General features: G+C 42.2%; 1 protein-coding gene across 1 annotated transcript; it reads left to right on the top strand.

The window, feature by feature from the left end:
- Nucleotides 1–12061: 12061 nt before the first annotated feature.
- Nucleotides 12062–51504, top strand: cntn3b (contactin 3b; the record flags this gene model as incomplete). The annotated part of the gene is made up of 22 exons (XM_079186437.1): nucleotides 12062–12116; nucleotides 14378–14513; nucleotides 23415–23590; nucleotides 27969–28067; nucleotides 30477–30680; nucleotides 32319–32421; nucleotides 32795–32979; nucleotides 33383–33519; nucleotides 34703–34832; nucleotides 35468–35618; nucleotides 39409–39536; nucleotides 41663–41838; nucleotides 44504–44621; nucleotides 45433–45591; nucleotides 45726–45875; nucleotides 47173–47243; nucleotides 47628–47862; nucleotides 48309–48418; nucleotides 49490–49676; nucleotides 50488–50600; nucleotides 50698–50863; nucleotides 51413–51504. The coding sequence occupies 22 exons, from the start codon at nucleotides 12062–12064 to the stop codon at nucleotides 51502–51504; spliced, it is 3081 nt and encodes a 1026-aa protein (XP_079042563.1).
- Between the last annotated feature and the right edge of the window lie 20585 nt (nucleotides 51505–72089).

Below are 72089 nucleotides of genomic sequence, written 5' to 3'. Positions count from 1 at the left end.
TCTTTGAGAAATTTAGCTGGCAATTGTTGTATTGCTTAAATGTATGTTGAACATAAGAGAGCAGATTCAAGTCACCAACCAGTGTAATAATAGTAGTTATTGTATTTATATAGCATTTTTCAAGCTTTCCAGATTCAAAGATTTCCAGATTTCTTTTATTTTGTTTTAATCTGATTTCCACATTACCCAGCCTTTGGACTAACTAACAATATTAAGTCTGGCTGCAGCCTAAAGTGATCGAGCTGTGCACTTCTGTCTCTGTCTTCACATACAAAAACATACATTGTTTCCCTAAAATGGGCGTTGCAGAAGTCTGTATCTTATTCAGTTTGGCAGCATTCTACGGAAAGCCTAACAACAGGATGGAAAAGTGCTCTATAATAACAGATTGCAGTGCAGGTTGTCAGCACATTGCCAAATGTTTATGTTAAGATGCCAAGACGCTGTCTTCGGACTGAACAATGCCTGTCCACACAAAGAAAGAACAGATCAGGCATGCACTCACTCAATCATTTCAGACCCACAGATGTCAAATCACCACCGTCTCTTCCAACATGAGTGAATAATCACAACAGCGCCAACATGTTACACATCTTTCATACATTTTAAATATGATTCAACATTCAAATCCCATGTCAGTGCAACTCCATTCAGTAAAAACAGTTTCTGAATTTTTTGCACAAATAAATATATACAATGTATACAATGTGAAAGGCATTGTATACATTTAGATGTTCTTCTGTAGCATTCTTTATATAGCATGGGAATGCAACAATGTTGGTTTCTATTTCTCAGTGTCTTTTTTTCCTTCTTGTTCCACCTTTTGACAAGTTCACGGTCAGGTGTTACCCACATCTGTTGGCTTTTCTTTGCAGCACAGACTCAAAGTGCACCAATGAAATATAAAGTGTTATTCTCACCAGTGAATGCTGTTATACCTCCAACTTTAGAGAACTGGCAGTAACAACAATGAAGGCAGTATTGTAAGCTGCCAAGCCCGGAGCTCAAAAAACTCCCCAGAATCTCAGTCAAAGCGGTATATCTCACTGGGAAGCACTGTATCCCTTCAGGTGAATTTCATCTTTCTGATCGCTTTCCACTTGTTTTCCTTTTCTAACTTCTCTCCTCACGCAGTGTCCTTTCAGAAAAACCAGTTCAATCCCAAGTATGGAAATAATAATTAAGACATGTAAGATTGTGTGATGATTAAAAAACAGAGTAGGTCTTGGCAAGGCACAGCAGAGGAACCAAAGTGATGCAATTTCCCTCAGAAATCTCTCCCCTCCTTGCATGAATCATATGTCAGTCAAACCAGAACACACATCATGCACAAGGAATCAGAGATTTTAGTGATTCCTGTTCAGGAATATCAAATTAACCAGATGATTTTAATACCGCCATTGATGCAGCTTTATAGTACAATATGATTCATCATTAGGATAGAAAATGGGCCCCTGGTATTTCCCATATTACCAACACGTTCTCACTCCCAACTCGTCAAATAAATACCGGTGAAACAAACGGAGGACATTCACTTAGTAATATCACTTTGAATGGTGCATGCCGGGTGGATCATGAATCTGAACTTGTGCTGTGGGTGTGGGCATTAGGACGGTCATTTAAGAACATCTTTAAAAGAAGTTCTTGCCTGCAGTAGGCAGATTAGTTCATAGGTGTGTTGCCCACAATCGGATACAACAAATACACAGTGGGAGTGTTGTGACAGTGGATTGTGCTGCAGGAGTCTGTTTAATCCTTGTTTGGTGTCAGCTCCATCAGACCTGTAGAAAACACGGTCACTACTGCTACAGTAGATAAGAAACTCATTGTCTCATAATGGGCAAGTGTCAATTTGATCCCCCATAATTGTCAATACCGGGAATATTTGCTCTAGAGGCCCAAACCGTTTTTTTACGCGGCTGTAAACATGTTTATTTCTGCTGTAAATTTGGGCATTTTGACATGGGGCTCTATAGAGATTGACTCACTTTTGGAGCCAGCCTCAAGGGGTCATTCGAGGAACTGCGGCTTTTGGCACTTCCATGTTGACTTCATGTCTCAGCATCAGAGATTTCCACTTGAGTGAATCCTGTTGAACTTTCTTTTTATATCTCCTAAAGCATAATGGAGAAAGGCTAAAATTCATCCCAAATTGAAGTTGTCAGAAACACTGCAGAGCAGTTTTTCGTTTTTGGGAACACATTTCTCCCTGAAACACTGATATGTTCCTCTATCCACTCATATACAGAGATCTGCTGGGTTTAAAACACGCTACAGGCAAAAAAGAGATTAATTTCACATTGTGTAATTGTGCTTTGTCTGAATAGTTGAATATATTTTGTATCTACTATCATAGAACATGTACAGTGCCAATGAGGTGCCAGATCATTGCATTTAGCCTTGTCTATTCTTAAAATAAGAATAGATGACGTGCCTACGACGCATTCATTAATGAGTGAATACCAGGCCAAAACAATGTTCGGTTCAAAGGGTTAATAACGAGCCACACTCTTTTCTGCCTTCTGTGAAATCAGTTTCTTAAAATAGTTTTGGAGACAAAACGTTGGCGTTCTGTAAAATGTGGCAACATTCTCTGACCAAATATTCATCTTTCAGACCTAATGAGTCTCAAAGTTGGTTTACTGAATATTCCCTTTTGAAATGTACAGTGTCACCTCAACATTTTAATTGTTAGAGAGAATTGTCTTTTGTCTGGAAAGAAGCTCTATGACCTACAGTGTCTTTCTCCAGGAGACTTGAGCGGCACTTCTGCTCTCTGAAACGGATGTTTGTACGTGCAGAATTGTCTCATTACTCATTTCGCTGCCTTAGTTACCTGTGGGTGAAGGTAGATTATCTGCAGTATGTGGCAGCCTCCCGTCTCTGCTGACCTTGAACTGTCATTTTTTTTTTTCACACACACTCCTGCACACACACACACACACACTCCTGCACACCTCTCCACAACCAATAAGATACCAAATGACCTTAATTAATGGCATTTCACCTCGTCTGTATTTCCCATCAGTCTCTCTGAAAACCCCCTGGAGTTCTCCGGTGCCCAGAAACATTAAATATTCATATCTTCATCATTTTAATATTTAAGTCAATCAAATGGATTGCAGCAGATAAAACTAACAGCAATTATCTATGCAGTGATAGGGAGATTTATTTAGTGCGATGAGTGACAGTCGGTGGGACATGAGGCTGCATGTCTGCCGCTCTCCCTCTTCTTTGCCTATTTTTCTTTCCCTGTTTTCGGGGCGTCTTTCAAGGCTCCCCTTAAGTTGAAAGGGAATCGCTGGCACAGCTTATGAAGAGTTTTGAAAAAAAAGAGATATCCACTTTTAACGTAAAGTGACACGGACTCTTTCAGTGTGGCAGACAGCTTCAGAATTACAAACTGTGGCGCCATCCAGAAGATTGTTGTGGATATGGCTATGAGAGCTAATGGGGTGGCTCTATTTTTATTGAGATTTAAAGGTGCAATGTGTAAGATCTGGGCTAGATTTTTTGTTTTAAAACATTCAAAAAAATTAGATAACATTATCAACAGAATGTGAAATGAAAAAACAAGAAATCTCCTCGTATTTCCTTTTCTTCCTCCCTCCCACCAGGAGACTACTTCTTGCATTTAGCAGATTCTTGCCATGCTGTTAGTAATTGTAGATTGTAAAATGCTGCCACCTTCTTCTTTGTAGTAGGTGGGATTCCACCGTGACCCTAATTGATAACCAGCCTCACATGTTTGATGCCACTGCTGTTTTTGGCTACTTGGGGGGAAAAAAAGCCTTGAAAAAAAGGCTGTGATGTCGCATTCATCCTGAATTTCTCCACATAAATCAAAGTCGTAAATCAAAACCATGCTTTTCAATCGTGTGTGGGCTTCTTCTCCTGTGAGGGGGTGTACGATATCTCCATTGGGACGAAATCTTGGTCAATTTTGTCCATTGACCCCAAAACGAATGGGCTCCATCAATTATTCAGTATAATGATGGATGATATTGGTTTTCAGTATCAGATGTATTTCAGTATCTGTGTTGATGGTTAAAAAGTCTGGTTGACTTCTTTATGAAGATAAATGAGGGATACACGCGACAGACACATGGTGGATTAAATAAGGAACCTATTTTACATACCTACAACAATATATTTTCGGCCACTTGGGGCAGCGCACTGACTGTATGTCAGTGTTGCTGCTGCTGCTGCTGCTGCAAACCAGGCTGGTGAGCAGTGGTGTCGCAAACATCTGGGCCCCGTTCATGTGCAGACATGTGGGCCCCTTTCCCCTTTTAATTGTACAAATAACTGAATCATCAAGTAAACATTGATCTGTAGCGGTGTGTCAGTAGTCAGGTCTTCATTACAAATAAGACAATGGAAAGCCATCCTACTCTGCCACCTATAATGTACACTGAGAAAGGAATGTTTCGTAATAAAAGATAACCGAATAAGACTTCACTGGTATCATGTTTTACTTGTAGAATAGCCAATTGTGTCGCGACACAGAAGTAGCATACAGCTTGGAAACTCAAAGGCACAATCCCTGCATATCAACCCAGTTGCCAAAATAAAATGTTGGCATTGTAGGTTTCTGCAAACCACACTGAGTCCCGATTTTCATTGCATATCTTTTGATAAAAGATAGTGTTTTGGATTAAAATAGGCTTCTTTTGGTTTCACACATGTGACACAAACACCACTCACCTTGGTAACTTAGGCCTGTGTTTGTTTGACACATTCATCCACCCTGACCTCCTCCCTGGAACGTATTTCCGTGGCCTTGGATTAACCATATTTTTGATACATCAAATACAAAGGTACTCCTGGAGGAAAAGAAAAAAAAGTTCCCTCGAAACACAGACCGGCGATAATTCACTGTTTGGGTTTATCAAGGCTACAAACAACTTCTGTCACATTACACGTTGATTTGATCTACTTCATATGAAAATATTGATAAGTGAAGCTTTAGAACAAACAGGACCTGATGAGTTTTAAGGCCACTGCGCCTATTTTTTTGAAAGAGCATCAAGAGTCTAGTAGCCCAGATGTGTATTAGCCCATGTCTTTATTAGCATATGACTGTGTGCCCTTGCAGAACTAATGAACTAAGTCAAAAATCACTTTTTTTGTAGTTGCATGATTAAGTCATTTCGATTTCGATTAGTCTCCTGTGTCTGTGTGGTCCCACTATCAGACTTTTCAGTGCAGCAGTGCTTCTGAACGAAACCCATCTCACACACAGGCTCTGGCTGCAGAATAGGACACGTGGGCTAATTCTCATCTAATAAAGACGAATCTTGACGTTTTTTTATTCACAATGGATTGAAAAACATTTTGTGGGTCAGTTCTGAACCTTTCATCCTCTCCCCCTTCCCTTCTTTTATTGCAGAAGCTGCAACTCACAACATCTGCAGCACCATCCCTGCATCAGTTCACCACCCAAACACTATAAAACGTTGATGGAGATTAGACATGAGGACAGTTTGGTTATTTATGATAAATGATCAATAGGCTACGTCCTCCCAAGGGGTTTCCTCTCTCCTTTTTCCACCTCATGATTCCCAGTAAATTCTATCTCGATCTCAGCTCTTTATAACGACACAATATCCCCGAGATCAAACGTGCACCCACTCCAGCAGAGGAATGGCAGGTGCCCACAGGCTGGTGGCGCATTACTGTGCTGCGATGGGTGTTTTTTTCTTTTTCTTTTTTTTTTTCACGCGTCACCAGTGGGCGCTTCTTTCCTGCGTACAAAGAGAGCAGAGCCCGGGGATGCGCACAATGTGAAGTCTCTCTCCGCTCAGAGGCTGCCCGCTTTCCTCTCTGCTCGTTTCTTGGCAGCATCTCGCGGAGTGTAACACGAGGCAGAGGAGCATCCCTCGGTGCGGCGAAAGCGCGCATCGTCCTCAGCCGGCAAAAAAAAACACCCCCCAAAAAAACTCACTGATTGTGGAATTTAAAGCTACCGAGATTCACCGTTAGTCGTCCCATCCTTTCTTTCTTCTTTTTTTTTTTGAAGGACCGAGAGACGCACTTGAACGGAGCAGCGCAAAGTGCAGAGCGGCAAAACGCCGCGTGAGAACAGAGCGACCTTCTTCTTTTGGCTTCTGGAGAGGACAAGAGTTGCAGTGAGAAATGTCATCCGCTCACTAGAGCCACAAACAACGCGTCTATACGGACACTGGAATTACAATCAATGTGGTTTAATGAAGAGGAACAAAAAAAATCTGCATCCTAAAACAAGTAAGTATCCATCCAGGAAATCCTCACTCCACGTTGTGTGCCTGCCCTTTTCCCCCAATTTCTTAATATGCAAGGAAACTGTGTGTTGCTAAGTTATTTATTTTTTTCTGCAGAAAAAAATGGTTGCACGAACAAGTTAATTTGAATTAAGAGCAAAATGAAATAACCCAGAAAAAAAAGCCACATCCCTGTGGCGAGATGGCTTCATGTAGTGTTCTAAAAAAGAAAAAGAAAAAGGGGGCACTGCATGCTGATCGTGGTCCCGCTATGCACGATGCTGATGATTGCGTTTTATAGACGAGTCTCAAATGATTTGAATGGTCCTACTGGGATTTCCACCGCTGGGGCTCGTTTCCCTCATCTAGGACAAAGTCCATATGGTGCTGCTCTGCTCAGTCACACAGAGACACAGCATCAGGACTGGAAAAGCTCTCCTTCTAACTTGTTTAAACCAATTATCTCAGTCTGAGCTGTTTTTTCCTTTTGTTTGTGATTTAGTTTGTCATCTAACAGCATAATATTCTGATATATTTCTGCAGATAATTGATCTCACAGGATTATGATAGTTGCAGCCAACAGGGGAGTGTTATTAGAGACATTAATTGCAAAAGCTCAGCTTTCATATTTTTTTTTTCCTCTGGAAAAGCAAATATTTGGCCACCAGCAGTCTGCACACAAGTATTCTCTTTTTTCTTCTTCTCTCCACCCAGACGCAAAAGGACAGACCAACAGTGAGAGGAAAATGCTCAGACTGCTCATCTTCAAAGTATAATTTTTCATTATTAATATTAAGCAGGGATTGCAATCGTTCTCCCTTCATTTTATGTTTATTTATAGATCCTTTGCACATAATTTGAGCCATAGCCAAACGAGAGGTGAAACATGCCTTTGAAGCCATGCAGCGAATTATTCCGTAACGCAGCATTTGTAGCAGCATTTGCTTCGAAAACCCCCTTTTGATTGAACCAGAGTGGCAATTATTGGACAGCCAGCTTTTCTGAGAAAAGCTGTGAAATAGATTGACTATAGCGAAATACAAAAATGAAATGTAAAGAGCCTGTCTGAGTGTCTCCTGCTCCTCATCCTTGACCCCCCCCCCCCCCCCCCCCCCCCCCCCAGTCATGTGTTTGTGGCTGTATAGGATGAGGATCTGGGGATGATGTGGCTGGCTGATGATGGGGTTGAGAAATGGATCGCTGCTCCCCTCTCTTTTAAGTGCACTTACTCTCCTGCCCCCTGCGTTAGGCAGCAGCTGAGGGATGCAGCCGTGTTTAACATGGGAGGGAGTCACTGGGGGCGTCCTGCTGTTCTTCCAGGGATTCAGTGATTATTATTTTTTTCTGCATGAAAATACACAGCTGTCTAAGGTCTGCAGAGCCTCCTGCCCAGATGTGGCACTCCCACTGTGGTAAACAAATATTTTACATGAGAGCCTACAAGTGAAATTGAAATGACAGTTTTTACGCACTTTGTGTGAAAACCTTCATATTGTCCCTGCTTTTAGGCTCGAGTGTCATTTCACAAGCAATCCTACATATCAAGTGGCTACTATGTTGTTTTCTTTTGTTGTTTTTTCAGCCTGGAGCCTTGAAATGAAACTGGAGAAACATCTCAAGAGCGAATATGCATTCAACCAATTCTTTCATGAATGCCAATTGTAACAGCTGTTGAGGCTGGGTCGCTTTTTTTTGTTTGCAACCTCAATAAAGAAACTCCTTCACCTGAGAGAATGCAGAGTTGTGATGCAATCGGCGCCGAACAATTACCCAACTACTTGGCTGCGTCTTCTCACTTCACAAGTATTTCACTGTGGACATTAAGCTTCTGCCTTTTTATTTGTGAATCACTTCACTTATTCTTAATTTTTTCGCTTTTAATACTCCCCGGCTCATGCTAAAATAGACCTGTGCCAGGCCCCTTTGGACTAAATTAGGAGGCATCAGTGCACGGTTGATCGTGGATTCTTCATTCATTGGCGAAAGCACAGAGCAGCTGTGTATTCAGATTGAGTCTGTTCCCCCCGGGGTGGCGGATCCTCGACTCCCAGGTTCCTCTGCAGAGGGATTTAATGGAGACAGTCATGAAGACGATAACTATGTGGAAATGAATGCATCATGTACTGTAGTGAATTCATACCTATTGTGCCACTGGTGTTCAATTTTGACAGAGTGAGGTTTTTCCTTTGCATGATCTGATATATCTTGATCTCCCAGCTCTGAATACAGACCTCGAGTGTGCACACCCAGAGAAACTCTCCCTTTTTTTCCCCCTTCCTTCCTTTATTGGATTCTTTTCGGAATTATGTGTCCCTCGGGGGGAGGGGGTGGATATGATGGGATGCATGCCTTTAACCACCTTTCCTATCAATTATGTGCCAAAACAACAGCCCCACTAACCAAGAAGCCTATCTCATTTACTCTGGAATGTGTTTAGTCCAATGGCTTCCATTAGGTTTAGCTTCTGCAGAGGTGAAAGTGTGATGCCTCATTACATTTGGCAGAGCAATCTTTAGCTCATCATTTTCAGCTGAGAAAGAAAAACGCCCGCCTCACCTTCATCGCGTCGGAGACAAGTTTATTATTTTTTTCAGTTTTCCCTGCGTCCAGAGTTCTTCTTCTTTTGGATTTGCTAAAGCTTTTCGCTTATATACAGCTCAAGGTTTGACACTGGTGCAGCTTTCTGAAGGTCAAAAGTGGTACAATTCTTTCTTCAATTTTTACAGCTTTGCTTTCGTAGCGTCACAAGACACTTAAGCTCTCCACCGAGAGCCACTGCAAAGCTGTCGGGGGTGACACACCCTTGTTACACAATATCTGGACAAACTGGCACACACGTTGCTTTGAATCAACCGATAATTCAGACGATCTTTTAAACCAAAAATGAAAATTGTCACTGTAGGTTTTAACAGACTGCAGACATGAAGCTGTGCTCTGGGGCAAACATCCATCATATCAGCACGCTGTGCCATGAGCTGAGTAACACCCAACTTGCAAAGAAAGTCTTTTTCGAGGAGATTTTCTTCTCAGGATCTTGTAGCTTTTTGGACTGATGGGTTATGATGACGAGGTCGTATTCTGCAGAAAGCGAATGGCAGTTAATGCTGCACTCAAACTGAAAAATGCAGTATCCTTTTTTCTTTCTTTTTTTTGCTCCAGTAGAATCTCCAACCATTTAATCCAATGTGATGTGTTTTTAAAGCAGCAAAACGCCCCCAAAATATTTAAAGACACCAAGAAATCCACTCTGGGACTCGCTGTGCCTGCAATTGCACCAGATGCGGAACAATTACTGGCACCAGGACAGTGGAGTTAAGCCAACACTGGGCATTAAATTGTGATCAGGCAAATGGGATGAACCCTACCCCCTCCATACGATTATGTAGCCATGCTTTCCATGTCGGAGCCCAGCCACAATCCTGCAGTTACAAGTTGGTTTGAAACAAGTGATTGGTTAGTATGTTTCAAGAATTCCAAACATAGCCCTGGGTTAATCCGCGTAACAGGGTTGTGTTGTAAGGATGAGGGGCTGGGTTGAATTCTTAATCCTGGGAGGCGTATCAGTTTCCACTGAGTGTGATGTGGGTCAGGGCTTGAGCAAAGCCCCTCCTGTGCCACCGATACTGCATTTACAGTCTCGGGGCTCTTGGTTCCACCTCCTCAAGAGAAAAGCTGAACGGCCATTCAGGCAATTGATCACTGGTCAGATGGAATATCTGATGCAGGTGTGTGTGTGTGTGTATAGGTGATGGGCGTGGGAGATACCTGTGAGGATAAAATCTTCCATCACAATATGTTGTTTGTCATTATACATTGATATAATGTCTTTTAAAGACTGGAATATCTTTTTTTTGGCTCGTCCGTATTGCGGCAGATGTCCAATGCTACTTTAATGCAGTTCTACTGATTTATTCGTAACAAAGCACCTACTAAAACCAGAGATATTAAAGAGGCACTCCAGCAAATACGCATAATGTTCCAACAATGTTAGGGAACTCTGAAGAGTCAACTTTAAAAAAAAGTGATAAAAATCAGAACCTCAGAGGCCGATGCATCCTCACTTTAATTGTACTCGTATGGGTCAAGCACCAAAAACCGCTGGATCCTCCATTTCCCATAAAGCAACCATCTACCCCACACCAGCAGCATGTAAGGCAGACTTTTTGTTTCAAGCAGCATTGGAGAAGTTGTCAATCAATCATAAAAACTTTATTTCCCCAGCACCATTACATACAGGTTAGTGCAGAATGAAGTGCTTCACAGATGACTCTCAAGCTGGATATAAAACAGAACCTGTGGTTCTGTCTTATATCCTGTAAGTGTAGACCCTGAAAACAACAGAAAATACCCAAAACAATTCAGCAATTTGACAATTTAAGACCAATGCAATAAAATGATAAAAAAAAACATAATTACATGGAATTAAAAGCTGTAATAGCAATAGTAGTAAAACAGCGTGAAATAAAAAAATAGATTAATTAAATAACAATTAAATGCAATAAGACAACTAAAATGTAGAGTAAAATTGTACAACTGAAAAACAATCAAATGAGTGAGAAAAATAATCAAAGGCCTGGCTGATAGGTAGGTTGTAAGTTTTTATGATTAAATGTATTACTTTACTACATCACTGAACCTATTAAAACAAAGCCTCCACCGATACATTTTGCAGTTTGGTCCTACTGGGGAAAGAAAGACCAGGTTGGAATAAATCCTAACCAACATATCATCATTACTCGAATGAATTTTCCCCCAAAGTAGCTTAATAGCCCTGTTTTAGAATTGATGCCGTTCCCTGTATTCGCCGTGCCTCTGCTGCCTCACTGTGAGTGAGAATCTAACGTGGACGTATAAGGCGGCTGCACTTTACAGAATCAACAAACAGCCTTTACCTTTACCCACCATTATTTGTTTTCCCACCCGTAGTGTTGAATTCATAATGCTGCTTGTTAAACAGCCAAACAAGTCCACCCCCAAACTTTCAAAGTAACAGCATTGCTGAGATTAGTAACTGCAATGTGGCTACTGAATTTCAAAATGTTCACTGTATTCTTCTAATGACACAGTCGGAATCATTCTCTCAGACAGATGCCACGCAACTGTTTTCACGGGCTGAGCAGTAAACTGACCTTGATGTGATAAACTGTTGGGAGGTTCCCTTTAAATTGCTTGGTAGAAAAAGGTAGAGGCTGACAAATTACAGTACGCATCGGCTTACAGTGAGATGCACCATTTGTATTGGTTTATATGCCGCTCTCTTTTATCATCTGTCGATGCATTTATATACAAATAAATGTTTGCTTACATTCTGTCTGCAACATAAACCTTTGTTAAAGCATGAAGTGTCATTTCGGTCTGCCAGCTCCTATTAATAGTCAAATGGGAAAAGAGAAGCATTTCTTTCGAGGTCAATCATTTCCTTCCCCACTCCTCTTTAAAGCTGCGTTGAGCTTGTTCGGCGGGATGACAACATAACCATTTAGCAGCTGTTTCTTCTTCTGTGCCACCTGAAAAATCGCACCGCTGGGTTGTACCCTCAAGTTCTCGCTCTGCTGCTGCCACCCCCCGCCCCCACACAATTTACTTTCTCTCCACTCACAGCATCTCCCGGATAAAACGAACCAATTATGTAACTTAGCAGAGCTATAATCATGTTTTGTGTTTTATTTTTGCTGATGAATGCTTGTCGTATCTGGCTCAAAATGTCATATTTTAATCACATGCATAATTACTTTTCCTTCAGATTAAAATTCCTGTATTCAAGGGAGAGCGTTCACAAGCAATTGGATGAGAGTCTTATTAGCCCTCGGCAACTAAAGATGATGTTACCATGGAAACAAATTGTTCTGCTATCAATCACTGGATGCCTTGCAGGTAAGACGTCTTTCCACATATTATGTTTGAGACTGCAGTTGTTTATGTCATGGCAACATTTTTGCTAATAACTTTGTGTTTTCCAATGCATATTCATGACGGGATGATGTTACAGTCGTGCTTTTTCCGCTCACGGGCGAAATGCGTGTCTGTAAGGTTAGAAGTTATAAATAGCATTTCATTGTTAGGGAGCAGTGTTTGTATGAAATACGGAGTTTCAACCATTCGTGAGGAAGAGATAGAATCAGAACATGTAAATAACCTTGGATATAAAAAAACAAACGTATTCTCGACCAAAAAAAGGTTTCACTGATTACGTTGCAGTCATTACATGCACACCGTACCCAGGCACAACGATGCCCTTCACCGCACGCTTACAGCACACTGTCGGGCACAACCCGGGAGTCCGATCCCCAACCCTGTTCATGGCCCGTCCAGATCATTATCGGGATCCACGCAATTAATCCAGCCCCCGCCACACACACACAGTTCTGCACAATCTACTTGCCGCCGCGCCTCATTCTGCCCTTGTGTGGCCACCCGGGATTTGAGAAGCACAGACACTCCACCAGAATGTCAACCCTTGTTCGAATGACATTGTAAATCCCAATGAATGTTATTCAAATTGGCTCATGGGTAATTCACGCCCCCAGTACTCAAGGGAGCCAGATCCAAGCATTCTCACCTTCCTAGCGGACAAGTGTTTTTTAACGGGGCCTCGGGTTTGCCGCCTATAGGTGCTAGTTCTTATTCAGTGTTGTGATGGAAACCCCTTGACAAAATCACTACGGCTGAGAACAATCATTATGACATCTGAAGTGACACGCTGTCTGGCTCCATATACTCAGAAAACACTCCGACACCTCAGATGTTAGCCTGCACGGCATTTTACTCCAACTCGCATTAGGGAGAGCTTGTTAAACCAAGCTGTGAGGTGAATGAATTGTGATGTGTGTGATCCTATAGGTGTTCAATCATTTATCAATGGGTCGTTTCACTATGTTTTTGAAATGTTACAGTTTCAGATTCATCCCAAAGTTAAACTTTTTGTTTTTTGCTGTAGTTTTGGTTTGAATCTAATTCCAAGAAGAGTTGCAGTGATTCGTTGTCACGTCTTGTTCCCTCCGTCTATCACACGCCGAAATATGTGTTGATTCCCTGACGTATTATTACCGGTTAAAACCACGTGTAGAGCAGCTAGCCACATGCTGCAATCTGTTAGCAGTAGGATATTAATTGGGCCTACTACGGCCGTCTGTTGACTCTGCTTTCATTTTGTACCAGACTGTGTTCTACATCCTTTCCTTTTAAGCTGCTGGCAGATGAGTGCATCCTTATGGCCTCAATTAACCGGTGCAAGCGGAGTATGACATAGACGTTCTGAAAATAGACCACTCTGCTATATTTATCAACCCTGTCAGTTACAGGGAAACATTAATTATTGTGGAACTATATTCAAATATTAAAGCTTTCTACTTCGGTGGTCAACTTAAGTCCTCAGCTATTATTATTATGATGTTGTTTCTAGCGAGTAATTAACGCAGAACACCTCAGTGTAGTTGTATCACTAACACTTGTCTATTTCAGCTCTGTGCAACTGCGTTAAACTCGCCCAAACCCCCGAGCCAGCTAAATATCCACACAGTAATCATTTGCATTATATGACACGTTTGCTGTATTTTTATTTACTTGCATTTTTTTACACGGGAGTTTTGAAGCAGGGAGATTAATTATACTGGACAGTAGCAACAATGTGATGATTTAGCATGATAAAGTGACACAGTGAGGCCCCTTCGCTATAGAAAACAGGTCCAGCATGCAAAATTGGTGTGAATACCCATAAGCGCCATGGTCAGTGTTTTTTTTTTTTTCATCACTATTCCAAGTGTCAGATACTAAATGTGTCAGCAATAGCAGTTAATGCCTAACAAGGGTAGGGGGGATTTGCTCTTCTTAATGCGAGGTATAGAAAGGGCGCACACAACACTTCTCAAGGATTGTCCTAATGCATTTCTTTGCCTTTCCTTGGAAAAGAGCAACACAGTTTATATATATATATATATATATACACACACACAGTATATTGAAAAAGTCATGTACACTGACTGTCAGAACGTTGCTGTATTTCAGCAAGATTAACTATTTGTCCTCACAGGGTCTGTGCTTTGGCCGTGTTCTCCCAGTATTTTCTCTTAAGGTCAAAGAGACAATTTCTCTGGCTTGTACTACGATAGACTTTTTCCCCTTTCCCCCTTCCCCAGCCTGTACAGAGGATGTCATATTCCAAGGGCCAAGATGGAGGACAGAGCCGAGTGACCTCATTTTACCGATCAACTCCCCGGACCAGCAGGCCACCGTCACGTGCGAGGCGGAAGGGAGCCCTCCCCCGCAGTACAGGTAAATTACCACATCAAAGTTGCATTTCCCCCACGAGCCTCCCTCGGCTCGGGCCATCCACGCGCGGCATCTCCGCATCGCACGCTGCAAACTCGTTGCTGCCTAATTGCTTGTGAATCTCCATATGCTCGCTTCCGCGGGAAATCAAAGAGGATACCGATGGCGTTGATTGCTATTGATTCGTCAAAGAACAACGTTTTCTGGACATAAATGCTCGAGAGAGATTACGCACCATCCAAAAAAAAGACAGGCTTCAAAGAGCTGCTGCTTAATTGAGCATCCATTTCTAATTGAAAAAAAGCTTATCTATCTGAGCCGAGGCTATGATGTAGAGTCAGAGTCGAGGCTACTGTGGTTGATGAATATGCCAACACCTCAGATTCGAGTGAGGTTAACTTTATTAATGATAAGATTTAAGCCACAGCACGGCTGATGATTTATGATATGGTGCACGGCTTAAGAAATCATTAGGAGAGAAAAGGAGATTCCAGCGACTCATTTGCACCTCGGATCCTTTGATATCTCCCCGACTATTCCCTGGCGGTGAAGTGGAGCCTGCCCCGAAAAAACGGCAGCTGGCGGTGGTTTTTTTTTGTTGTTTTTTTTTGTGGTGGATTGTGTTTCAGAGCTTGGTCAGCACCACGTAGATGCACAGCAAGCAGGGAAGAGAGGCAATAACCTTGTGAATGACATTCTGTTAAATGCTTACATTTCCTATGATGTGTCTGCGCTGAGAACATGGTCCAGGCCCAGCGGCGGGGGTGGGGGGGGGGGGGGTGGGGGGTATCATGGTTGTGCAACCGGATAGTCAGTCGAAATAGAAGTCGAGACCATCACTTGATTTTTTTCCCCCTTAAAGCCTTCCGACGTTCACTTGTGTTGTGCGAGAGGTTTTCTCTGTTGGTTTTTTTGTGCAGGAGAGGGCAGAGTTTTTACGATGCAGCTCTGATTAATGGGCTTATTCCCTCCTTCTAAATCAAGTCTCTAAGGACAGAGGGTGCTGTATGCTATACGTATTTCAAAGTCTCTTTTATACATTTGTGGTAGTGACTCAAATTGCTTTGACTTAAATTAACCGCTGGAGCAGTTAAGTGCCAAATATATTTGTCAGGAGGAAGTGGAGACCAAAACAAAGCCAAAAGGATGGTTAATTACTAAACTTAGAACGCTCAGGTCCAAGGATGTCACAAGAACCGATACTTCCAAAATTCCGTAAACTTGATTTTCTACAGGACCATAGTTTCCCAGCGATCAGGGCTCGAGACTAGCGGCGTACCGCCGTCAGGGACGAGGGAACATTTCCCTGATAATACTATATTGTGAACATCAAATCCATGTTAAAATTTAGCAGGAGGAGGAGAGCTAGTTAATGTTAGCTGGTAGCAGCCGATGAGCAGCAGCACAGTCCCGCTTTGCTAACTGCTAATGTGAAAGGAGGTTGCATTGAAGTACATTATGATCAAGCTCTATATAGTAAAACAAATATTTGCGCAAATGTAATCTTGTAAGGTTTAGTTTTGGGCAAGAAACTTGAGGCAGATCACTTTTTTTTTTTTTTGTTCAACTTCATCCTGCTTCTCTTGTGAACCTTGTGTGACTCTCCTCTTATTTTGTCAATATTTAATGTCCCCTTCCTGGAGTTCACTAACTTTCCACCATTTGGGAACACTCAGCTTCTGTTTGGTGTGCAAAATAAAGCGCACATCTCGCTCTGGCGATATTCATCTAGGTCAGTAGATCCACTGTTTTGAGTCAGTTATGAATAAAAAAATAATAATATCTGAAACCAGGTTTAAAAGGAAGAATTGACGTTTCCGTGAGCCAAGTCAGCACTGTGGATTGACAGTTCTGGTAATGCTTTTAAAGACAAAAGATTTCTCCCCTTAATCTTACTTTGAGGAGGGAGTCTTTTCTTTTTTTCGGAGCTTCATTTGGGTTGCATCATTTTTTCTGACACTGATCGTCCTTGGCTTGTTTCCCTCCGGGCGGAGAGAGGACTTTCTTTTGTCCTGATGATAAAATAGAAAGCGTAAATTCTTAGCAATTTATTTCCCCAACACTGAAATTAGAACTTCAAAATGTCCTGTGCAGACTGAACAAAATGACTGCCCTCAGGAAGTGGTCACTCTCTGACTTTCACCAGAGACTGTAAACTATTGGCCTAAACCCTGCAAATGAAAAGTATTTGTATAATTAGATATGCCAAGCGAGAGAGGGTATTACATTCGGAGCTGCACACTTAATTTCCTCAGTTACTGCAGCTATTAAGAAAAATTCATCCATTTCGGTTTAATAGCCATAGAAAATAATTAGGTCACACGATATTGAATTTGTCAGAGAAGATGATGTTAACCCTTGTCAGGGAGCCACGGTAGCATTGAGGGTATCAGTTCTCCCACAATAGGGTGTTTCAGCTTTCCTGCATATCCTACGGTGATGAAATGTAGATGAAATATTGGAATGATCAGTCAGATATTATTTGCATCCAGTGGACAAATACAACAAATGTATTGGCTTTACAGCACAGCTGCAATGAACCATTGAATAGTGGTAATACCAGGAACAGTTGCAGAAGTTGTTTATTTCTCTCATAAATATACAGTCCACATGGACACATTTGTGTTATAATATACATTAACAGGCAGTATTTATTTACATGTAAAGAGGAAAAAACAGAAATACATATTTTTATTTTCGTCCAAAATAAAGATATATAGTAATAGAATAAGGCTGGATTTATTCAGTCAATCATTTTAACAGAACATTAGTCCGTCTATCAATGCTAGCTGATTTCCCTTCCCTGTGTGGCTCTCACCTCCAAGCCCATTGGTTCCATGTCATTTCTTTTTTTAAACGCTCACAAATAGTTAGTTTTCATTTGTTAATAAAAGAAAGGACTCAGAAATGTCCCCCAAAACAGCTTAGCATATCACAAACGGGAGTAAATAGTGCATTCGCTGGGGACTATTTTCAGCAGCGGATGAACGCAAATTTGTGTTTACGGCAGCAGGACGGTGTATTGGGTTGAGTCAAAATAAACTGCGGCGCTCACGTTCAAAGCAATGGAGGAACATACCCTCCAGTGAAACAGAGTGACACTGACAAGAAATGACGTGTTAGTGGGATCAATTCATTGTTGAGCTTTTATTTTAAAGATTGATCGACAGTAAAAAGCACATTTAATGTCATCAACCTTTAAATCATGACCAGTGACTGTGTCAGAGACAATCTAAAATGTAAACCAGAAACTTCCTCACATAACTGCTCCTGTGATATACTGACATTTAACAATGGAAGTGGATCAGTCGTTTAATATGCTGTTTGAAAATCCCGTCTCGTTGGTTTGAACGCTAGAGTAGAGAGAGCACGTACGATAGCAATGAGAATACCAGGTTGTCGTTTGTGTTTAAGCTCATAGCTCTTGCTAGTGAGCTTCATATGGTCTGATTGTGTTTCCATCACATCGACTCTCCCCTCCGCCTCGCCCCACTCGCCAACGCCATGAATATATGAACGGGGAGCCCTGACAGTTCTCCAGTTGACAAATAGTCCAGTGTAGCGCCAGAGCACACTCCAGGGCTGAGAGCGGTGCTTTATGAATACACCTGTCACTGTGTTTACTATGAATCTGCTGTAACACAGGATCAAGGGCACAGCAGTGATTGGAAAGGGGGAATAAAAAAGTGCTCTGGCTGGTGTCTGCCATCATGTAATGTGACTTCGGGCAGATGTATGACTCTACCTTTGTTTACGGGTCGGTTCAGGGTAACAGGAACATAAATAGAACTGGGAGGGTGATTAGAAGATGTTTCTTGGGTTCTTTTCAGTTGCAGCAGCCAGATAACAGGGCTGAATCGAGAAATTGTTTCGGAGGGTATCGATTTTTATCTTTCGGAGGGTTGTCCTTTTAATCCTATGAACCCTCGGGCGTACGAGATTATTTAAAAACCAATGGCATCAACTGGAAGAAGGCCGGCCTGTGGTCTTTAATAAGGGCAGATATATGGGCTTTGAGTTATTTACTGTCTGTGCTTGATGAATTTGCTTTTATTTGCTTATTTGCCTTTTACTTTGAATAAAAGCTTCATATATGGAGGCTGTAAATTGTGATTGTAAATGGTATTGTATCTGCTGGTAAGGGTTTATGAATGCGTGTGCACATGTACTATATTACTGTTAATATTTCAGTAAGTCCATAGGACTTTTTTTAAGCTGATACACACACAAAGAACACTCACCTTGATACAGGGTGGTTCTCATGGAATATTTATCGTGTTACATTTGGCTTGAAAGCCAAATGAACATCCATTTATTTTAAAAAGCAGCAGCAATAATCTACTGAACACATTTGCAGAGTGTACCCGGGTCTGCAGTTGACTTTCTGCTCTTGCGTGTATGTGTGCGTGCAAACAGTGTGTGTGGTCACTGCCGTCTCTGTGGGTGTCTGGCCTGAAGGGAAAGGCAGGTGAGCCAGTGCTGCAGCGCAATCCCCAGTCTATTTGATGAGTAGACCTCATGCAAAATTGATGTGAACTTCAAGGTCACAGGGAGTTCATTCAGAGCATGCTCAGATCAGCCAGCGCCCTGCAGCACACAGCACTGTTCTCCTGGAGTCTGTTGGACTTACAGTATAAGCTCCTCTGCACCCGACATGGTGTTAGATACAGCTCGGTGCTAACGCTAAGAGCTCTGCTCCGCCTGCCTCACCTCTCCGTGTAACCGATGCAAGTTTGAGAGGGAATTGTAAATGGCGGATGCAAACAAAGAACCAATGTTGCTATGATGTCGTGCAATCCCTTTAAAACAAAAAATGGCGGCGATCATCACAGGTAATGGACTCAATATGGACATTGTGAGAAGTTCCTGCTCAAGTTTGTTTCATTCACTTTTTGAGGACTGAAGAGCTGAAAATATACAGTATTTCAGAAGAAAATTGTATTTTCAAAAAACAGAAATGTCGTCCGGTCGGTGGTTGAAAAATAACTCATACTTTCTGTTTTTTCATTGTTGTTTTAATGTGTAATAAGAATCATGATACCCTTCACAGTGGACTCAAATAATCCCGAAAACTAGTCCCAATCCCCAAATCATCTCACGAATAAACTACTCATCATTTTTCATGTGTTTTCCTACGAAAGTCAAGCAACACACGTCAATTACCATTCTTTACATACGTAACGTCTTTTCAAAATTAACTTCTATCTTCACATGAAACAACTTAAGTTAGATCTAGGAAAAGATCATAATCAGGTTGAGGCAACCAAACTACTCAGTTAGGTTTTGGGTTAAAATAGCTACGGAAGTGGCGTTACTTAAGTACGGAAGTGACAAATAAATCAACGTTGACCCTTTTCTGCTGGCTGAAAGACTAGTTTTTCTTTTGCCCAACCAGGTTTCCCTTCCCGCCTTCCTGTTGTGTGTTTTTGCTGTCTTTATACTTCATGGTTGTGTGGATTACCTACAAATTTATTTCACAAGATATCTACGAATTTCAGCCTATGATTTCTTCGTAGGTCTAGCCACGAACGCTGTCTGAGAACAGCTTCATTCCTTGTTAAGCAAAATCACTTCCACCTTTTTAGCCTGCCCCCTCTCCCGTCTTCATCCCCTAGAGAGAGCGCAGGGTCAGGGTGTTGATAGTCTAGTCTGCCTGACTCATTGATCCTTTATCTGACTGAGGTCTGTCTAAGTTAGAACCCATGGCCCTGACCGTAGATCTGACATTTACAGTAAATGGCCTCCACCGGGCGCAGCTGCGACGCTGCCGCCAGAGCTGGTCGCCTCACTCTTCACGATGCTTGTCATCCCACCAGACACACCGCAGCACAGCCAAGAAAGGGTCTCTCACCAACCTGCTGGTTGCCAGTTTTTGAAAAATCCTCCTTAATTCATCAAACTATTTTAAATGTTTTTATTAATGACTACTGCACACTAGCGTAGGAAGCCTTCATGAATCACTTACTAACATCTATAGCTGTGGACTTGATGGTTTGTTGTTCTCCTGACTTATTATAATTCAAAATGACTCAACAACTTTAGCTGTTGGCTTATTACTAAGGTAGGAGGTCGGTCGCAAAGTAGGTCTGCAGCAGAAATCATGGTGCTGGGTTTTACAGCTGGTGGGGAAACATTGGAAGAGGCAGCTGCAAATATGCACCAAATGCAAACAGTCTGCCAACCAGAAGTGAAAGAGCGCTCCATTAAGAGAGGGTTGCGGCTCTCTTTTGTGTTTTCTGTTTCATCCCGTTGGTGTTAAAAGATAACCGCCCAGCTGGGTTTATAAAGATGCTGTGTTGTGCTGATGTTTCGTCACCTTTTCCGAGTGTGAAGGCTCACATTTCTTTTTCACTTGCCACTTACTGTCGTTATTTTGTTCACAACTGTCTCGTAATGACAAAGAGTGACAAAGCTTCGGTTGCGATGCCATCTTGCTTTACCTCTCATTACTCCCCGATCTTTCTCTACACCTTTAAATCTGGCCGGTGTCTTCAAATAACAGAGCCTGTCTCAGGTTTTCTGCAGCAAGAGTAGGTAGATGGCTTACTGATTGTGTCTGCTACGCAGAGACACAACACCATCACACCCCACCAGCTGTCTGCTCAGGGGGTGTGTGTGATCTGTCCAGGCTGCCCACCTGCCTCCCCCATTAAGTTCAATCATGCTGGGTGGCTGCAAGTCTAACTAGCTTCCCATCCTTTTTCCATTTAACCTCCTCTTCCTCCTGCACACACAATAATCCTCCCTTTGGCACGAAAAAAAGACGGGAAAGGAGAATTCAAATGGAGAAACGCTAGGACTTCATCAGGAAATCACTTAAAATGTAATCGTGAAGTGTTCTACAAACAAAACGTTCACAGAGATTGCGTTTTCATATACAGCATATTCTTAGATACATAAGCTTTGCCATGTCGAGTATTGTACATAAGTAATATCATTGTTGGAACAGTGATAAAATCAGTCAGATTAAGTGACTGGCACAGACTGTTAGATGAATAATGCAAGCTACAAGATGAAAGACAGCGTCGTCTTTTGTAGTCTGTCAGGTGGGAGACTGGTGGAGAGCCACGACTGGCTTTAAGACTGCATGCAGCATCATTCCAGCAGCCAGTTAGTTTGCCTGGGAGGGGGAAGAAAATTATATTGATTTTTTTTTTCTCTTCATTTGAATTGTCATTTCACAGTCTTCTCATAAAGGCGGACTTGTAATAATTCTTTGTTTCTCAAATTCTATAAGGATGTGGGAAAAGTCATTTTTCATCGGTGTTAATGTTCTGAGATAAAGTCACATTACCCTTCTTGCTCCTATAGGTATCACTCAGTTTGATTCTCCGTCAAATATGAGGCTGTCACACCCGGTAGACTGTAGATTTGGGTGAATAACGTCTGAGGCGTTTTCATTGTTCAGCAAGAACATTGTTCAGTGTTTTGTCTCTGTTTGGTCGTGGTGATTAATAGCTGTCACTTCCTGAACTGAGTTTGCATGACAAAGTATCTCGTGACCTTTCTTTGGAGGGAATGGTCTGAAGACAATGTAATGTGAAGGTGTCAGAAAGCAATAAGTCAGAGACACAAAAGCACAAACATGAACTAATTAGAAAGCACTCAGAGAGCACATAACTCTGACAGGGCTGCACGGCCTTTCACATTTCTAATGTCAAAAACACAAAAATGTTCAGGCATTTTTAATCTGGATCAAAATGTGCATAGGAATATACAATCATGCTCACGAATCATGGCATATTTTTTACTTAAGTAAGTGCAGGGATTCATGAATAAATAGTTCCACGTTTTAGAGTCCACAGCCATGCTAGCAGCGCTGTTAGGCTGTATTTTGGCACAGTGGCGCTTGAGGTAAATGCTAACGTCAGCATGCTAACATGCTCATAACACAAAATACAGCTGATGCTGGATAGGAATGTCATTCGTTTTGCAGATATTTCATGAACCAAAGTGTTGGACAAAGTGCAATTTAGATTTGAAATGTCATGTGATCACCAAAGTTAAACACATTCCTGCCACTCAGGATGAATTATGATATCAAATCCCATGCCAATCCATCCAATTATTGTTGAGAGATTACACTGAAAACCCCAATTTTGAACCTCACGATGGCGTACTTATCAGAGGATAAGCAAAGTCATTGGGATTCATCATCTGGACGGCATTAGTATATAATGGCATGAATCCACCCAACAGTTTTTCACTCTAAACCATCAACCTCATGGCGCTCAAATACAATTCAAGGGACCACCATAGTTGTTCAGACATTCTGTCAAAATGGAAAAACAGACAAACGGATCTACAATGCGATTCCTTTAATGTGGCTAAAAACAGAAAAAAAATGTAAAGTGCTCCCTCACATGCTATGATGCATACTTTTGGGTTTTCTTACATTTACATAAACACATTCCTTCAGCCATGACCTAAACTTCCACCAAATGTCAATAGAAATGTTTTACTTTTTTCAAATATTCTACTTGCAGATTTACAACCTGGACCTAAAACATAATCTCCTTGGAGGTAATTAAAACGGGGATGAAATAAAACCCACTTCACCGTGCAAGTGGGGGAAAAAATCAATACTCACCACAGAAGCTTTGCTCAGTTTTGGAATTTAGCCTACAAAAGTAGAAAACAAAATGAATGAATGAAGTCAAACTGTTGAAAACGGGCACGCGTTGCGGTCCTGAAAATTAAGAATTGTTTTTCTTTCTTCCTAAATTGCTATAAGAGATATTTACAACATCCCGATTTATCTGCTAACAATACAGAATGCTACTCCTATTACTCACCTTTTATCTCCTCAGCATGATGCGACCGATCCAATCGATCTCTGTGATAAACACTGTGAGCGTGCATCTCCAGGGGGCTCAGCCACTGATTGTGTTTGCGTTTTTCCAGATGGTCACTAAACGGAACACTCATTGATCTGGGGAATGACTACCGGCGTCACATGTCTGGGGGCAGCCTGATCATTAGCAACCTGGACAAGGACCAAGACACCGGGGTATACCAGTGCACGGCCTTCAACACGTGGGGGTCCATCCTCGGCCGCAGAGCCAGCCTACAATTTGCATGTAAGTGATCCCACGATTGCTAACACATTTTCTGGCGTGACTCTGACACAGTTATGACATCCTGGCATCGCTTTGTATCTGCTGTTTATCAATCGGACGTGTGTAACATGGTTGTGGCCCCAGGCCGCCTTCTTCTTTTTTTTTTTCCTTCACTATGCCGATTTCTCATTTAGATTGCCTGAGAATAGATTTTTGGAAAGGGGAGATGGTAATCGAATGAAACGTCAGATGCAACAAACACTCACGGTGGGTGAGGCAGCTTCTGACTTCCTCTGAACTCCATTGATTCTCATTAGCGGCTCCAACTCGTGACAGCATCTATGCTCAGTCCGAAATTGACTCATACTTTGCCAAGTGACGGGCCAGCCCCTGTGATCCAGACTTTAAAAGGAGACGAACACAAATTATGCTTAAGAAGTGTTTGCATCTCTGTAATCACCAGCCACTTCTTTATGCATTATACATACAGCAGATTGCGAGTGGATCAGTGACAGGCTGTGTGCCGCTCTGTCAGGCTGCCGCTCAAAACACAAAAAAAGGCCCGGATTGGAAAGTGATGCTGTGGCGTGTTGTCCTACAGTACTTCCCAGACAGGCACCGTTGAGGCACCTCTCCTCTCTTGATCAAGCCTGCTGACTATTGATCATGTCCCAAGGATAGAGAGCATTTCACTTCCTCTCAGGAGATGGACTGCCATTATCCCTTCAGCCAGCAATGAATCTTACTTGTGGGGACCGGGTGAAGAGCAGAGCTGCTTGACATTTATTGTCTTGCCTAATGCGCAGCTAGGGAGGTCTAGGAGATCAGCATGGCTGATACTGTGCTTTTCCGTGTAATGAGGCCACTGCCCTAAGATAGAAATGTCGTGCTTTCTTTGCTGCTTTTCTTGCCTTCAAAATCAAGCTGCAACGGCTTTAAGCTTGCATGTCCTCCCACAGCTCACAAGAAGAAACTACTGAAATAATGCATTGAATGAAATGCATAGTTGCAATCGACATCATCAGCATGCAAACTGTATAACTGATGGGTTTGTCTTTTTCACACTGACTTGAAGAAACATTTAGTTTCATTCAATCTGGGTTTTATTTTCATAGTTTTGGCAATCATCGGTTTTGATGACATCGTACTCATCAAGTTGTTTGCTGAGATCTGGGAAGAAGATTATTGTTTCTTTACTCAGCCCAGACTATACATTGGGATAACTTCACACACATAAACATATTGATTCTTTACATGCATTTCATGATTAAGAAAAAACAACCTTATAATTAAAAGAGGTAATAATCGCCTTGTTAACGGTTTAGGGTTACTTCTCAACATCATATTTCATAGTGGCAGTGTCTTGGAAAATGCTTTTTAGGCAATGGGATTTTTGTCAAGCAGCAGTACCATGATTAGCCACTGGGGCAAATTAACTTAAAGATTTTTTTGGCTTATTTCCAGTACATGGTTCGGCTCGACTCTACTTAATTAAGCTCATTTTTGATACCAGGTACTATTTCATTTTCTACTGCTGATAGTAGCCATTCAGTGTAGGCAGGATTCCAACATCACCTTCATTGCCAAACTCGCTGAATCCTTTCATCGGCAACCAAACAGTGGAACGTCTGCACTTTGTCAATTATGCGGCATAATTTTGTCTGCTGTCATATTTTTAAAGTCTGGGTCGATTGAATAATACAATTATGGCTGCCCATGATGGTAGCTTGACTATTTAAAAATGGGATTTGTGCAGGATGTCCCAGGTCCCACTTGTGAAATTCTCTCTGACCAATCATTGGTCTGCAGTGTTTTAACAACAACTTCTAGTATTGGCGCAGGTCACTTGGAACCTTGCAGGGGTATAGTCAGTGCAGGTAGTGCAGTTGCACTAACGCCTGCTGGGTGGGCAGGCCAGACAATGTTACATTTACATTACATTACAGTCATTTAGCAGACGCTTTTATCCAAAGCGACTTACAATAAGTGTATTCAACATCGGTATTCAAGAGATAAGTCATAAGTGCATCTCCTTTGTTGAACAAGTATCTAAGAGCATAAACCAGAGCAAATGTACAGTGCAGAAACAAACGAATACAATAAGTGCAACAAACTAATACGAATACAATAAGTGCTAAGTGGAAGACAATGTGTTGGATGGATAACGGATCATTGCCATCTCAGAAATTGACCTGTATTCAAAGAAGAACTGACATTCATCTAAAAACATCTTCATCATGTTTTTCCTTTTTCGGGGATTAAATAGTCAATAGTGTCAATCTATAACAAAATGATATATTCATAGTTAAAGTAGTATAACTATTCAATTAAATTAATAATTTCTTATTTTCTTTGGTATTTTTGTCATATCAGATATGCAGTGATGATTGCGGAGTAATAAGTATGTTGATGTTGTCCAACGTCAAGTCTCTCTTTAATCATGAGACAAGGTGATACGATGTACGGTAGCTAGTTTAGGCTCCTCAGCTCTACGGAGCGCACACTGTCAGCTGTGTTCACCGCCTGCATCTGCGCTAGCGTTATTTACTAGCTGGTGAACATGGTGGAACATAGAAGCCCAAGAGCCACATATCTCCTCGGAGAGTTGGTGGAGACCAAAAACAGAGATAAAAGAGAGTGAATATTGGACTTACATTTCATCACCGTAACACCACAACAAACGCCTGATCAGCTTTTACAAGTTGACTGTGTCGGTGTTCTGTTAACAGAAGGAATGAATACTGCTTTACATAGCCGGTTGGATTGTGTACGACCTGTTGTCATCATCTTACTGCTCAGTTGTGTTGTAAAGATGGCGTCTCATTCCCAATTTTCAGTAATTGCCTCACAGTGTTATCATAAGAGATGAAGACTACAGTTAATGCTGCAAAAATATGAATAAACCAGATTTGTTTTGTTAAAAAAAGCAAACACACATTAAGACCCCTGCATTGTGTGGCCTCTGCAGCAGGTAAAAGCTTTGCTCAAGAACACTATTGGTCATAATATATAACGGGGGATACGGGCGGCGCCATTGCCCAGACCAATCATCCTCGAGCTGTAATGTTTGCTCTCCGTAATCTCCGAGCCAGCCATTCTTTTTTTTGTTTTGTTTCTGCTTACAAAGGAATCACTGCAGCTACAGTGAGTTTGGCCTCTAGCTCTCAGAGTTACAGTGTGTGGTCAGTTCACTCCAGTGAAGCCCATTATTCTTCTGCTCAGTGGCCGGGAAAAGACAGAAGTGTATCCCCTTCAGCAGCGAGCCCAGCTACATCTCCGCAACTCCTCTGTGCCATGTTGCACAATCTTGGTCGAAGTAGTCATCCTCTCCTCGTCTGCTAAGTAGTTATTGTTAGCTCTCTGATTCACCATAAAAACAAAAACATTTTTTTAAATCAACGGGATATCGTGAATGTCTTTAAGAGATGGACTCTATATTTAAGGAGGCAGCCTGATGAGATCAGAAGGAAGTTGCCTCTGTCTGTATTTTTAAAGTCAGCCGTCTCCTCCTGTGGCCTCCTTGGTGTCCTGCCGCGACTTGGCTCTGTTTGATTCCACTGCGGTCACCCGAGAGCTGCTCATTAATCTTACCAACACTCTGGCCCACTTCTCTCCATAATCTTCCTTCCCCTAATTTCCCTTATCGGTCACACTGACTTTCTTTTGTTTGTGTTTGGATGGCTTACTCTAGGCTGTTAGCCAGAGGGTGCAGACAGAGTACAGAGCGGACTGCGGCAGCTTCCCTCCATCAGTCATGAAGCCAGGGGTGGTTTATCATCCCAGGTTTGGGGTTTTTTTTGTCTGCCACCGACTGCTCATTCATTTGCAAAGGAGATAGATTGCGCTGAGAGTATTGATGGGGAAGCTAATGTTTTTAAGTGCAAGATTACACCACATTTAATAATGATGTTACTTATTGCTGCTGGCACTGCAAACTGTCATTTGTCATGCACACATGCCCCGTGTTTGCTCAGTCAGCGCTCAGCCCCCCCCCGCCTCCCTATTTTATCCCATTCAAGCCTAATCTTCTTCGCTGTGCTAAAGTGTGGTGTCGCAGGCTAGGCATCAACAAGTCAGGTCCATCTATTTCATCTGCACCCCAGATGACTTTGAAAGTGTCGGAGGCTGTCGGGCGGTGTCCCGGGGCAATCAATGGTGCCCTATTAAAGTGCCAATGCTCAAAATGTAACTTCACAGACATGCCTCAGAGAATCACTAAAGGGAGTTTTGGGGAAAAAAACATAAGTCTTCTACTATGCTTTTCAAAGGAAATTGAGAACATGGACTACATAAAAAACACATTTTCTGGATGTCTGATATGGAGCTCAGTGCCGTTGATGATTTGACTTTTTTTTTCAGCTGCAGTCTAATTCGATTTCGATTTTATTTGACTCATCAGATCTTGATAACTTCAAAACTCAAACGGCGAGGAGCGCTGTCAACGTCCGTGAGGGCCAGGGAGTGGTTCTGTTATGTGGACCACCTGTACACTCTGGAGGTAAGCTTGCTCTATCTGCCGCTTTTGTGCATTTAAACATGACTCAATACAAGTCGTATAATTCCCTCTACCCGTTTTTTACACGGTGACCTTTGATTGCTCCCTTTACTTCTAACTTAATCTGTTTTTACACCTATTTATGTGTGTTGTATGCATGTATGCTAATCATCACCTTGTGTGTTTCACACTGAATGTTTTTGCTAAGCAATTCCCTACTTTGGTGTTCCTTTTCTTATTCTGTCTGTTTTTTCGAATTTACTCCGCCAGGTATAAGCCCATAGGGAGGTCATGCATGAGTGTGTGTGTATGCGTGAGTGTATCCGTCTGCCCACAGCTAATCAGCCTGATATTTTTTTGTGCACATTTATGTTTGCTGTTTGCTCAAGGACCTGTCGTGGTGGCAGGGCTTCACCATTTTTGAAAAATTATCTATATATATTTTCTGTTTCATCCTGTCATTGACTGCTGACTCCTCACTCATCTTAACTGTCAACTCTTCTTTATTTGGGAGGGGGAGGGGGACACACCTGGTCGAGATCTGCAATCTAATGAGTGCACTCTACTTGTGGCAGCAGTGTGCTTCCCAAAGGAAAAGTTTGACATTTTGGAATATACGCTTATTCGTTTTGTTAGATGAGAAGATTGAGACCTCTCTCCATGTCCGTCCGTTAAATATGAGGATACAGCGAGCAGTTGGCTAGCATAGCGTACAAACCCGTACAAAAACAAAGTATTTTAACAATGTGGGTAACGTAAATAACTTGTTGCACTTTATTATTTTTCATAAGAGATATAAAGAGATATAATGTGTCGATTAGTGAGTTTTAGAGGCGCTGATAGAACGATGTTGTTACCTTCGGACAGAGCCAGGCTGGTGATTCCAGTCTTTATGCTAAGCTGATCAGCTGCAGCCCAATAATGCACCACACATTCAAAACAGATGCTTTAATTGTTCCAACTGAGAAGCGAGAAATGTCGTCTTTAAATAAGAGGCCACAAGTAGGAGATAAAGACGCTGCTCAGCCCCACCTCTCTGAGGATATGGACAATGGCTGCTGCTAGCTTGTCTCCCTCTTGATACAGTGGCTTGCACATTGGAACAACCAATTTCCTTCACAACGGAACAGTGAATTGTACAGCTGGTCTATGGGATAATGGGTCAGAGTACTCTGTGTGAAATACAGTTTGACAGCTTTGCTCTGACATAGGCCTGGGCTTATACGCGGTTGGCTGCTGTAACTGTGGCGCTATTGTGGGGGTTTTTTTTCTCACATTTTCAGAAGTGAATGAAAGTAAAGCAGTGCGAGTCTGCTGTCCCTTTCTTCCTTTCTCGCCCTACTGCTCCTTCTCTTCCTCTTTCTCTCACACCATTCTCTCCTTTCCTCCTCCTCTTTTTTTTTTTCTCTCTCTGAATTTTGAAAGCATCAATTTGCTTTGTCGACTTTAAATTCTGCAAAAGGCTTTTACCCCCACCACCCACATTAATCATCACATCACCCAGATATGATAAATTAAAGCTATGTCACATGTAATTGTTGTTGTGCTCCACCGTAGCCATTTGTTTACTCAATGGGCTTTTTTTTAGTGCACAAGTCACCTTCTCTGTTGCATTACAGCCCTTATCTTGTATTTCCACTGTCCACTTGGCTTAAAATTCTCACTGCTCATTACAGCCGCATAGTTCAGATGGAGGTTATGCTGACTCTGAACTTTGTGGCTCCTGCTTGCTGAATCAGAAGCAGCGTCATGTCTGCATCGCCGCTCCCAGCTTCGGACGCTCGACCCCATCCAAGGCCGCGAGGCCCGCTTCCCCCGGGATCGGTTATGATTGACAACAGTCGCATACACCTTTTGACTCTGAGCCCCTCAACTCCAAAGTGGTAGATTACACAGAGCATCTCCTCCGCTCTCGCAAATCTGTGCAGCGCTCGCTTCTCGAAATGACACAGTAATTCACCGTGGCAGGTTTCTCTTTTCGTATGGTCGAACTGCAGCTTGTGAACGGGGCTTCACAACATGTTCCCACTTCCAAACGTCAATCCATCCATCCCTACGTGCGTCCGCGCCCCCCCATGAACCCGCCAAGTCACTCAAGTCACCCGGGGAATGGAGGCCATGTGTCAGGGGAGGGCCACTGACGCGCTGTAATCCATTTTGTTTCGCTCCCTTTCCCTGGGTCTCCCGTTGCTTCTGCACTGATAGCTATTACATTTGCCATGCCTTGGTATATCCTCCCAAGGAAACTGCGATAAGGGAAGGAAAATGAGGTTATATGCTAAGAATTTTAGGCCACAGTGAGGTATCTTCTCTTGGTTCAGCCGGTAGAGGTCGATGTTACTAACAGTTCATGTGGAATCAGTTTTGAGCGAGCGATGACGGCGGTTTAATTGTTTTTCCTTTCCATTCCAGAGCTGACATTTGCGTGGATCTTCAATGAGTACCCGTACTTTGTCCAACAGGACAATCGTCGATTCATCTCTCAGGAGACCGGGAGCCTGTACATCTCAAAAGTGGAGCGCTCAGATGTTGGCAACTACACCTGTGAGGTTAACAACACTGCGACGAGGGAGAAGGTGCTCAGCTCTCCCACACCGCTGGTCCTCAGAAGTGACGGTAAATTCTTTAAACTACGGAGAACTGATGAGACTGATATTGGAAATAATCCATAGTTGTTACATCTTCATGTCGGCATGTTGCCATTTGTGGTTGTGAGAGGTCTTTGCCCAGTAGGCATCAATTTGATATTACATCTAGATTAATACTGGGCTATTTTTGATTGAGCTTACTTGACAGTACTTAGTCATATTTAAATATACCACAAGATAATAACCGCAAGATGGTGCGACCTGCTTCTCATATACACTCACTTAATCATTTCACTTAAAATCATTGCCGTTGTTTTTGTCTTCTCAGTCACACACTGTTGTCAGTAATAAAAAAGCCTTTGAATTGTCTCTCATGGCTTTATAAATGTTATTAAACACTTTTCAGATCAGTTATATACCATTCTAAAAACAACTTTTGGGTTACCCGGTTGGTCGGTCTTCATCCTCCTCCATTTTGTGGATCACAATCTATTTAATTTATTAATAATTATTCATTCATAACTGCTGATTGGCATTGGCAATAATTATAACCGGATTATTACAGAATCCACCAACCATGGATGGTAAAGTTGGGCTACCCATACGTTGTTGTTTTCAATGGCTTATGATCAATAAAGCCTGAGTAGATAATTTAACTGCTGATAAAGCCATTGATTGCAGGGTGCCTTATTAGGATGCGGTACAGTGTTTCCCTTCAGTCCTTAAATTGTGAGCGTCTCTATTCAGCCGTTATTCAGAATTAACAGACCATTGATTTGAAGCACAAAATGCCAAACTGTCAAGGCTTTCCTGAGTTATAGTTTAAATTAATGTTGACATTTCTATACAGGAAAATGCCGCATATCATTATTAACTAATGATTAAGATGATCCGCAACATTATTCGTTTCTGCAAACCACTTCTATCATGCTTGCAGAAACGCCCAATAAGTGGTTGACGTTGTGAAAACGGTTGCTTCGGTTTTCTCGTTTACGGTTGGAAAAACGATAATAGTTTGTGTGGAAATAATGACGTCGCAACATAACTAGCGTAAATATATAACCACCGCACTTTCTTACAAAACGTTACGTAACAAGCGTAACCACAATGTGATAAGTCAACATTTGCTTTTGGTTTTACACGGGACACAAACGGCGGTCTCCTGGGTTAAAGTTTATTTTTTGTTTGACCCATCCTCCTCAACTCTCACCTGCCCTTAGTGGAGTATCTACACGCTGGGGGTGACATGCGAACACTTACCTTTCAGCGTCTTCAGGGACCTTTTATGCACAGGTCCCCAAATCAGCTCTGGCTTCCAGACTGTTTGTGCTTGGAAATCGTAAGGGGCATACTACCATCGCTGTGAAGAAATCTTTGACTCGCTCCAGTGATGTGAATATAAATAAAGTCATAAATGAAGTCACATTGCCACAGGTGATGAATCTCTTCAAAGCGAGTCTTTTCCCTGATGTGTTCTCTGAATCTTTTATAAGCCACCTCCTCACCAATCCTTCAGTGGTCACTTTTGCTCTACATGCATGCGTAGAGACTATTTTTTGTGAGCTTTGTCACTGCGTTGCTCTCTATTTGATCCAACACGTGTATAATAGGTGAACTATTAATCATTGATGTAAAAAGCTTCTCATCCATTGTCTCACTTTTGCAGGAGTAATGGGCGAATATGAACCCAAAATAGAAGTTCATTTCCCTGATTCAGTTCCAGCTCCGAAGGAATCGGTGGTGAAACTGGAATGCTTCGCTCTGGGAAAGTAAGTCCGCCTCATTGTGTCTGTGTGTGTGTGTGTGTGTGTGTGTGTGTGAGAGACATAATCCTTAGGCTCGTTCGTGCATGAATTAGTGCTACTCAAGATGATTTAGGGATACCCGTCCGTAACATTACTCTCTCTCGGATTCATCAATCCATAGGAGAGCAAGTGCCGCAACATGACAAGACAAGGGAGTAGAATTCAAAGTTCTTTTTAAGAGCTTCTGAAATCAGGGCAATCACAGTTTGATTTGCAGGAAACAATAACTCACAAGGCACTAGCTTCAACTGCTTTTCTTCTGCGCTTAATCAAACTTTGATCACTGGGAAATGACAGTCGCCACCGTGGGAACTTCTCCGTGTCTGTCTTTCTGCAGCCCCGTCCCAGAAATAAGCTGGAGGAGAACCAGCGGCATCCCTTTCCCCAGCAAAGTGAAAATGAAGAATTCAAACGCCGTCCTTGAAATTCCCAACTTCCAGCAAGAAGACGCGGGGACGTACGAGTGTATGGCGGAGAATCGGCGTGGCAAAAATGCAGCGCGGGGTCGTCTTTCATTCCACGGTGAGTGAATCTTTTGAAATTGACAGGGAATGCAGGGAGACGACGCGGGAGCGAATGTGTCTCTGCATTTGCACAGGAAACATGCATGTGACCAGCTGCTTTAATCTCATTCTTTTGACAGGAAGCCTATTTGTCTACAACGTCTGGGGCACAATGTCGCCTTGAAATTAAAGTACAGGCTTTGGATCCATCCTCGAAAACGTAAAAAGTGAATGTTATTGTAGAGACGCCAAATTTCCAGTCGATATTCAAATCTCATTATGCTGATAATCCACTTTAAACTTTGATGATCTAATGCGCCGCTGCTGCAACGGCCTCGGGATTTCTGATACCACCCTTTGCTAATCCGATGCCTTTATAATTAAAACACATGTTTGAAGGTAATCCTCTCATTTATTCCAAGCTAAACCTCACTGGCTGCAGACAATGACGGACACGGCGCTGTCCATCGAGGAGAACCTGTTCTGGGAGTGCAAGGCCAACGGAAAGCCCAAACCGTCCTACAGCTGGCTGAAGAATGGGGAGCAAGTGACGGCTGAGGTATGGAGACGTTTCAGACTTTAGACAAACTAAAGGAAAACATGCGTGGGGCAACGCAATAAAAGCAGATGTTTCCGGTCCAGTTGGTTACGCTGAATCAAAAATGCACAGAAACAGTTTAAAAGATGAATTGTGAACGTACCTTGCTCAGGATGAAAGCATTATCTGTCTCAGAACTGGCTTTTGATGACGAGAATCAGCCTCTCATCCATTTTCCACTTGCTAGATAGAACTACCGTTCGTTCGTGAAATTCAAGGGGTGCTCCAGCGATTTAGCACTGTGCTTTCATAATGGAGCAGACAGGCACACCTGGTATCTGTATCTAAATATATCATGTGGATAACTACATCTGATCCAAGGGCCTTTGAATTTATACTTGATATTAACGAGCATTCACTGATTCATTTTGAAATCACTTTTTATATTACTGAGGTAAAAATTCACTTTCTGTCTGAACAGAAAGTGTAATTAAGAAAATGGTCCTCATGGTTTTACCAAACTCCCAATCTCCCCTCGCACCCACCTATTTCACACATCATGCCAAAGCCAAGATGTGTGAATTAGGTGGAGCGGCCTTTTAAATCAGCAAATGAAGCAAAATAATGTGGAATGTAATTATCAGTGGAAACGCTACAAATAGATTCACAGTGAAGGCTGGCATTGTTTACATTTTAAGGTGACTTTGTACCTCACTAATGTGTTCTATTTCACTGAGCTCCAGCTTTTCCAAATGTGTCTATAATTAAGACAGCACTGAGAGAAGCCCCTCCCCCTGCAGCCTTGAGGATGTCTGACTCGCTCATTGGGTTAAAAATCAATCCAAGTCATCATCCGAGCTGTCATAGTTTTTCCAGCTGAGCAACTGCGGCAAATAAATGACTTTTTGATATGCTTCTGGTGCTGTTGTCAACATTGCTTCTCTTCTGTGTATCTAAGATGCAGGTTAGCAGTTTCCACCGCTGCCTCCTCTTCGCTTCCCCCATTTCAATCTGAACATATGTAGAATGCCACGTTGCTTTTTAAGCTTTGTCTTTCTCTCTCTCTCCCTCTCCCTCTCTCCCTCTTCCTCCTCTCCTGCTGTCCTCCTCCCTTCATGGTGCACCAGTAATTGCTGCTGCGCTTGTGGACATAATAGGCTGGCCTTGCAATGGATATGCAGAACTGTTTCTCTCTCCTCCTCAGGGCCGGGTACAAATCGAAAACGGGGCCCTTTCCATAGCTGTGGTAAACCTGTCAGATTCCGGAGTGTATCAGTGTGTGGCTGAAAACAAACATGGCATTATTTATTCCAGTGCCCAACTAATGGTGTTAGGTAAGATTGCATCCCTCCCTCTGCTTTTATCCTGGTTTTATCTGTCTGTGCGTTTGATCATCTCCTGAGATAAAAAACAGCAGCCGGCTATAGCTCTCCTCAGCAATCAGTCTGCAGACTCATTTGATGTCACTATGGGCTCAGCCAGCAAAAAAGAAAAAACAATCGGATGGAGTGTCTCATTTTACTTTTGGTCCTTTCATCATATTGATTTGGCTACTACAAACACGTTGCTCTGTGGCATTGTGCATGCTTTCGCATGTAGATGGGGTATTGATTTATTTGCAACACTTTGATGACTTCCATCTGACTGGCTCGATGAGAAATTCAATTCCGTCTTGATACATGTGATGACACTTTGAGCGACGGCTGACAAAATGCAAAAACTGCGCAGGCTGGAAGCTTTTCGAGGGGTGGATTATGTGTGTAGCATTGAAAGGGTGGGCTGGCAGCTGGGTCCGTCTAGCCTTGAGCCCAATATGCATTTCTGCTGAGTTCATGCTGAGACTCTGAGCCGCCCTCGCTGAAAGCTGAGGAGAGTTGATCTCGATACGGCACGGATGATCTGCAAAGGTAACAGGTTGCCTGTATTTTTTCTTTTACCTCATGCCTTTTTCTGCCCTCCCAACGCTCAGCTTCACCTCCCAGTTTCTCCAGAAGTCCATTAAGGGCCTTGCTAAAAGCTCGCTCAGGCAGCGAAGTCACTCTTGAATGCAAGCCCCAGGCCTCGCCCCCAGCAATTAGCCTGTGGAAGAAAGGGAACGAGATCCTGCAGAGAACCGAAAGGTAGGATAAAAGTCCAAGTGCATATTCCTAACAGCTTTTATTCGCATTCACCACAAGCCCGACTTGTTTGAATAGTGTGTTTGGGATTTTGTGTGGATGCATAGAAGGGAACGCTAACGAGGAGAATGAGAGCAGGAAAACCCACCCGCCAGGAAAATTGCACATGGCTATTATACTATACATGTGCAAATAGCTCGGTGTGAGCGATGAATTTGCCAGCTGGTCACATCAACACGGCACGCATGAAATGTTTAAGACCATCAAAGATTAGCAAATGGAGTCGCTGCTGTAGATAAAAGCTTTTAGATGGAGGAAGTAAAACGGAAGCTGTTGCTCCTGAACTCATCCGAGGTAAATGCACTCTTCGTCATGACGTGCAAGCAGAGTTTGATTCATGCAATCACCGGTGCCGCAATGACAAAAAAGCCTTGTAGTAGATTTGAGAGACATCTGACAAGACTAGAAAACACACACACAGACATTATGCAGACAATGAGCAAAGTTAAGGTGCCACTTTAAGCTGCACAAAGTGGTAGTTTGTTGTCCTCGGCCTCGCCGAGAGGATAATTATGGCTACTGCAAAGATTTCACACAATGCTAAAGGGCCAATTAAATGGTGGAGAAATTCAAAAGGGAAATCAGGGGCAAGAAATGACACATTGGTGACTAAAAACCCCCCTTCCCTCGCTGCAAGTCACTGTGCGCACATCTCGCAACACAAACAAGCAGGGCAGACTGAATAAGAGCAACTGGAAAACAGCACGGTGAAGAAATGCTGAGCTTTGTGTCGTTTGAATCTCGCCCATTGCTGCTTATTCAAAAGGAGTTCTGTAAGCGAACAATACGAGCAGAGAATCTTGTCAAACCAGCACTGAGGCTCCTTGGTTGTCTCCAGACGGGGAGCAGCATCCAAAGCTGCAGAAAATTGGTAAAATTCCCAAGCTGAGTGACATTGAGCACACAGCATGTGAAGCCCACGTAGTCTTTCAAACACTAGATGTACTCAGACACTGGATGGGAAAAGTCTTTTCTCTTAAATGCAGCCATGCTGTAAATTGTAGCGCTGTTTAGAAAGACGTGTACACAAACCTATTAGCATTAAGTTAACGGTACTTTCACCCAGATTATAATACAATTCAGATGTTCTTTGTGGCGTCTAGACATGCAGATACTTTTTGCTTAATTTACTCATCTTAAAAAATCTTTATCTGTGAAAGCCTTTGCGCACAGAGTCTGTATTTTCCGTCCAAAATTGTTGCAGGTTTAAAAATTAATATTGACTCCCACCACAACGCTTCTTCACGATGAAAAATCAAATAACACAGAGATGTGGAATTTAACCCTCCTGTTGCGTTGCGGGTCAAATTGACCCGTTTCAAAGTTTGAAAATCTAGAAAGTACTTTTTCTGTATGAAACTTCTTCTGCTTGCCTTAATTAGTGTAATCAACGTTTATATTACAGAGACGATGTTCGGGTCAATTTGACCCGGCAGTGAAAGTGGAGGCGGCTATAAGGGGCCAGAAGGGTCAAGTTTAGACCATTTCTTTCTTTGAAAATGTGACACAAAGTATTTCTTACTCCTCCCAACATGTTTCACTCCATTTCTCTCTCTCACACACACACACACACACACACACACACACACACACACACACACTCTCTCTCTTTCTCACTACCCCACCTGTGCGAGAAATACAGATACTATTTTGACTTTGATGGGAACCTTTTATTTCTCCGCCCACACTTAGCAGGACAAAAGCAGGGCGAAACATACAAAATGATCGCTTGGGAGTCCTACCAACATTACACACTGCAGATACAGACAACACAGCAACTTACTGTAGGACAACATGAGCAACAGAAACAAAAGGATGACAGCCCTGGAGGCTCTGGAGCACATCCTTGATCACGACAGTGAAATAGAGGAGGATATGTCTGAAGATGAAGACCATCTTGAGGTCAATTCAGATTATCATGGTGCTGATTATGAACCATCAGATGAGGAAACTGATACGCCTGTTCCTCCAAGCGAGACATTCGTGTCAAGAAATTGTCATATCTTTCTTTAACCCTCCACATAACAGGAGGGTTAAAGATAGATTGTGGTGAGTGAATGCAGAAATTGGTCGCAAAACAAATGATTTATAGAAGATTAGACAGTAATGGCTGCGCTCTCGGCAGCTAAACGATAGCTTCTTGCTAATGTCATTCATTCGTTAGCCCCATTTGAGACTAGCACTATCCATTGCACCCATTAAACTAATTCAGTTTTGTCCCAATTCAACCGAAGACGAGAACAATAAAACGTATCGGACTCCGTGTAAAAGGTTTCTGTCCGATTAAAAAAAAAAAAAAAGCAATACAAAAATGCGGACTTGGTTTGCAAATGCCTTTTTATCAATTTACCAAACGCACAGTCCATTGTTTTCTTTGACTATTTCTTTGGTCGAACGTAGCTCCAATAACAGCAGTTTTCAGTGAGGTCTGTGATTTATCGAGTCATTGTGTTCAGGAAAGACATATTGTTGTTGAGCTTTTGTTGTTGTTTTTTTCAATTCTTCTGAGCACCTCAAACACAATTCTTTTCAGCTTCATTGCTTTTGGAAGTGTATAGATACCATTTTTTCCTGTAATCCAAAGCAAGACTATAACTCCTTTGAAACACATCTTTCCTCTTACAAATAAAAAGTTTGCTTCATTGGCAATAAAACACACTCTTGCTAAATTCAATACACTCAGGGGTTTTACTGCTACAACCGTACTTGGTCGGGGATGGCCAGTAGCTTATGGTGGCTAACGTTAGCAAAGTTGCTGTACGGTATAGCTGGCATTACTGAGCCAGTTCAATGACCGTATTACTCGTCTCCATTTTAGCGGTTGTTACATTAGCATTTAGCATTACCACGCTTGTGACAGCGGTAGCTGCTGCTTAGCAAATGTTACATAGTGTTGCTTTAGTTGAACCAACCCTTCAATATGCTAGAATCTGATGCTGTGTTATAAAGGTGGCTATATCCAAGCTTACTATTACAATGTTAATGTATTTATCAAAATTATGAGTAGTGACGATACAATACATGGTATTTTTTAAAATTCTAATTCTATGTAGGAATTCTTAGAGGTTTTCTTAAGGAACGCTGGCACCTTGAAACACTACGACTTTTGTCCACAGGGACCGCCAGAAATTAATTCAACTCTTTTTTTCGTGTCTTAAATAGTTTTAAGCGCTTTTTGCCGGTTATTATAAACAGTGCACTATGTTGTGGGGTAATACCTGTGCTCGTATACAGTGTGCACTGTATTCCATCACATCATATCATACAGAGACTTGGGTTCCCAGTGTGACGCCGTCCTCGGTGACCTTAGCAACATAAAGCCTGTGAAGCACATTTTATTTATTCATTGAGTTATTCAGTGTTGCTGTTTGTAAAATATTTCCTCATTTAGTAATGTGCCCCAGAGTTTAGCCTACCACTGAGACAGGGTGATGGGTCACCCTTCCTGCTGCTTACCCGCCTCAAAGAATTGCATTTTCCTGGGATTTAGGGGAGAGCTTTAAAGCACCATGAGGGGCAAAGTGCTTCAGAGGCGGTTCCATTTTTACAAGAATACAGCTCGGTAGAAACTTGCAGTAGACGTACTACTTGAAAAATAATTTTAAAATGGGTAAATGTTGAATATAAGCAAATAATAATGACTAAAGACGGATGTATAATGCTCATTTCTTCAGTCTAACTGTGCGATGTCCACCTCGGTCAATACAGTAAAAAGCTGTTCTGCTTCCCACAGGATTACTTTGCTCCCTAATGGGACATTAAAGATCGCCAATGTAACCAGACGGGATGCAGCCAGCTACACGTGCGTCGCTAAGAATCAGTTTGGGACAGCGAGCACAACTGGGAGGCTGATCATCACCGGTGAGTCCTGCTCTCCTCCATCAACAGCTCACCCTTTATTGACCTACTGCTCCACAACCCGCCCTACATGTTCATGATATTATGCTGTGCTTGTGTTATGCTTTCCAATCAAGCAATTTGTATGCAGTGACAGATGAGAGATTTGCCTCTCAGGAGTCCTAGTGACTTTAGAAACGATGGGTTCTAGATTTCAAACGAAAGAAGACAAAAGTAGCTCTTTGTTTCTAAATGGCAGCCATTGAGCTTGACAGCTGAAATAACAGCTCTATTTAGTAGATTTTATTATCTGTAGCTAGCCTGACAAACTGCTTCTCTGGCTGACTTCTCATTGTTTTCGAGGTGACTCATATCAAATGAGCCTCTGAACATCCCCAATAGATGTTTTCAGTTAATCTGGCTGATTACACCTCTGCCCAGGACTGTGTGGGCGTGTATAGACGCAATTGATTGACATCTCCCTGAGTCTCCTGTTAGCTTTTTTTTGCACCTGTTAGAGTGGGAGAAATTACACCTTAATCATTGTTTTTAGTAGACTAAGATTTGTGACCTAATACATTTTGCCCAAAGCTACGCCATCTTCAACCTGAGCAGAGGTCTAATCAGCCAGAGTAACTGGAAACATCTGAGAGGGTGTTCAGAGGGTTTTAAAAAAAGTTTGAAGTCTTGCAAAATGTGCCTAAGTGCTTGTTCTTCTGTCCAACATAAAAAAGACAGCTTCCAACACCCATGAGGCACACACATTAATAAAACATTGTAGGAAAATTAAAGTGTAAAAATGACGAATGACTGTTTAACAAGGGTTTATGTGTCAGACCATTGCTTTAACTGGTTAGTAACTTCCTGGAGTCTCTGCTGATTGCCAGGAAATGGGTCCCAACCAACAAATAGTCCAAGCGCAGAGTTGTGGTTTGCCTGTTGTTGGAGACAGGCTAGCTGTTTCCCCTGTTTCCAATCTTTGGGCTAAGCTAAGTTAGAGACGGTGGCATCAATCTTATAATCTTACTCTTGGCAAGAAAATGAATAAGCGTATTTCCAAAACGTTCCCAAACGTTTCCTTTCAGTATGCATTTGATGGCTACCTAAATGATATACTAATTCATTGCTCTAATAATGCAAGAAAGACTGAGGCTAAAGCTTACAAGTTCAACATGTAGACGGCATGGAAGTAAAAGAGCAGCATTGTTTTTGTAATGCAAGAAAAGTCAGTTGGCCCTAATATTACAGTACAGTACAGTACAATGACAAAAGAATGTAATCTAAAACATACACGACACAGTCCCAATGTTTACTATTCTCTCTGGACTCTTTAGATGCCAGGTATTGCTCTTTCTACAGCCCCAGCATACAGTGTTAGAAATCCAAAGCTTTTAAAGTCTTGCTGTGCCCAGTTGTGGTCGCAACGCTGGGATTGAACATTTCCTATCAAGGGATGGATTTAGCTAACGGTCAACTTCCTTTCCTTTCAAAGTAAAGGTCAACCATTTCTTGTCAATTCATGGCTTGAGGGTACCTCTATTCATATTGAATGTTGTATTGCATGTTTAACGTTAACAACCAATGTTATTGTCAAATTAATATAACTGGTATACGTTATGATGAAAACAGCAGTTAAATAAGCAACAAAAACATTATCCTTGATTTAGTCAAAGGTCATTATTTATGAAGGCAGTGACATAACACGTCCATGTAGCCCTCCAGGTTTATCTCTTGTGTGTGCGTGGCCACCTGACCTATTTTTCTCATTAGCTTCTATTCTTCTCACACTCTGGCAGCTGAACCATTTAATGTCACAGAATTTAATTACTGTGACCTTTCCTCAACAAACTCCAATCCACCACAGCCACCAGTGGGAATGTGCTCCCATCTCTGTAATCCTGTTTCAAACATTTTCTCCCAAATTGATCCGAGAACATAAAGTGCGAACCTGATATGTCATTAAATGTTGCTAATGGACAGGCTTGGAATTTAAGTGCTTATTAAAATCAGGGATAGCACACACCTAATGTAAAGCCTTGATACAGCCGTTGAACTGAAGTGAGATGGCAGGTGCCGGGGTCACGACGGTGTCACAGGTTCCCGTGGCAGCAAAATTAACATGCGTACGCCGTCGTCTGTTGTCTGACCAGAGCCCACCAGGATCACCATGAGGCCCACTAACATGGAGATTATTGTTGGCGAGAGCATCGTGCTACCCTGCCAGATTGCCTGTGATCCAGCTCTGGATGTTTCTTTCTCGTGGGCATTCAACGGCCAGCTCATCGACTTCCAGCGAGACAGCGATCACTTCGAAAGAGTGGGCGGGGTGAGTCATCTTGATCATCGTATTCAGCTACATTCCGGGCTATTCTCGGATTAATTGGTACACACTGTGTGATGTGTAAGGGTGGGCTCCACTGCCCTGCTGAGGTCTTCTTAGACACCAGTAACACTTAAGCAGAGAAATGTACGCCAAGACCATTTGAGAGTTTCACAGTGGTCCGTGGCGGATGGAATATCCAAAAGATAGCCTCAATGAATGGCATTGTCATGTCTGTAAATCAGGGTCCATACCTTTTTGAATTGTCTGTGTGATCTGCCCTGTGTTACACTTCTAAAGATATATTAGTGAAATGCCATGTCAGTCATAAAGAGGGTCTTCATATATAAGGTCTTTATACCTTTTCATCCATTCAACTTCTAGCTCTCTTACCTCAAAGGAGAACATCTTATCGTCTTCCCCTGCCATAATTGAATTTTGCGTATACCTATTTTTGAATCTTGAGTAATGACTTAGCTGGCATGGCACCAGTAAATGTCCATTTGAAATCCTTATTCCCTCATATAATGATAAGTGAGGACTCTCTGTCGAGTATTTGTTCCTTTTGATGAAGGGCAACGTCAATTGTTCAGAGCTTGTGAGTATGAAATTGCTTTACGTACGCCTTTATTTGCTTTTTATAGTGCAAGCCCGCGGTCAGCGGCCTGATCGCTGCCATTCACGTGTTAAAGGTTGACACGATATCTGAACGCCCTCACAGCGTCACGGACACGCCAAATTCTTCATCAATGCAAATGTCAATTACTAATGACATTGAACTGTGGAAAGGAATATAACGAGATATAGTTTTCACAGAATCTGTTTCCCCTGTCCAGAGAGATTACCAGCCCCCCTGCTCAACAGCTTCTGATGAATGAATTAACATAATTAAAGCAAATCTGCCTCATCACTGCCTCCGTGCCAAGGAAGGACGCCTTGCTCTCTCGGGCACAAGATCCCAGGTTGGCCAGGTGGCGGCTGACATTAGAGAGAGAGAATCAGACATGGCAGAGCAGCGCGTGGAAAACTGTCACCCTGAGGGAGGGAGTAAAAGAGAAAATAGAGCGGGAGGGGTAGTCTCTTTAGCTCTGCCCTGCTTTGTCAGGTGCCTTAGAGAGGCGGAGATCCAAAGGCGTCGTTCCTGCGGAGGGGAGCTGTGATCACTTGCCGCTGGGGGGTGATGAAATCCGATACGAATGCACCAAGTCTTACCTGGCCCCCAGGTGACTTGCTTCTAAAAGCAACACACTTCCTCTTACAAGCTGACATGCTTTGTTACAGACTCTTCAAAAGGTGACTTTCAGAAGGAGGATTCAAGCACACAGTCAAAATGAGAACAGAATAATGGTGTCTGGATACAACTTGTTATTACAATGTTGTAAATTACTCTTCGCCTTTGCCACTTTTTCACGACAGTGATATTGATATCACAGTGATATTAGAGGTTCAGTGCATGTCACACTTTGCAAATTGGGTCTAGTATCTCATTTTGACATGCCAGTGCATTAAGTTACTGATGAATTCTAACGCTAAAATGTCTCGTTCTTTGAAAATGCAGTCGAATTCAAGCTCTACTGCTGGCAATGCCGACGTGTCCATGGCCACTTTCAATGTTTTGATCGATGTTTCATTTAATGTTGCAATCTAATTAGCTGGTTTGTAGAAGTGAGTCGTAGAAACAGTTATATTGTGAGAATTCAACACTTGATTGAAGATAAAATAATCCTTTATTAGTCCCACAGTGGGGGAATTTGCAGGATTACAGCAGCAACGTGGATAGTGCAAAAAGAGCAAGTAAAAATACAGTAACAAGTAAAGGTATAATAAATGTGTAAATCGCAAAGAAATACAATAAAAGCTAAAAATACAATATAATACACATTATTGCACGTATGAGTTTAATAAGTATGAAGTGTTTGTATTGCATTTCAGACACACTAAACACTAAACACTGTTTTTTGTTTTTTTAAAATATGTATTTATGTCTTTAGTAGGAACAAATGAGCTTGGATCTGAGAAGCACAAACAGTGTAAGGAAGACTTTAAGAATTGAGAGACGGACAAACACATTGTTGGATTTTGCTCTTTAATGAGATTTGCTGACAAAAAGAAAAATATAGAAAACACCAGCCTTTTAAAAATGTCTTTCACGCATCCACTAATAATACATGTGTCAAACCCAGATGAGAAAGATGACAATATTTGTGTTTTGCCGCGTTCCCTCACGGCCCCCGCATGCATCCAGCTTATATAAAATAATATTTGCTCTCTACACTGGGAGTTATACTCATATCTTGCTTGAGCTTATGTAATTACAGAATAATTAGGATTGCCTTGCCAATTAACTCGACTTGTTTGTTTGTGTGTCCTGTGTATAGCTGGTAGCTGTTTGTGGGGGGGGGGGTTGGCAGGGGCTGGTTGGTCGGGTAGCGCCTGAAGGACAGCCAAAAGCATTATTTGTGCAGACTACATCTGCCATGTCAGTTGTTGGTGTTTGAAGAGATGCAAAAATCTGTGGCCTGGAGACAATGTGATTGTGCAAAGAATTATAAATGTTTGAAACATCCTCGAGCCAAAAGCTGAGTGATGAAATAACGCTGCATCTCTTACTTATCCTCATGTTTTCCAACGATCATATTCCCCCCCCCCCCCCCCCCCCCCCCCCTTCTAGAGTATATCAGGGGATCTGATGATTCGTAACATCCAGCTGAACCACGGGGGGAAATACGTCTGCGTTATTGACACTGATGTGGAGAGCCTGTCCACCTCTGCCATCTTGGTTGTCAAAGGTAAGAGAGCCAAAGGATTTCGAGAGCTTGTTTTCATATGCCAGTGCATGAACACGCTGGCACCTCTGCTGTGAAATAATGTGGCGTTGAAGCATCTGCACAAGTATTCAAAGAGAAAGATGTTTGACAGAGATGGATGTGAAAAATCCTTGAAGCTTCCTGTAAATACATACGGTGCTGCCCCAGTCAGAGTTATGTCAGCTTCTGTTTACATTATATATGTGTATACATTTCTTAAAAAGGCAAACACACTCATACTGGCATGACCAGCTTTGTTGACGTGTGCTCGGTGTATCTGGCTCACTGAGCGGGCTTATCTCCAGTGATTTATATTGGTATTCATGCCTTAGCAAACTGTAATAGTGGTCCCAGGTGCTTTGAGAAGGCAATGTTTATCACAGAAAATTACTATAATTGGCTCATTTACACATGGGCAAAATATCATGGAAAGCATTTAAATAATTGAGCAGTTGAGCAAACAACAGCAACATGGTAACGCCGGAGCGCCTAACAGTCACGGGACGCTCGCTCTTCTCTCCCTCCCTCTGTGTTGACTCTACTTTCATCCTTCTTTCTAGTGTCTGCTCCCATCTAGCCCCTCTTTCCTTTTCTCATGAATGATCCCATCCCGTTCGGTAATCACTTCGTAGCCCTGCACACGAAAACACGCGGTGGTCCCTGCATGCACACGGCAAGGACGTAGCCCTTACTTGAAGCGAGCACGATCGCCTTGATATGTAACGAGGTGCAAAAGTCGTAATGAGTTTGATGACGGGAGGCTTCTTGGAACCTCATTGTTTGATTGATTCAGGTCCGCCAGGTCCTCCGGACAAAGTAGCAGTGGAGGAGATCACAGACAGCACGGCCCAGCTTTCCTGGACGCCCGGAAGGGACAACGGCAGCCCCATCACCGGCTACATCATCCAGGGCCGCACGCCCTTTACTGTGGGCTGGCAGGCTGTTGAAACAGGTACCGTGGAACACTCCCACCGTCCCTTTGCAGTATTTATCTGGATTGTTCTGAGTTTTTATTTATTCATCATTCAATTTGAGTCCAGTTGTGCGACAACCTGATTTGCTGAAGAACACGTTTCCAATTCACAGTGCCGGAGATGGTCAACGGCAACACGCTGACAGCGACGGTGGCGGGACTGAACGCCTGGGTGGAGTACGAGTTCAGGGTGGTGGCCCGCAATATCGTAGGCCTGGGAGAGCCCAGTCCGGCCTCAGCCATGACCAGGACAGAGGATGCCAGTACGTCAAATCTGCTGTTTTTGCAACAATGCTTTTACACTATCTTTGAGGTGGAAAAATCACTGTCAAGTTTCCAATCGTCTGCTGAAAATAACAGCCGGGAATCTGAGTGTAATGGTTTACTAGTCTGGTGTAAATGAAGTTAGCTCATCAATCCTTGCATTGCATTGTCAGGAGATTTCAATAATTAATGAAGTTGAAGAGGTTTCCAAAACCCTTGTTTATATTTAGTGACGTGTGAAGGACATTATCGGTGAGACTGCATCATTGACACGTCAAGCTGTAATAAATTCCACTTACTTGGTGTCACATTTGAGAATGGACTGCACTTACATTGAGTTGTTCTACCACAGTGAATCATTGTGATATTCCGAGAAAAAACTTTGAGAGATTAATATCATGAATATGCTAGAAAACACTGACGTTGTGCAAAACCATTGTACCGCCAGCCGCCAACTTAATTTCGTAAGTAGTAAAGTAGTGTTCTTAGTTTTCTCTGTTCTTTTCTGAACATAAATAAATATTAATACAGTCATATTTTGCACTCGGCGGATCACATTATGGCAGTGTTTAACGGTGGCATCTGAGGTGTGATGAGGTTGATGCAAAATTGTGCAGTTTTTTATCAAAAATGTACCAATGATCCCTTTAATATAAGAGAATACCCATGTTTGTTTTTGTCAACTTTTTCTCCGAATAATACCCCCCTTCCAATTCCCATAATTCTTTTATTTGGAAGCCCTAATATGCTGTTGTAGAAACGACTCTTAATAATAATATTCAGGTATTTTTCTCAGGACTCTGGAGCAGAATTCCGAGGACGTATCGTGATCTCCTGTCCCAACATTCAACCCTAACACAACACGGCATGAGCATCAGATATAAGTGCTGTGTCAACCATTTGCTGATATGACACATTAAATGCGATGCTCCACTTACTATACGATACTAAAAGGACGTTCACGAGTGCTCCTCCACCTACATCATCAGCTTTGCCATCACACTGCGGTGCACTAACAGCGTTTGAGTGGGAACAGGAGTGAAGTGGGTTGGAGCTGAGTGTCATTCGCAAAGCTACAGATCTTGGCTTGGTGTTTATGCACATTGACATTTGGGAAATATCGGTAATTCACTACTCTCGGTGTAGTGTAGCACAGTGAGGGATTTGCGGTCTGTAAAATAGAAGACGGCATCTGCAGCAGGCAACCTTGTCATAAGGCTACAAGTATAGTTTGGGCTTGTCGTTGAGCTTTGTAAACTGTGTTCTAATTGCTCCCCTCTGGGCTTTACCTCTCAGTTCCTGATACAGCTCCCACTGATGTCGGCGGTGGAGGCGGTACAAAGACTGAATTAGTGATAACATGGGAGGTAAGTCATCTTTCACATTTTAGTGTTCTATCCATCGCCGAGTAAGGCTTCTGCTTAATTGCGCAGAATTGAACGGAGCAATTTTTATGGCCCACATTAGAGCAAGGCACCTCAGGCCCCAAGTGGCCTCCCTCCCTCCAAAAGCAGGGACAGAGAGAACCTCGTTCCGGATGGTTTTGCATTTTAGCCACAATCGCATAGCCACGCAGGAGGAAGAAATAAGGCAGAATATGATTTACGAGTGTTCTAGGGCGGCAACGGCAAAGAAAGGGGCCGCGTCTAATCGCAGGAGCCCTTATCGGAGGTACAGCGCAGAGACGGGCCTGTCCGTTTCTTCGTCTGTATGCGTTTTAATATCACTATAGTTTTGTGTTTCGCTCCCAGCCTGTTCCCGAGGAACTGCAGAACGGAGAGGGCTTCGGCTACATCATTGCCTTCCGGCCCGTGGGCACGGTCACGTGGACGCGAGCGGTCATCTCCACGCCTGGCGTGGCGCCCTACGTCTTCCGCAACGACACCATCCCGCCATTCTCGCCCTTTGATGTGAAGGTGGGGGCGTACAACAACCGAGGGGAGGGGCCCTTCAGCTCCATCGCCACCGTGTACTCGGCGGAGGAGGGTAAGCACGGACTCCACAGCCCGGCAGCGGAGAGTGATGCTTAAATAAGCTCTAATCTCTCTGCTCACAACTATGACCTTGAATGGCAATGATGAAATGAGCTTTTTTTCTTTTTTTACCCCTGAGCTGTTATTTCCCGCCCCTCTCAAGCTGGGAATGTCAACTTGATATTAGTTATCATGCTGGTAGATTACAGGAAATCCTAGCAGACACTTACCACACCGCTCTGTCAGGGAGGTATTCTCTTAATTGAATTTGCTGGGCAGATAGTCTTCCCTTATGTCAGTCACAGATCCCATTAACAGAGAGTGGAGGAAATAGCTTTTCAGCGAATCTACAGGTCTGTTCGGTGCTATTCGGTGCCTTTCTTATTGCTATTAGTGTGTGTGTGTGTGATAGTGTTGGATGAGTCGGTGGGATCCTCACCAGTGCTCTATTTTCTGCAGTCCCCGGCGTGGCTCCGAAGAAGGTTTGGACTCGAAGTGTGTCTGCAGTACAAATTGAAGTGATCTGGGAAGCTCTCCCTGTCATCTCGGAAAGAGTGCTTGGATATGAGGTACAATGTCAATCACTACAAAATCATTCCTTCCTTTTTTTCCCCTTAAAGAAGATGATAATTGAGCCCTTGTGGCCTGTTTATCCGATCATAACCATCCTTTCATTGTTCTTAGAATTAGTTTTCTAACTTGTAATATTCTACAATATCTTCTCATGTAAGGATCTTGTTTTTAGTGTAATGGTATCATGAAATGACCCCAACACTGTGGTGCACCAACAGCAAACCCACACAAGGAAAATAAAAAACCCTAGTCCTTTCAAGAATGCAAAGAAAAGGCTTTGCTGGGTTTTTTTTCCCCACCCTTCGGTGCTCTTTCAATATCTGTCACCTCTGGCCCTTAGCACAGAGCTCTCCAGTTGCCGTGATGGGTGGCCACATTGTCCTTTTAGAACGAGGCTCATTTCTCCAAACGCCGTCCTGAAGTGGATTTAAGCTGCTGAATCTCAATAGGCCACCAACAGCATGGATCCGGAGTTGCGTGACGGCGCATCCGTGGTGCTCAGCCTTTAATTGGACGTTTTTAGGATTGCAAATCCAGTCTCAGTTAAATGCAATCACCGTTATTACTGCTCAAAAGATTACTGTAAACCGAATCCTGTCGCTTACAACTTTACATTGATAATAAATTTGAAATGCAATAATTCTACGCAATGGAACGGCTGGAGTATGCCTGAGGCCGGACTTCACATTTCAATTTAATTATTTATTGACTTAACACTTGTTGTCACTTAATACCAGACACATGAATATTGAAGATGACCCAAAGCAAGTGATCAATTAGTCCATTTAGCTTTATCAAATATTGCTTCCCCCGCACCCTCATCATTTATCTATAACCTCTTTACATTTAATATCCAGCTTTCTAAGCCAAAAGTAAAAAGCTGAGGCTGTTTTTGTGGACAAAACAGGCAATTATCATGAATTTTCATGTGATCAAACTCCCTCATTGTAATCCACACGGCGTTTCAGATTTCATGACGGAATATAAATTTCAATAATGCGGTGAAATGCACCACCAGGATCTGTTTGTGCCCATGATTGTGACTTTCTTTTGTTTGCACCCAATAGGTTGTGTACTGGGAAGACGACACCAAGCCTGACACTGTCGGCAAAGTGCGCATATCTGGGAAGTACACGCTGGTGAACATCACTGGGCTGAGAGCCAACACAGTCTACTACCTCTGTGTGGCCGCATTCAATACAGCTGGCCCCGGGCCACAGTCGGCGCCCATCAACGCCACCACAAAGAAACCACGTGAGTCCGTCCCCCGAGGGGCCATCGAAATCACTTCCAAATGGTGCTCGTCCGTATACCATGAAAGGCCCCTCTCGGGTGACGTTTTACTGTCCTCAACATGACAGGCGTGGAGTTTCTTCGGCTTTGTTGGTTGTGCTCGTAAAATTCAATGTGACAAGGGAACTTTCCATTTACCTTGGGATGAAAAAAAGGATGTAATCAGTGGGTTGAGTGGTGCTACAGTGGCAATTTAGCTATTCAAAATGTCTACACAAACATGTAGGGATGTAAGCCCTTAGATATTCTGTGAAGAAATAACCATAGCATTCTTGTGTTTCATGACACCAGAATAGCAAATAGTAAGCCCTAAAAACTCCTATGCAAAAAGTCCAAACACAAGCAAATGAAGACATGTTGAATAAAACATGTGCAGCACTGAGAAAAAAGTTGCCAAGTGAGAAACAGAGAATACAGAAACACTACAAATACAGAAACGCAACCAGATAATGATTTTTTTTTCTTCTGTTTTCTTACTTGTTTTGAATGCTGTGTTGTCAGTTTGCTTTGCTTTCGTGTATATGCATCTGTTTTCTAAGTTGCAGTGAGTTGGGCTTTCAGGGTCTTAATCAGTCGAGGTGCTCTGCTGCAGCCACCATTTATAATTGAGGGTTTTTGTAACATCTAAATCTTTCCAAGTGGATCCCACTGTGCCTTATGAAGCAGGACTATGTAAATGGTTCTAAATGCATGCATTGCTTGAGAAAAAACCCCCACAGCCAATAGTTACGCAGCATATCCTGTAGTAGATATTTACCATATCCTTTTCCAGCTCCAGATCGGGCTCCGCTCAACATACAATGGACCATGATTGGCTCCACACTCACGATGCACTGGGATGCGGTAGTAGCTATGGAGACAGAATCGAGGGTCACTGGATATTTGGTAGGTCCCGATTCACTGCAAGGCTCTGATTTATCTTCAGATTCAGGGTCGGTTCTGGCCTGAGCTCATTTCTCCGCGTCACCCTCCCCTCCCTCAGGTGCTGCTGAAGAGACACCGCTACAACGACATCAACGCCATCCTGACCAACAAAACCACCGTTGAGCTCAGCCTCTCCGCCAACGACAACTATCTCATTCAGATCAAGGCCATGAGTGAGGGCGGCGAAGGTGTGGGCAGCGAACCCATCCACATCCATAAATTAAGTGAGTTTACTCTCGTCTGTTCTCCTGCACGTTGTTCTCTTTCTGACCACTGATGAAATGGAGGGTTCAATAATTCAGAGGGGACATTTAATTCGGCTTCATCGCATCCCTTTCCATCCGTGTGTAATAGACTTATTTCGAGTGCAAGAAAAGCGACCTTTTTAGAAATGCGTGCGCGGTGTCATCCATCTCTGCCATTGGGTTATTATTCCTTGTTGACTGGCTGCACAGCACCGCAGCATATAAAGCAGTTCCCATCCCGCTGCTTTGCAAAAATTGTGAGGCGGCCCAGTTTTGCCGTTCTCCTCTTTGATATGATACGAACTTTATCTTCCCAGGATTCTTAAACAGCCTCTCCTGTTGGAAGCCAGTATTAATGTAGATATGGGAGAGAATAAAAAAAAAAAAAAAAATCACAGTTGGCTTTTGATTTATGATGACTTGTCAGAAATGTAGGGGATAGCACTGCAGAGTGCAGGTTTTGTTCTTTTGATCTGAGGGGTATTTCTGGTTCTTCACAAGCTGCTCTGCTGCTTTTTGGTTTTGCAGGCATGGGAGCGCGGGGCTCGGGAGCGATCCGCCTCAGTCCATTGTGCCTCTCTGCGGTCCTCATCGGCGCCCTGCTCTGCTCCGCCTGGTGATGTCTAATCGGAGCCTACAGAGCGCCCTCCCTCCCCCTCCGTCCCTTCAGTCAGCCTGTCCACTGGACTGGCACGAGGCCCGGAATTTCAGTGGCCATGATTGGCAGAGACGGGAAAGGACCGGACTCCGCCGAACTCTTTAAAGGGACCACGCCACTTTTTTTTTTCAAAGTTGCCATCAGATAGAGACGTGATGATTTTTTTTTGCATGCATGATACCTTTCAGTATTTCTTCCAGCGTCATAAGTGCCACCGTGCTCTAGGTTACTTTTTTTGTCTTAATGACTTATCTTCTTAGTATCTTTTGGAGATACTAATGCCTTAAAAAAAAACATTCTACACATACAGTCCGTACCAAAGTAGGTGACAGGCTGCTTGCTTTATGGTTACTTTAATACTCACAATAATCTTCTCCAGATTACCTACATTCATTGATTTCATCCATATTTTATCGTCTCAAAAATGAAGTTTAACTAAACCAGTTCTATTGACAGAATATCAACCAATGTCCTAATCACATTTTTCGCAGCTTTTGCCAAAAGAAACACCAAATGCATGCTTCAAAACATCTTACCAGGCTTTGACAGATATACGAAAGATGCATAGCAAATTGATCAACTGTGCCTCGAACCCGCTTATCTCCGCATACTGAAGTAATATTTGGCCTGTTGGAGAGCCACAGTCTCCTGAGCTTAAGGCCCTCTCTACAATACTCTGAAAGAGCTTGGCATTTTGCCATCTCTTGCTCCTCTAAATAATAAATGACCATCACACTCTGCGTACTCAGTCTGGCTTAAAAAGCTGGGATAGCAGAAGATATAGGCGTGTGGTGTCAGATCCTGTGTGTGCTGTTCCTCCTCCACATTTAGACAACCCCTGTTCTAGATACGTATATCATCTCAAAGGAACATGTACATATGACCAGCTGGCCCAGTGCACAATACACTACAACATAACAGTGCCTTCACTAGAGCTCACTTATTTCTCTTTCTTTCCTTTTCAAATAGCTTAGGGCAAAGATTCATGTTGCAGAAGAAGGCATTGTTTGCTTTTCTCTCTCTCTGAAGAAGTTTGTCAGGAAGGACAGGAAACTCAGAATGTAGAGGGAGCCCGTTATTGGAGAGGGTATGTTGATTAAATTTTCATTGGAACAAGCACCGGGTTTACCTTAGACTAAAAGGGTTGGAAGCTTTAGGAAAGCCGCAATGGATTGAGATATACGGCGGAAATTTCGGTCCCAGTATTTATGGCTTGTGGTTTTAATAAATGTATGACTCCATCCGAAGCATAATTTATGGGCTATTAAGGCATCAGAATAATTGATGCCAATACTGCGGTGAGAGTGCCCTGACTGGAAATGGAGCGAAAAGCACGGCTGTCATTTTACCCCCACCCCATCACCGCCCATTGGACACACACCAGACAGAACAGTAACAAAAGAGCGCTGCTACTCTGCTGAGGGGGAGCTACTTTTCACGCCCTTTTTTTATCATGTGGATGAGTCTATCAAAAGCCGACCCAAGAAAGGCGTGATTACTGGGGTCCTGGCGATGTTCATTCGTGGACATGGAAAGGATACAGTCAACTGAACTGCTACACATACTGTGCCTTTGCCGAACACGGGGCTGTGTACGATCATTAGCTCGGAGGCTGTCGTCTTCTGTATTTTGCACTCTCTATTACCCCACCAACCCCCCGCTTCCCCAAAGTCGAATGAAAGCACAAGGAATTGATGCAAGGTGACTGGATGTCCTCACTTAGCCGTCTGAACAGGTGTGCAGTCCCCAGAGGCCTCGTAAAACGTCCAAGCGGCCGACATAATCAGGCTGTCCTATCTGCTCCTTCGCCAGTTTCATAAAGCTCCGTGCTCTTTGATTAGACCGCTGCGGAACAGTCAATGAGATATTGATTTTCTTGCCCCATTATTACAGCTGTCACAATTCAGCTGCTTGATTGACTCGTGGCTGCGTTCTTATTGCACTCGTTCTGTTGTGTTACAGTACAGTCAATGATGTTTGAGAACTACTATACTCCCTAGTGGACAACTTCAAAGGCATTCTTATTCTGTTGTGTTTCGGTTTGCTTTTTACTAGAAATCTCACTGTATTTGCGCAATTTGTTTCACAGATTTTTACAAGTATTTTGTAGTGTAGTGGTAGATTGTGATTTTTGCATTGGAGCAGTGACCTGAAAGTGATTGGCTGGTTGATTCGTTTGAGTCACAGATCTAAGTAATTCTGTATCTTTCTTCCCAACAGCATAAAAGCCCAGTCACACCAGCATTTCAAACAGTAGCCTAAACCCCATGGCGTAATCAGTTCATGTCAACGGGGCGAAGTAAATCTGTGTAAATTTCTTTGTGCTGTAACCATGAGCAAAGCGTCTTGACAAACCGGATAATCCAAAATGGAGGAAGCTAATATAGCTTATCGGTTTTTAGACAAGTTACGAGACAGTTTTTGATGGTACAAATATGTGGAATAAACTGTGAAAACCTTATGTCCTGTTATATACCAAGCTAATGAGCAACACTGACCAAGCTAGCTAGCTTGGGGAGTTTGTCTTTTTAATGATGGAGAACAAAGAACAAAAAGACTGACTAGCAGTAGCATGTTCCTGCTGTCTATGGTTTAGCCGTTAGCTTGCTAGCTACACTAGTAACTTGCCCTGCGATAATTCATGGCGTTACTAAGCCTCTAACAATGCCTGTTACACAAAGACGTGCGGTTGAAAATCGCTGTGCCAATTTCTGGTGTGACCGGGCCTCCAAGCAGCTTGTGTGTGCAAATACCGAGTGGCGTTAATGTTTTTTTTTTTTTTAAATAAGGTAATCTCATCGCAAGGTGGCAGACTCATAGGTTATTAATTAATGTGTGGCAGTTTCTCAAAGCTTTCTTAATTTTTACATAGTTGTAATTTAGCCTAATGTTTCTTACCTCTGCTCATAATTGCATAAGAAAACAAAACTATTGTTTCTGGCCTTGTGCTTCAATAAATACAACAAAGTACAATCTAATAGAAGTGAAGGCAGTGATCAGAGCAATCAGCTGAAATAGTTGAAGTGTACTGATCACAGAACAGCAACATATCTATTTATATCCACAAGGTCTATTATGTTAGGTTGGTTTCCGTGGTTGTTGTTGCTAGAAAAGGAGTGTACCTGGTGTGGTGTAAATAGCTTGCATATATTTTTTAAACATGGCCATCAAAGATAAACCTTACTGCTTTTTCTATAGTGTTTTCTCCGACCTTAATACTGGTGTATTAATCAATGATCTCTGTGAGATACTGACATGTAGAGTGGCATTTTCACATTGAAAAGTAACTGTTTTGTCTTGTATACTAAAAATGTGCATGTTAATCATTGTTTGTGACTTTGTGTTGGATTCTTTTCTAAAACTATAACTTAATAAAAATGTTTATTCCAGCCATTGGACTGTTCGCTTGTGTCTGCCTAACTCATGGACCCGCCAACTGCTTTCTACTAGATCTAAATCCCAGGGGATCTACCAAGTCGCAAGATCAGTTGATTTATGTTTGAACTTATTAACTGCAGATGTGGTAGAGAATTTCCACCCAACATTTCAATATCAGTTGATGCAGGTACACATTATTAGCTGATCCTAAACTCTTGATTTGTACTTGAGCCCTCTGTCAAAATCTAGATTTGATCTAGTTTTTGTTCTCACATAGGCTAGTGCATATTCGTAAATGAACTTGTAATAAGTCAAAGTTAACACAAACCAGGAAGTACTATTCCAGCGAGGAGGGCTCAACAAGATCTTAATCCTGCTCGTCTTCACTGCTTCGGCAGAGGCCTTTTTGTGTAGTATCTTGACAGCGAAGGTTCGCACATGGTTAACACAACACAATAATGTTGTGAAACGATAGTGGTTAGGGTTAGAAAAAACATCATGGTTATGGTTAAAAGAGCTACATCCGTTATGTAATTTAAGCTACAGACACCCTGGACAGAGACGAGGCTGGAAGCCTGGTTAGTATCTGGATCTCCGGGCAAATGGTGAAGCTGCGGTTTGCACTGAACTTGCAGGTAACAGGGCACATACTGTTTGGAAACAAACATTTGTTAAACGATGAAATCCTTACATTAAAGCACAAACAATAACACCATTTCATTGCTAATGGATTAATGGTAATTCTGAATTATCATCCAGACATAATCTGATGTCAAGTAAAATCCAAGTCAAGTCCCCAAGATTGAGCCAGAGAAGCTGGAAACCAGAGCAGGTCCGAAGGGTATTGAGGCTGAGACCAACTGGAGACTAAATTTGCTTACAAATCGTATTAAATGTAACAAGGATTAAGGGGTTCTTAAGGATAAACGGGGACGTAGGCTGTATTAAAAACGGCCTACTTCACACTACTGACGAAAGCAGTATGCAGTTTATACTGCATAGTCTTAAAACAAGCTCTTAAAGCTCAGGAGGGGAAAGACATTGGTCATTCATGACCAATGTTTTCTTTATAAGATGCTGCATTGTGTAGCTTCCCTCTCCTTCTACAATTTATTCCAACAGCTCATGGTGAAATAAGACAATGAAGGGAGTCAATATAAAACATAGCTCCACAAAATGTGCTTAAACTGCTTTTTCAGTTACAGCGACACAACAGTGGTGTGATATCCTTACAGATAAAAATGTTATAAAAAATTGTAAAAAATGTAAGTGGGATGTTTCACAAAATAAAAACATGAATTATAAAAATTCCCTTTGTAAGATTTAAATTCAAAATTAAAAACGTACAATTTAATCAATAAATACACTTCAGCTCCTGCCGCCAGACTGTCTTTTACGTACACACTAGCTAGCCTAGCTTGTGCAGCTAACGTCAGCTAACAGCTAACTTCAGTCATTCAGCAACAGATCAGAAGCTATCAGTCATAAAAGAGGAGAGGGACAGAGAGAGAGAGTGAGGAATCGGAGGCAAGAGAAACGGAGAGGTGCGTTGGGGAGAGACCGGGAGAAGAAATCGAGCAGGAGTCAGACAAAGATGAGACGGAGGAGACCGAAAAGGAGGAAGGGATAGCACAGCTCTAGGACCTTCCTATCATCTAACCCTAACCCTAACCCTTATCCTGTGCTTGGCCATGCCCCCAGCTTAAATTAGACAAATTGTCTCATGAATGAGATTTTGAAGGGCTTTAATTTTGGAATGCTACATCAGAATGTCCTGGTTATTTCAGAGTGAGACCTTGAGGTGGTCTGCTATTAGCCAGTTGTGAAATTATTTTGTAACAATGAACCATTTCCTCTAAAATCTCATTTGAAATTAGACAAATTGTCTCATGAATGTAACTGAAATTTATTGAAACTTTGTTGCAGTGTTTCGGGGCGTTTTCACACCTGTAGTTTGTGTGCTTTGTTCCGATTCAGGGATTAATATGATACAATGTTGCAGTTGCACACTGCAACATTTAACAGCGGACTAAATCTTGTAAACAAACGCCACGCGCGAACAAAACTGTTCTGTCATTGGTCCGATTTTCATGCGGCTATAAATAGGCTATAAATAGTTTTTTTTTTTTTCAAGGTGTGGGGGATTGTGGGTGCGTGAACCCGGTCGGGATGTAGAAGGGGGTGCGTGGCCTAAAAAGTTTGGGAACCGCTGATCTAGTGCATTAGAAGACCTATAGATCTGTAGAGCCTGCCGTTGAATAACTCATAACAGTTAATTGCCAGGGCTTTAGAGATATCAAGTGAAATCCAACGGGCAAATTAGATGTATTACATTTAACAACAACAATGATGTCATAGCAACGCCTAATTGAAGTAAAGGTGCCTCCTCCCATACTCCGCGGTAGAAACGTCAGACAGTCACTGCCTGTGTGATTCAAAAACCAGTGGCAAGCAAGACATGTTAGTCAGTGAGATCTAAACTGGCTTACTTTATGTCACAGTAGTCTGTAGAGCAAAGGAGTGTTTCAGAATATAATCACCCGATTCATCAAAGGACAGCTTTGCACTGCCTTCTCCGCTGTGCATTTTACCCATCATTAGCCCCACACAGGCACGGTATCTGTGAAGAATGGATGTTTCTTCACTTCTGACCAGAGGTCGTCTCTAAGTAATACACAGGCCGTGTGATTCGACCTTGCTCTTATGCGTGAGAAAAGGTTGCTTATTTGCTTTCACCCCATGTTGGCCTCCTTGTTCTTTTTTGTTGTTGTAGCTTTATAGGAGATGCATTCTATAATATATGCAAAATGATCCCCACTGAATGTCCTGTTGTAATGAGAAATGTATGAAAGCATTTCTTTAGCGTGCCACTGTCCATGCCCCTGTGGTCTGTTCTTGTTTTGAGAAGTGATATTTCCTTCAGTGGGGAAATTGTTTTCAAAATACGGTGGCGAGCTCAACAGGAGGGCTGTTTCATTAGTTCCACAAAGCACTCACGTGAAAGGATTTCAAAACGAAACTTCACTTTTGTTTTTCTCACAAAATGTAAAGGCAGTAATTGCTCTGCAGTATCGTGACCTCCGTATGGTAAATTGTTTACAGGGTACATTTATTACAGGTGAGATGTTTATGAATGTCTTCAGGTCACTTCATGCTTTCTTATTTATTCCAAATATATGCATCAGGGTTTGATAATTGAATAATTATAATGTTGAAAGTCTTTTTGGTCTTTTCACACAGAACCTCTAATGTGCAGCGCAAAGTGATTACGAAATATAAATGTGCATTCAGGTGAGAAAAAGACAGGTACTTCCACTTACACGGTATCTTAACAGTTTATTATCCACGGGAATGTTTAATCTTTCATAAAAATTAAAAGAGTTCGACCTTCTTCCGATGAAATTGCTGGTACAACTAAACGGATTAGCAAGATTGATGAAAATGGAAAAATATCAAAGCAATCATGCCTTGACCCGAGCTGTCACCCTTCTTTTTTTAAATCAGGGCTGGTAAAGCTCTTCAAAAAACATTTTTGTCACCTCTGCTGAAACATCCCGACAGCAATCAATAAATCAAATGCTCCGACAATAAAATAGAAAAAAAACGTGGTTTCTGTGGCTGTAATTAGAAGTCTTTCACAGGCTGCTAGGTCTATAATTGTGAGTACTAACGTTAGCCCAGTTCGTTGTTTACGTTTATTTGATCATTTTGAAGGAAGTGGCTTTGGAGGGAGGTCTGAAGGGACGGGAAGTCAGTGTTGCCGACTTGGAAGCTTTCTCACTAGATTTAACGACTTTTGAAACAATATACGAGCTACTTTCATTGGAAAAGAGGCGGCAACACCGGGATGGGGTTTGTTGATTGGATAATTTTAAAAAATCGACCGTACTCTTGTTAGTTTCTCATACATTAATTACCCTATCTTTAAGTTGCTCGACGTTAGGTAGCAAAATTACATTCATTTAAAAAACATAATTTAAAAAAGTACATTTATTCACCCTCTTGCCAAGAGTTAGTTGATGACCGATTATGAAATACAAGACTACAGCCAGGATGGGGTTAGCTGGACTTAAGCACTGGAAGCAAAAAAACCCCACTAGATATAATGTGTTAAAGCTCAGTGGCTTTACAGTTGCTCGTCTCCAGATTTTGTTACTTAAAGCCCTTCAGTTCATTTACCATTCGCAGTCCATTTACTTTGGACAGAGCCAAGCTGCTTCCAGGCGTTATGCGAGGCCAAGCTAACCATCTGCTGGCACCAGCTTCATGGCCTATTTAATGGACAGACATGGGAGGGGTATTAATCTTATCTTCATAATTTCAACAAGAAACCGAATGAGGATATTAAACCTCTCACAATCTCAAACTATTCCTTTACGGTTGTTGCTCTTGTGTCTCCTCCTCCCCTGTTTCCAGCTCTCCCCTGTCTGTTTCTCTTTCGTTGTGTGTGTGTGTGTGTGTGTGTGTGTAGGTGTGTGTGTGTGTGTGTGTGTGTCTGTGTGTGTTGGAATGGGTGTGGCTCCCTTCATCACACTCTCCCGCCTCCCTCCTGATTACGGCTCATTCCCCTCACCTGTCCAGTCTGCACGGCTGCCTTCCATCTACTCGTCAACTTCACAGTCCATCCACTCCGGTTCTCCGTCGACTCATCGCCACATCATTTACTCAGCTGCAGTGGTGGTTCACATCCCAGGCCGCTTGAATTGTGCTTTCATGTATATTTCTTGCGTGCTTTTTTTTCTGACTCACTTCTAACCTGCTTCTTTGTGCCACAGGTTCACTGCCTTCCTGCTTCCCCTATGCAACCTCACCCTCGTCCAGCCTGGTCTGCCATTCACCCCTGTGCCTCTGCCAGACATCTTGTCCTCTCCACTTAACCACCATTCCCTGTTGACCTGTAATTAAAACCCCTTAACCTTCACTAACCTCTAGTCTTTGGTTTGTGCGCATCTGCACCACACCACAGCAAAAAAACCATACCTCACTGTGGTTTATTTCAAATAAAATGTACATTAGAGTAGCAAGACTGTCTTTTCGGGTCAGTGTAATGGAGTCATGAGTTTGCCAAAAATCCTAATAATATAAAAACGTAAAAACAAAGTGCAAGCAATGTGATACTATGTTCAGTAAGCTCAGCATAATGGTCATTGTATAGGAGGCTGACACAGTCCGTATCGAAGCCGCAACTCTCCACAGGAATTATACCTGCAGCTATATTTAGCAGTGAGGATACCATCGAATGTGAACAATGATTAAAATCAGGGTGTGTGTCAGTGATATTTTCACACACAGGGAATCTGCATGTTTTTGAACCTCAGTCTTGGGATCGGGTCATTCTTGTCACAATGCTGTTGTTGCATCATTAAGGAAGTGAATGCCACTGATTATTTCACTAATTACAAAATGTCAACTTCATCACACATTGTTGCTGTCAACCTTTCCAACAAATAATTATGAGATATATATATATATATATATATATATATATATATATATATATATATATGACTAGTGTATTTTTAATGTTTTGCAACTTGAACTGTACTCCTGACTGTGAAGTCAAAAGGCCATTAAAATGTAAAACTCTGAGGAGTAAATGATATGTATACCTTCAGGCAACATTCACCAGACTGGAGGTACAGATGAAGGGCTCTGCCACAGTGAGTTGGCTATTCATAGATTTATTTTCAACAGCATCACTGCTCCTTAGCTTTGTCCCTTGGGCTTTATAGATGCTCCATCAGTGTTCACTAATTAGGAGGGCGCCTTTTTATTTTTTCTCTCTCCTTACAGACGACAAGGGAGGGGGCACAAAAGGCAGATTTGGAAATGAATCGAGGTTTATTAATGAGGGGGTATCTGCCCTGTGTGGCCAGAGAACAATGTGAGAAGGAGCAGCCTGACGCAAACTCCATCTACCACTGTGGAGACTGTGGAGAGACCAGCAGAGCAAAGCTTTTAGAGGGGATCTTTAATATGGGCACACGTGAAGAAATAGAAAGTATCATCTCAAACAGCAAATGATAAATTCGGACGAGGTATGGACCTCAAATACTTATTTGCTATCGTTGAAACTCTGCATATGTTGAATTTGAATGGACAAAAGGATACATTTCTCTTCAAAGAGCTCCTGAATGTCAACCCGGGAGCCTCCTGGTGCTATTTCCTCCCCCACTGAGCATTCAGTATTTTTAAATCTTTCCTAAATAATTACACCTGTAACGTGCAGACTTCATCAGCAGGGTCTAAACCTGCAGGAGCAACTACATCAAATAAAAAAGAGTAATCAACGCTCAGTGTGTGAGGTAATACTCAGCACAACTGAGAGATGGTAAAAATAAAACTCACATATGGAATTTCTGCGATATTGTACAGTTAAGTTATGCTCAAAGTTTAAATTATAAATGTCTCAATATTATAAAAAGGCTAAGGGTCTACAGCCATGTTAGAAGCTCTGTGAGCCTGTGCTTTTGGCACATCTGTGCTTTGCGCTGAATGCTAACATCAGCATGCTATCAGGACTTTGTGGACTGAGACGACCATGTCGCCTTCTGCTTGCCTTCACAGGCATTAGTTCACTTTCGCTGCTTGATGCTGAATATACTAAAGCTTCAACTAAACTCCTCTTCACTTCCCATGCGCTCCAAACGGGTACAACCCAAAAGGGTACTACACAAGTGGTCACAATGACTATATCGATGTGCTGATATTCACCTGCTGTTGGCATTAGATGGCGATCTGACGAGTGAATATCCCTGCAAAATTTCTAAAGAACCATCTAATACTTGTGAAGTCCGGACCAATGCGGTGGACCAACCAGACGAACACAATTAACACAGCTTTAGTTGAACAATTACCATTGTCTTTTGGCTATTAACTTAACAGAAAACGAAAGCATAAAGCAAAGTGTTGTGCAACACAAGGAAAACATGGACATGCTTGTATACTATATGAAGAAAACCAGAAAAGGAAATCAATCTGGATAAAAATAAGGGAAATTGTTAGCTGCGGTGATACATTTCACAAGGAGAGCAAGTATATTTCTTAGCTGTGGCGGCCATCTTTGTTTTATGCAATGGAATATGTGAATTTTGTATAACATCTATAGTGGCATGGACTGATTATTTGTTGCACCAGAGAGCAGAGTAGTGTGGTATTATCTTTAATAAATACAATAATAGCAGTCAAATTTGGAATTGTACTTACATTATCGAATATAAACAAGATATGAGAGGGACAGTCTAGGACGAGGCCTTCGCTTCCACTCCAGTGAGGTCACCTCACATGGGAGCTTTGACTCACAGGGAGCACCAGCCAAAACCACCGAACCCAGCTCCCTGGATCTCGCTGAGCTTTGGAGGATGAATTCAAGGCTCCTTCCAGGAGGCGGCTGGTCAGGCGTGGAGAGCCAGGAGACGATGGCTGTGCGCCGGCGGTTTCTGCGGATGACTTCATAACTGCTGGCAACTCCTGCAGAGGCACACAGAGCCACCTCGGCAAAGCAGGACATTGCTTTCTGTCTTAAAACCCAGTGACTTCAGACGACTATTGGAAGTTTTACGGTATTCATGTGGGAAGGAGTTGACCGTAAAAGTGTAACAAATCTTTTAACATTTCCTTTTGCTCAGAGATCAAGATTGATTAAAGTACACCAGAAAAAGACTGATACTCAATACTAGTCTTAGTCTTTGTCTTTTATTCTACCTGTGAGGGTCAGGAAGGTTTCGGAGTAGAAGGTTTATACTTAAAATCCCAGGACTAGCAGGGGAAATCTAAGCAGGGGGATGTGAATGAGGAATGTTTTTTTCCCTCCCTCAACGACTACCATCGAACTGCCCTTGTTATAGGCACTTAACCCCCATTTGCCCTTGTGGCGCTGCTCTGTGGCCAACAGCAGAGGACTGTGCTGGGCAGCTCCAAGCAGTAAATGTAACTGAGTGAGTGGGAAGCGTGGCATCTACCATCTCTGCACAGATAAGGGATAACAAATTAGAAAAACAAGGTTAGCGTCTGCCTCTGAATGCTAACAGCGTTTTATTTTCAAAGGGTGGCCTAGATCAGATAAATTGAGTTTTTCAAGCTCGGAATGTGACTACACGAGGACTTGGATGGTAAAGGGATTAAAAAGATGTCTCTGCAACATTCTTCGATGAATTTCTAAAAAGGTACAGAAATTTAAAGAAAATTCATTTTCAAGCTGGATCTTCAGATTGAAAGGTCATTCTTGAATTGGATACAGCAGTTGGCAAAACTTTCTCCCCACCTGGTCCACTTAGTTCCTGTTCTGAAGCCGTCTGTCCGATCAGAAATTCTAAAAACCCAACAGTTTAGTCAGATTGTGCTAATTTTACACATCACATGTTTACATACAGCTGTTGTGGAATTCTACTGCATAAGTGAAAGAAGCTGCATGAAGCTTTTTGCGACATATCAAAAGAAGTGGGCTCACCAGACTTCTGTAGCCAGATCCTCATAGCTGCTTAAGGGGCAAGTTGCTCGAGGCTACATAAATGGCAATTTTCTTTTTTTTTTTTTTTTGCACTTCTGGTTCTCTTGTTACAAAGCCAACGGATTTTTCGAATGGGTTTTTGATTAGATGCCTAAAAAAGGTCTATGGTTAACACAAGCTTAAGAGATTTGAATGTTTTGTTCTAGGAAATAAAATATGTCAGTAAATACCCCACTCATGAATTTGTAATCTTTTGCATGGTTGCTAACAACTGGCCGCCATAGACTAAACGTCATCGCTCTTAGAAGACCTAGGACTAAAAGTAAATGCACCTGAAATATTTCAATGTCCATAGTACAGAATGTGTGTGTGTGTGTGTCTGTGTGTGTGTGTGTGCTGTGAGTATGGAAGGTCATTACAGTAGGGCAACATCAGTAAACTGTGATGGATGTTCACAACCGACAGTGTTAGGTCATTATTTTGATGCAGTCGGTTTCCTACCTGAACCACAAAATAGATTTAGTGTGATTCTAAAAAGATCCATTTGAGTGATCTGACATCCCTTTTGTCAGGCTATAACATGTCATTCAATGTATTTGTGGTTTGCAGAAATGTACAATCCCAACACTTTTTTCCTGGTGACTGGGCTGTTTATTAGTCGTCTCAAATGGTATATGGTCACCACTGAAGCAAATATATGCCTGAAGAAGTATTTACTTTGGATGAAACGAGAAAAAGCCGTTGATTTCGTCATACATGCTCAGTATAACAACAACAGACGAGTGAAGGTGTGGCCAACCACTTCCAAACCTCCTCCACTATAACAACATCGCACCACTTGTACGGCCACAAGAGATCCTTGTTTTGACAACGTAAATACCATCCGCTTCGTCTTTGTTCAGAACCGCACTCGCGCCGTGTTTTCTAAAATGACCTACTTCATCCGCTCTTGATATCGCTTGTCTCTCCCCAATCCATTTGAATGGCGTCCTTGTCCTTTTCTCCCTTTTGTGTGACAGGTGTTCTTGAGCATTGCCTCTTGTGTGTGTAAATGTCACCTGTCGTCTTCGTCGTAGAGAGGACGCTGTGCGTCTCCACGACTTCTCTGAGCCATATTCTTCACTTATGTTTGCATTTTACCTGATATTGTCATCATGTTTGTCCCTACTGCATTGCTACTCCCGTCTGCTCTGTATTTACATGTATGTATTTCAAGTCTATCTTCTTGAGTTCTCTCCTTTTTTTGCCGTTGTTGGTGTTGTTGTTTTTTTTATCGGATTCAAGAGTCTAAGGATGGAAAGTGTTGTAAAGGATTTTGAGGAAAATTTGTGATTTTGGGATATATTAATGAAATTGTTAAGACTTGACTGTATGTTCTGGTGAGAACAGTCTCAATGTTAATATTACCAATAAAATTGACCTTCAAAAATAAGACCCAGGTTTATTAAAACCCGGAATTAACCTTCAACACGATTGTATGTCAAGCACATCAATATACTGTATATGTTTTCTGGGAAAATAAATATTGTTGAGTCTGATCGGTCTGGAAGTGTATGGATCTACCTGAGAAATATCATTGTTGCAATACTTAATTCATTAATTAATTAATCAATTCCGTCAGTCTGGATTCGTTATCACTACAGTGGGTGAACAGAAACAGCTGTCATTTACAGTTCTTCGAATAATTGAATCCAACATAAAATGCTGTAACTCACTGAGGAAAAGGTGTATTTGCTCCAAAACACCTAAATACCACTTTTCACATTGAAAAATCCCTGGTTAACTGAGGAGTTATTTCCGTTATTTTCTTTTTTTTGTTTATGTCAAATATGGTCTGATCACACAAAGGCAATGCATGATGGTGACTTATCACTGCAGCAGAGAGGAAGTGTACGTTCACCTGCATCATATGATGTATGACACATCATACTGACTGAAAGAATAAGCTCAGAATTGGCAAAAAATATAAAATTATGTCCAGATTCTTGGAGAGATTCAGACTACTGTGTCACTGAGAGCTGCATGTCTGCTCAGTTTAATACTGGATGTTGTTTTCCATTGGAGACCTATTCACCATCTAAATGTAATGTCAAAGTGTAACACTAGATGTGCCTTTCTGAAAAGAGCAGAGGTAGAAAAAAACAGCTGATATTTATAACATATGTACCCGCGGTCTTTACTTCTCAACCTGTCTAATTGCATTTTCCTGAACCTTTGTTTTTAATAAATACCTCCATTGCCAGTTTTATTGCAGAGCAGAGCACGACAGAAAATTCCACCAGTACATTCACTAGTGAGACCAAGACAGTGATAAATGATCTTCTTCATGCTTTATAATTTTTTTTCATACCATGAAGAACTTTTTGCTCGAAACAACTTCAGATGATTATGCCAAAGATGAAATAATAAACCTTAATGATTAATCTCCCCCTGGATCCGAGCAGTAAGGTGCTGGAACTAAATAGATAGACTTGATCCACACCAGACACTTAATACTTTTTTTCAGCGCACTCAGTGACAACTACGGTGGCCCTGAGGGTCAAAACACATTTCAGAAAACACAACAGCAAAAGAGAAAACACAACATTAAGGTGCGACTCAAACAGCAAAGGGTAGGTGAGTATTAGACAATGATTTCCCTGCCGCTGATTGGAAGTCAGTCGGCGACAAACAGAGGTACTTCTTTTGGTTTCTGGCATACATCATGCCTCGCGGCACATTGCTGCCTCTCACAGGTCGGGTAAGATACAATTTGAAATGATATATAGCCTATAATGTATCAACCACCATAACTTCATTGATTATTTCAGAAGCTAAAAGCTTAGGTCTGTTTCCTCTAAATGTATGCATTATTCTTCATAAGCCGCTTCCTTTCTTTCCGCCAGAGACTCTGCTTCGCCAGATCGGCACACAGAAAGAGACCCTGGCCCAACGCTGTCCACCGGCACTCCGGATCCAGACAAGTGTCGGCAAAACATAGGACACCCCAGCTCATTCTGATGTCGACCAACATATACGCTGTACTTTTGCTTTGGTATGTATTACACCAAATAATGCACAAAAGCTGTCAGGTTGGGTTTATGCCTATTTATCCGTGTTGCATTTAGTTTAGCATTAAAATATGCCCAATGCATTTGAATGTAGCTGCAGTTACAGAAAAGTAGATTTATCGGCATAGTGTGCTTCTGCTCCCAGGACAGAAAAGGTCACATTTTTGGGACAGAAATTAATTAGTCACTACTATGGTAGGGATGTTGTAACTCTTGTTACTCTATGTTGTTATGTTACGTAAAGTTGTAATTTTACCAAAAAAAAAATTGTCTAACCTCAACCAAATACTAATTGCATTTCTGCAAGCATGATACGAGGCTGATGTGAGATGTGATGGTGTGCAGAAACGCACGATGCTATAAAAAAAAATTCTGCTGTTGATTTTCGAGGAGGGGCACATCAGCTATGGCACGAATCACAGCAGCTACATATCGGCTCTAATGCTACTCCATAACCCCTGAGTGCAGAAGTAGCGTTTCATGACACATCCTAATGCCAAATATACAGAATGTATACACTAATTCTAAAAGTTATCTACACATGCACATTTAATCTTGCTGGATCTGCTTGGTGCGGGCTGAAGAAAGTGTATTAACACAACACTTGTTGGTGCATGCAGTTATATGCAGAGCACACAGTATAGCCCCGTGAGTTCCATGCATCATAGCAAGCCATTTACACAGTCTGGTAGAAGTGTGACAGCTTTAAGAGACGTGCACGAAGAATTTAAACAGGCATTTAATTGAGCAGCTAGCATAAAACCAGCGCCTGGCAGATGACATATGTTAATATGTCAGTTCCTTTTTCTGCTCTGTAATTTGTTCTCTCGCGCACAGGCCTGGAGCAAATTAAATATGTTTTTGAATTATTTGAATTATACATTTATATCAGCCGCATGCTAAAGCAAAGGATGGCGAGGTGATTAACGTTCTTAAACTGCCGTTATGTTAAATCAACGTGTCTACACAAGTGTAATTCCATTTATATATTCTTTAACAATACATCTGTCTGCAATGATAAATATCTTCCAGGAAAATTAACAGTATTACTCTTGTTGTAGCTTTCTGTAATTTCTCAGTTTGTATGTCTTTGCGGTCTTCCTTCTCGCTGTGAAACATAATTTCTTCAGTCTGTTCCTGGTGCTCATGTCGCCCTGAGGTTTCCGGAAGAATGAGGTGCCAATCATGGAGCCTATAGTGGTATAAATGAGGTCTGACACTGGGCACCAGAAATCCCTGAGCTGGGTGTAGCACCCCCACTTCATAATTACAGCTTAATTAAGCCACTCAAACACAGATGTGGATTCTGTATGCTGATGGAGTTGAAACTCTCGGTTGAATGTACTCCCAGGATTTTTCCGCTCTATGAGGGACATGGGGGCTTTGCAGTTCTCTCATGCATCTGCCAAGATGTGTATATCAGCACAACTATCAGGCGGCAGCTGCTGATAATTGTTGTGAGATCCAGCTACACTATGTCGGATGAACTCCCACGCCTCATCGGCTGTTGCAAACGGACACTGCAGTGAGATGTTGCGTATCATTACACTAATTTAATCCCGAACAACCCCCCAGAGTTTAATTTTGATATCGCTGAAATACAATTTGCACAAGAAAAACGCAGAGAACTCAATGTGTCACACACATCTGCTTCATTCTGAGTTTTCCATTAATTTAAAAGATATTTTTTTCTATTTGACATCGTCAGAATTCATGCACAGGCACACGCTGAACTGCCACGGAAGGAGAGATATGAATCGTTGATGCCAATACCATGTGACGAGGAGGCAGGGCGAGTCGATCATTACTAATCTAGTTCATGGCACAGTGGCTCTCCTGTGGTTTCCACACAAGGGGCTTCCTTGATCAGAGTCTGGCGTTTAATGGCAGGACCTGGATTTAGTGAGGCCTGTCGGGGCGGGAGAATGTGAAATACGGCTCAATGTTCCTCGACAGTGCTGAGCCGGTGGCTTCATCTGTTCTGACAGGCTCTTGACTGTGTGTGATGATGAGAGACAGCTCCGGGTTGGCGCTCGGCACCGGCTCTTCAGCTGACAATGTGAATTATGGAGACCCGAAGGAGCAAGAGCATGCATCAGCAGACCCCCACTCCTATTAATCCTTCCCTCAAAGGTTGCTCGGCGAAGTCTCCAGACACAACTCGGTGCGGTTTGCACGCACTTGAAACACAGGCTGAAACATGGAGTCAATGGACCCAAGTGCTCCATTGACTTATGTTGCAGCATCTTAAATTCCTTCTGTATTTAAACATAATGCATCAAAGGATTGTATTGTCTTTGGAATTGAAATTGAATCTAATTGATATGGATTTGAATGGTCTTTTAATGCCCCATGTAGGTCTTCAAAAAAAGACTTGTGAAAAAAATAATCATGTCACCATTTTTTTAATAGGGAATTCAACAGTGAAATTGTTTAAGAAAGCACTAAAACTCAACCTCATTATTTTACAATGAAATATGTAATAATTTATAATATTAACACTGGCTCCCATTTTTACTTCAATGTTATTTTTTCTAGAGACACTTTCATGTAATTCTTTTCATTTCATAACTCTTTTGACTGTGGAGTTGTCACCCTTACCTGTCAGCCAATCACATGCTCCCTGCCAACACTCCCAACAACTGCTACCGGGTAAAGTTAGCAGTGTAAGCTAGGCCATCAATGTCAAACACAGTATGCAGTAACATACCCCTGTTTCGTTTAGCTTAACAAGGATGCGAATGCTACCCACCGAGCTGGCTACCAAGCTAAGTAGCCTGACATAAACAGCTAGCTAGCTAGCTGCTGCTGTTAACACTGGCTCTTCCCAGCGTCCTATTAGTGTGCTGCTTGGTACATGTAGCCTTGTTAAATTGATTAAAAGGAGATGTTTCTGTGTCTGCATACTGAATTTATTTACAACAGCAGCCTCTATCAGGTTGATTCAGAATTTCTTTGACATTGTTAGAATTTTTTGAGCTTGCTAGCTAAATTGTAATTGGCTAAAATCTTAGCGGGCGGTGGCATCTGACAGCTTGTACTTATGCTATTATAAGATACTAAAATATATGAAATTCACATTAGGAAGAATGCTAATGTGAATAAATATTTCAACATTTAATTAGAAATAATGAAACCAATTTTACACAATTTGTTCCTGTGTTCCATGAACACTTTAGGATTCATTTCATTAACATTTTATCAGTTGGAAAATCACCATTTCACCACCTGCAGATGACTGATGATCAGTATCTCCATGAAGGCGAGCTCACGATTCCAAATTTATAATTCACAAGGTCATGGACTGACTGGCTGTTTTGTCAGCTAAAGCCAGAAACCAATGCTGCAGCTGAATTATTTAATCATATCCGTCATTTCACTTCAGTTACATTTCTGAAAGGGTCCCATTGATACAACAATTTTCCCAACATTTCGTTGAACCCTAACTTGAGCCAAGGAGATGTGAAAACTGAGCCAATCCGGAACAAAGACAAATCCTGTTGCGTGTTCCTTCGCTAATCCTCCCTTTGGACAGTAAATGCATTGCAGAGCTTAGAACCACACCACCCAGGCTGAACCGTGATGTACAATCTCCAGGAGACAATAGAATCGGTGAGTGTATTTTCTCATCTCATGCCTCTGCCAAGTTCACATGCCCACACACATACACACACACACACACACTCCAGTGCCAACTGCAGCCCCCCCCCCCCCCCCCCCCCCACTCCGCCGCCCCCAGCACTCACAACCCATCCGCCACCGCAAACCACCATAATATGACAGATTTATATGCCATAAGGCAATGGTAAGAATATATCTTTTTCTGAAAAAGCTAACTTTATATGAAGCATCTTGCACTTAGACAAACGGTTTTGTCCACAAAATGAGCCGGTAAGTAATCATCAATTCTAAGATCCAATGAGATTCAGTTCTTTCTTGTAAAAATAATGTCTTGTTAATGCAAAGCTAATGGATTCCACATTACAATACTGCAACAGTAAATCTGACCAGAATGTGGAGTTGGTGAAGAGTGCATTGCAACCGAGACTATCCTGTTGCACAAATGCTGTCAGCTAATCTCATTACTTAGAGAGAGCAGTCTCCACTGTTGGCATGTTGTCTAAGGTTAACACACCCACTCACTCTCACTCACTCACACACACACACACATACACATACACCCCCACACAGAATGTGTTGTTGTTAAATATATCCATTTCACTTTCAGTACATTTGTATGTGTCGATAGAGATCTTTGCTCGACTGTAATGAAGGTTGCGATTGATTTTACATTCCGGGCATGCTGTGTTTTCCTAGACGTCGGATCGGGAAGTTCCAGCATCAAAATGTATATTGTTGCACTGACTAATGCATGCGTTTGTGTCAACAATTTGTATCTGACTGGAATGTATGTGAAGTGTGTCACATCATGAAAATTTTCTTTTTTCATTTTCATTTCCTTTTTTTAAAGACCAGATATGAGATTTTAGGTAATAAAAAGAAGGTAATCCTCTGTTTTTCATACCAATTCAAACTGGCTTTTCACACATTATCAATGTTCGTATCTCTACTGAGTCGACAGAGCAGCAGGCATTTATTATTCCTTTCATTGTTTTGTTGTATGTCAGTTAGGGGGCCATCTTTCCCGACTGTCAGGAGCAATAAGATCTTTGCAGGAGAATTGCCTAGTCATATCATCGGGTTTTAACCTCTGCTGAATTGAATATGATTCTGCACCAGGAAGGACACATTATTGAATTGACAGCTCCATACCAGTGGGAGCCAAGCCTCCTCCCTTCATACAGCACTATATGCATTTTGATTCCACAAAATTAAATTACTTTGAAAGCAGTCACATCTCTTCCACTCAGTGTTTTCACACAACATCAGCATCATCTTTCATTATATGCCACTACTTTGGAGGTCCTCCACTGCACTCATAAATACTGGGGATTATTCAATTGCTGTCAATCCGTCTGCCGCCTCATATATTTACTGCCGTCGCGGAAGGGTGTCGTGGGATTCAAGGAGAGAGCGCCTGAATCTTAGGTGGATTTCTGCGGGGGATGAGCGGAGTGGCGTATTGTATGTGATGCACTCTGCAGCAGCAGCAGCAGCTCCGGATGCACTGACACAGGATTCTCTTGCCCAGGGCTACCTGATCTGCACCGCAGTGGTCACATAAATGCCAACGGCCTTAGACATGTAGCTCCGATGAATAATTAATACTGTAGAAGATGTGTGTAGGTGTGTGTGTGATAGAAAGAGAGGGGGTACATGCAGCCACAACACACCTGGCTAGTGAGCTATTCTGGTTTGACAGTGGAATGGTGTAACACTTCACTAAAACCTCCCCTATTTAGCATTTATAAGTAGTATATAAACACAATAAATAAGTTATAATGTGGTTCATAGCATAACATAGCTGTAATTCTATAAAATAGTATTTGATCAAAACCTCACAGCGTGTTAAACTAATGCTAATGCTAGGATGCTTACAATGTGTGAATGTCTGTGCAGACTGTTGTGGCAATCCATCCAGGAGATATTTCACAGGACAAGTGAGAACTGGAATGTTTGTCTGTACAAAATTTCATGAAAAAATAAAATCAAGGTCCACTTATTAGATTTCTCCAGGTGCTTTCAGTCGCATGTCGTGGTCTTCCTCAA

This window comes from Pholis gunnellus (assembly GCF_910591455.1).
Source record: "Pholis gunnellus genome assembly, chromosome: 3".
NCBI lineage: Eukaryota > Metazoa > Chordata > Actinopteri > Perciformes > Pholidae > Pholis > Pholis gunnellus.
This window is presented reverse-complemented; position numbering and strand designations above follow the sequence as displayed.